The sequence below is a fragment of the Cricetulus griseus genome (genome assembly GCF_003668045.3).
Source record: "Cricetulus griseus strain 17A/GY chromosome 1 unlocalized genomic scaffold, alternate assembly CriGri-PICRH-1.0 chr1_0, whole genome shotgun sequence".
Taxonomy (NCBI): Eukaryota; Metazoa; Chordata; class Mammalia; order Rodentia; family Cricetidae; genus Cricetulus; species Cricetulus griseus.
The window spans coordinates 208,000,209-208,072,297 of NW_023276806.1; the positions used below are offsets into that span (position 1 = coordinate 208,000,209).

Sequence of the window (72,089 nt, forward strand, 5' to 3'; positions counted from 1 at the left end):
CTTGGAACAATGATGCAGTGTCTATGGTTAAAAGCATAACCCCACTCTGAAACACTGAAACAACTCAGTGCCAACGCCTGTGCTTTCTACAGAGTAATATAACAGCTAGCTTAAAATTAAAAACTTAATTTAATTTAAAATTAAAATCCTTTTAAGAAAGCAATAGCAGAAACACTAAACCCCCAGGAAAAAAAAAACAGTAAGGTTTTGAGATGATGGTAAGTTTCAAGAGATTAAACAAATGCATTGAAAACTTTTAGTAGCATACATTACTGGGTTTCATTATATTTTCATGCAGGTGTATAACATATTTGTGATCATACCCTCCCCCAGTCACCCATTTCAAAGCTCCTCTTCTACCTGATCTCATTCCTCCTCCTAATCCCCTTTCTTTTGCCAAGTATTCACTCTGGCACACTTCTAAAAGAGTAGTAGACACAGATTTCTCTATGTCCATAAAAGTACATATGTGGGGAAAAACATAGGTAATGCAATTGCTGGTGTTAGTGTAAGTATCAAGTGTGTATCTAATATGCTCCAACCAAGAAACAGAAATAACTTAGAATATTTAAAACAGAACAAATTGAATATGGAAAATTTCACAAATGGAGTATAACACTGAGAAGGACCAAAGATGCAACCCTGAGTCTGGCAACCTAAAAAGCTACTATGACCCTAAAATAACAAAGTAGGCTCCAATACTAGCAAAGTCCCAGAGGATGCTGGGAGCACAGTGGCCTGTCCAGTGGGAATGGGAACCATTACAGGAAGCACCTGCCCTAACGCAGACAGAGCAGGGAACAGTCCTAGCTTCCCCCCCTTCCTCTTTTTCTCTAGGAACCTCCCAGCACTCCCTAGTGCCCAGAGCAAAAAAAAAAAAAAAAAGACAGTGTTTAGCACAGTCACCATGTGTAATGAATTGCTCAGCAGGAAAAGAGTGTGGCATATGTGGTTTGCACATCTAACAAATGTGCAAATGTGCAAAAAAACAGCTAAAAAACTTCTTTCTTTACTTCCACTCTCATGTCCCAGAGGAATAGAGGCAGAATCATCAATTAACACCTTTTTTCCCTTATTTTCATATGGCATTACTGGGACAAAATTCATATCATAACATAAATAAAGCAGAAAAATGCAGGCTTTTATAGGAAAAGCAAAAGTAAGTTAGAAAGAAATACTTATTCACACAAAGGAAGCTTTGGCATGTGCTTCATTACAAGTTACTTTTGTTTAAAATTTGTCTTTAAATCTTTAATTCTCTAGATGCTTCCATACAGAAGCTGGCACTATGAATGTTTCATTTCAATAAATTTGCTTGTGTGTGTGTGTGTGTGTGTGTGTGTGTATGTATTCACATGCCCGTGTTTGCATGTGCATGTATGTGCATAAACATGTGTGTGCACAGAGGTTGCATGAATATGCATATGTGTGTGTGTGTGTGTACGTGAGCATGCATGTGTTTGAATGTGTATGGGTATGGATATGCATTCATTTTCATATGCATTTGTATGCCTCTGTGTATTTGTATAGGAATATGCATGTGCATACAATATGGGTGTACATATACATGTTTGTGTATGTATGTGTGTCTGAGTCTATGGGCATGCATGTATATATTTTTGTAATCATATGTTTACCTTGATATATATATATATATATATATATATATATGTGTGTGTGTGTGTGTGTGTGTGTGTGTGTGTGTGTGTGTGTGTATGCTTATGTGGGCACATATATGTGTGCATATGTACACATGTGGCTTTGAAAGATCTATGCTTATGCATGGCATGTACTCATATGTATAAACTGAATATACACGTGTGTATGTTTGCATATGTGTGTACATATGTGATGGGGAAGGTTCTTCTGTGTATTTTTATCTTATTGGTTGTTTAATAAAGCACTGTTCAGCCAATGAGGCAGCAAGTTAGGTAGGACTAGGAGTCAAGGAGGATTCTGGGAAATGTAGTAAAGTCTTGTGATCCAGGCAGGAAGTGACAGAGCAGGCAGACTCAGAATATAAGCAGGGACAAGTAGAAAGTCATTCTCTTCCTCCTCCTCCTCCTCCTCCTCTCTGTGGAGCCGCCATGTGATCCCAGGAAGACAGGACGCATAAGTCTTATAAAATATAAAGATTAGTAGTTATGGTTGGTAATTAAGACTAAGTTAGGATATAAGAAATCCTAGTCATTGGCCAACAGCATTGTACCTAATATAAGACTCTGTATGTTACTTGGGACCTTAACGTGGCGGTGGGGCTCAGGCAGATTGGCAGAAAGATTTATCGTTACACATATGTATGTGTGTCTAGGCCTGTGTTTTATGTGTTTATGTCAGTCTCATCTATATTTTTCATGCATTTTGCTTATGTATGTATGAGTACATGTGTGTCTACATATACATGTTTGTTCATGTATATCTTTGTTTGTATATGTGTTATGTGCTTTCAGGTATGTCTTTGTGCAAATGTGTGACCATATTTGCTCTGTGCATTTATATGAGTTTACCTTACACTTATTGTGCATATATCTACATGTGTGTGCTGGTGTGCCTGTGTGAGGGGTTTGATATATGCATGTGTGGGCATGCATTGTGTAGATGCAGTGTGTGTGTGTGTGTGTGTGTGTGTGTGTGTGTATGCTTGTGTACATGTGTGAGCATACATGTATGTGATTCAAGAGATAATTGTTGAAGATGATGCTAATTTAACTAGCTTTTATAAAATAAAGGAAATATTAAATCCTAGGAGAGATGAGTTGTTCAATATAAGCATGCCTTTGTTGGTGATAAAAATATTTTCATCCTGTTTTCATTTGACATCAATTATACAAGAAGTGTTAAAAATAAAAGTGTATGCCCAAGTACTTTCCATTTTATCCAGGAGAGGAAACTGCCATCATATGTGGTGCTTGTAATTAGGACATTAAAAGTTCTGATCATAATTATGTATGGTTTAGGAGGTAACTTCAACTCTTCTGCAAAGATTAAAAGCCATATGCACAAAAGATCAAGTTATCTTTCTCACATCCTTAGAAATTGGTTTTCTACATACAGGGCAGAAGAACAGTGGGGAAAAAAGTAACAGGGCCAAAGAAAACGCCAAACAATAGTCTCTTTATGGACCAGTTCGCCTGAGAAACTACACAACAAAACTATTATTCTGGTAGTAGTTAAATTTTCCACTATTGGGAAAATTTTCTGCAAATATTCAGGATAGGACATTAGCACATGGTAGTTGGTCAATAAACAGGGGACTATTCGTATTATTGCAGAAAAAATCACACATAGCAAAGCATTGGTAAAATATCACCAAAGTTATTGAGTAAAGCAAACTCTAATGGTAGAAATAAAAAAGAGTGTCACAGGCCACAGTTAAAGACATAAGAAGGTAAAATAGATAGCAAAAAAGTGATAAGCTGCTGGGGTTAAGTCATTAATTCTAACATTCATTTAAATAATGTGAAAACAACAATACAAAAGCCCAGGAAACAGGATCAAGAGACATTTGCATTTGCTTTAATCTGGAAAATCCAGTGTGTATTTGCAGAGTTGAAAAAACCCAATAAATTGAGAGTAAGCATGAGCAATTACAATATCAAAACTCTGGACAACCCAAAGAGAGGAAGACAGACTCTTAGAGGCATTGGTTTAAAGGGCTCTAAGAGATGAAATGGCCTTGAAAGATGTCAAATCATGTTTCCTCCTGACACATAATGTAAAGGAAAATGAATAAGTTCACAGTATTTCCTAGCAGAGCTCTCTATCATGTAAAAATAACCACTTCAGGAGACAGCAAGTAGAAGACTAGTGTGTGAATCACACCAAGTAGCACTGAAGAGTAAGGAATCTACACAGGAGATCATGATGTACACATTGCAGTCACAAGGAAAAGGTGGTGACAGCCCAGTCAGTATATGCCTGCATTAGGGCAGCTTAGGAAGGGAAAGAATATAGAACCTCAAATGTACAACAAACACTGGCAGAGTCTGAAGATGGTGTTAAATAGCAGTATACTTGCTAGAATTGGGTTATCTCTTCACCAACACCAAGATTCAAGATTCTAGCACCATGAGGAGCTTCTGAACAGCATCTGAATAGTGATTGGTCGGGAAGAGAAGTGACTGCTGACTCAGGCAATGTCCACCTTCCGTTAAACGGTAAAAAGAACAGTGCAAAAAGCGCACTTACGAAGCTGGCTGCAAAATCAGAACAGGACAAGACCATTGGAGAAACAGGGTTTAAGGAAGGGCCTCTGACTAATGGGAGAGGAGGTTGTCCTGAGCTGAGATCACATGATTTTTCTTTCAACCAGAAAGGTAGACAGGTGATATCAGACAAAGCAGGAAGAGTTGAATTCTAACCAGACTCGAAAAGTTAAGTAGAGCCAGTTGCCAAACTCAGAGTAAGGGGGTGAGTTTGTGTATAAGGCTGGAGAAAGCTGGTAATCACTTTAATGGCCTAAGAGCACAAGAGAAGAACAAGTCACAGAGACAGCCAAATTGTGTATGGCTTTGTAACTCACCAAATTCACCTTTTACAAATGAATAAAAAAGTCCTATGCAGCCCACTGGGATATTTTTGTATCCCTGGATAACACAGAACTTGTTATGCATAGCAAACAGACTTTAAACTCACGGAGATCCACCTGTCTCTGTATCCTAAGTGAATTAAAGCATGCACCCCTAATGCCCAACCTTATTTCATAATCCTGTGGAGGAAATTTTCACCTTCATTTTTAAATGTTTTAGTTAGATTGCATTAACTTTGATTGGCATTTTTGAGTGCTTTGGCCATGAAGTAGATCTCCTACTGTACCTAGTGTAGTGCCTCATCTTACTGAAGAATGCCAAACTCTCAGATTTTTGTGAGGTTTACCAGTGCATTCTGTCATTATGTTATTTTTTCCAATACACCAGTTCTCAAACTGAATTTTATTTTTACTTTCAAAAATTTAAACAAATTAGACTCAGTCTGGGAAAGGGCAAAAGTATGAAAACGAATTATCACATGCTAACATGGAAATAGAATAGGTAGCAATCAGTGAGAAGAAAACCAGACATTAAATAAGAGAATAATGCTGAGAGTGCCCAATCCCACTTTCAGGGGCATGTGGCTAAATAGTATCTCTATCTGGTTGATTTGCATGTCAAAGGAATTGGAATTCAATCACTTATAAACTCAATGGCCCATCACTCACAAATAACAGGAAATGAAATTGGTGTGAATTCTTTGTGAAGTAGGACCAATTATTGCCATGGGTTGTGACTAAGTAATCATTTTCCTTCCCTGCAAATGATGGCATGTGTCAGTCTGTTCAGTCTCTGTGGCAGCCATTGGGGTAATTAGATCTGATTATTTTAGTTGATCCATAACAAAATGATCAAATCTGGGGCAGTTCCAGGTCACTAACTCTCTGATATTCGTGGAAAACATATAAAGCAAACAAAAACTCCTTGCTTCATCATACTGACTGTCTTTGACATCCAACTCACATCATGGCTTCCTTATCACTGAGCACACAAAGTGGTGACTTGTGAAGACATCAGTTAAGTCCTAAGTCATTTGCAAACACCCTTGTGAAAATGCCAAGCATTGTAGTTAGAAGGAACTATTTTGACTCTCTTTTAAAACTTGCCATTAACAACACTTAGCACATAGGTCAAATTCTTCATCCTTCATCTATCTAGAGAATTGAAAAGATGATGAACAATAATTTGCTTATTTCACAAAAGAAAATGCACATGAAATTACTCCTAATTTATTATGTCAACCCAATTAACTAAATCTGTTGTTTGAGAAATGACCCAAGAGAATATTAAGAACAAAGAGGAATATTAAATTGAATTTATGCTATCGTTCTGTGGTGAATGTCAGGAAATCTCTTTTAAGGGACAGCAACCAATAGATAATGGAGTCCAGTGTGTCACAGGAACCTTTTTGTGCCACTGCTAAATGCTCTAAAAATACACAATTTATAAAGCTTGCTGTAAAATTTGGTCCATTTTTTTAAAAAAAAAGTTGTAATTGAACATATTTTACTGTAAAAACATTTTTGCAGACAAGAAGCAAGTAAGTAAAAAATAAACAACATGATGGGAATGTGTTTCTTTTTGTAGTCGATGAGTGGGAAGGAGATTTGAAAGTATGATGGATGCAAAACACTGCCTTCATCATACAAGACAACCTCACAAGACAATCAGAGCTCAAGGAATCAGAGCATCTATTCAGGGCTAGGAGAGACTTCAAACAATAGTCTTTCAACCTTTGTGTATAAACAAAATTCTATCACTCCCTAAGACGAAGTCAAAATTTTTAATAAAACCTAAATTATCACATGTTCCGGTAGTAAGAACCCAACCATTTTATCACAATGCTCAGTCAACTCAAGCCAATATTTCATAACCACATGTGCGTTTCATATGCTACATGAGAAAGCATTTCTGCATCATAATGAACCTACTTTGAGCTTGGAGGCCCCTTGCAGTTTCTATATGTGCCTGGCCCAGTCTTCCACTGATGGGTACTCAGAAATACTAAGCTTTATCTATCTACAAAGCTTAAAACTAAAAGATAGTTGGCTTGAGTTGACTTTCAGTTCTCTTTCTTAAGTACCTCCATCATTTCTTCTTCCTATATGACTAAGTCTGAACTACAAGTTTAGAATGTTTATGTTGTTAATACATAAACAACAAATATGTATGTGTATTTGTCCTGACATACACATCTGCCGTGAACTGATGCTCTACCTTCTACAGAGACCCTCTATTGTCCCTAATGCTCAATTTTCTATATCCCTGTTAGTAATAGAACCTTGAGGTTCTAAAGCCTGCAAGTGCAACACTTAGGGAGTTTATGAATTTGAGATCAACATTTGCTACATGTTAAGACCCTCTCTCAAGAAACAAAGCAAAATAAAAATATGCATAGAAAGGAAATGCGCCAGAGCTTCTGTTTTCAGCATAATGATGGATTAGAAGATATGGAAAAATCTGCCAGCATTAAATATGGATATATGTAAACTACTTCATAAGCAACCATTAAAAGACATATATGAATTTACATGAACATAGGGAGGGGACTCTGAAGCACGGGCACAAATCAAGAACATAAGAGAGGTGAGAGACACTGATGACTTGCAGTCCTCTGGAGGGAGACGGCTGGGCTTTACTTAGCGGTCATATATAGGGACCAGTGGCAAGGCCATGGACATGCACTTATTGTCATTTTCATTGTGACTTTGTCAGTGTAAAGTTCAGAACTAGTTGGTGGTTTAGCTGTCACAACTAAGTAGAAATGTATAGCTTATTGTGTGTCATATGTTCTCTCTAACACTTTTCCCCTGGCCTATTTCCATTTCCTGGGAAAATTTATATTTTCCTGTTCCAATTTTTTAAAAAACTTTACGTTGCAGATGTATTGCATTTATTTATCGCTTGCACCTAAACTTCTTGTGCCTTATTCTACATGCATAGTAAGAGAAATGATAGATACTTATATAAATCACTGTGTGAATTTTGAACATTATGCAAATTTCATTCATAAACCATGTGTAAAATATATTAAACCTCAAGTCTTCCAAGTATTATAGACTCACTGTCAGAACAGGCAAATCATAAAATATTGCTTCTAATGTCATAGGAAGATTATGTTACCTTTTGTGTTAGAACCTTACTAGTGGCCCTATATTTAGTCACAATGTTGTTTTAATTAAATCTTTTCATATTAAAACACAATTACATTATTTTTCCCCATTTTCCTTTCCTCTCTCCAACCCTTCCCATGAACCATTCTTTGCTCTCTCTCAAACTCATGGTCTTTTCTTCTTTAACTGATGTTGCATATATTATTTTTCCTAAGTGCATAAATACAATTTACTCAATACACAGAGTGTTAGAATCTACACACCAATGAAGTCTCATCAGCATGGTTGTTAATAAGGCCTGTACAAGGACAATGCTACCATGGATGGGGAAAATCTCACAGAACTTCAATCCTAAACAAAGAACTACAGGCAACTAATGAACCTAAGGAATACTGAAAATTGGAGAAAATAGGATTCTCCAGGGGAGAGCACCCACCTGGTTGTTCAAGAACATGTGGTCAGTTCTATAATCACATTTTTAAAGTCCTGGTAACTTCTTGCATCAGAATGACCCATCAGGGGTGGGAGGTACTTCAACAACCAGAGGACTACCTTCTTGGAAACCCCTGTTTCCCAGGATTCTCCTGCAAAACTAGTCAGCACACATGTCCTCTGAGGTGCTGCTTTCAATGCTTAGGCACACTATAGCACCCAGAAACCATGTTCCAGACACCTCCCACCTGCATCTGCCTCAAGCCTGACAGTAGCCCCTAAGAATTTTGCTTCAGCATCCCCAAGAAAGTAGAAGGACCCTTTTCTCTTGCTTAGGCCTGCCTATGGCTCTACTGAATTTCCTACATTTGTCCTACAGAGGAAACTGGGTGTCTTAACCCCATTATAATATAGTCTTCTCTTGAGTATTAGAAATGCCTCCACTAGAGGAATATTATAGGTGATATTAACAAGAACAAAAACAAAAGAAAGAATGCAGCCAACATTTCAACTCTGGGTGCACAACTGTCAATACAGAAACAGAAATAATATGAAAATTCAAGACAACAAATTTCCTGCACAAATTACTAATCCCATAGTAATGATTTCTAATGAAAATGACCTGGAAGAACTTCATGAGAAAGAATTCAAAAGGATGATTATAAGTGCATTCAAACAACTGAAAGAATACATGAACATACATTAAGAGAAGATGCAAATGAAATAAGAAAGTCAATCTAAGATATAAAAATAGAATTCAAGAAAGAGATAAACTTGTTGAAGAAAAGCCACACTTAAATGATACTAGATGTGAAAACCTCGATAAACCAAATAAAAGTCTTATTGGGAAGCCTTACCAATGGAAGAATGGATTATGGAGAAATCTGAGAATTAGGACTAGAAAACAAGTTAGAAGAACTGGATCAATCAGTAAAAATCAATGATATATATTCATAAACAGAAGGTGAGTGTCCTTTAGGATAACATGGAAGGACTCAACATTCAGATTATGGGCATAGAAGAATATTGTAGCAAAAACATGGAGAATGTTTTAGTAAAGTCACAGAAGAAAACTCCCCAAATCTAGAAAAAGACATTCTTATCCAGATAAAAGAGGCCTAAAGAATACCAAATAAACAAGACCAGAAAAGATAGTTGCAATGTTAAAAACAGAGAACTAATAAAGCTTATTGAAAACTATAAAAAGAAAAGTCGCGCTTATAAAGTCAGGCCCACGAGAATACTACCTGATAATTTAACAGAAACATTCAAAAGACAAGAGCCTGGGTATTCTAAATTCTTAAATACCACAGCTATTAATCCACACTATTATACCCAGCAAAACTATTAAACTTTAAAGAAATAAAAACTTACCATGATAAAAACAGATTAAACGAATTTATGACTACTCAGCTAGATTTACAGGGGACGCTGGAAGTAATACTTCATTCTGAAGAAAAAAAAAGTGAGTATACCAAAGAGGTCACAGCAAATAAGTCATTCCAAAACAGTTAACCAAATGAAATCTAAGGGAAAACTACAAAGACAACAAAATAGGAAGATAACAGGAAGTATATCACAATTCTAGACATATGTATCAAACACAGTGCATCTACTTTCATGAAAAACACCATATATTACCCCAACACAGAAAGCTAGTATGCTCTGGTAAAGTCTGTATTATTCTTCAAATTTTTCTAAATACATTCTGGGAGGGGTAGGTAGGCAGCCTGCCTTTCTTGCCCCAAGTCTAAGACACCTTCTGAAAATGTTTTAGTTGTGGTATCACAGGGCCAGCTGTCTTACTGGAACCATTTGGATAACACAATTTTCTTTGTGCATCCTAACCTCTCGTTTTCTAAACATTAAAACTACCCTTGGTAATTTCCTTGTTTTTCTTGCGTTGACTGGAACCAAGGGGGCATTTATCTATGATGTGGAAACACATCTTAACTGTTATTTTGGCTGACAGAGCAGCTTCGTTTATGTGCTGCTGTATAACCTCCTATTTTGACAGCAGAACCTGGGGGAAGCTGCATACATCATGCCAGTGGAAGACCCGGGGATGCTGTTATTACAAGAATGTGACATTAGTTGAGCCTTACTTTATTGTTCGTTTATTGACTAAGGAAAATGAATGCAATGTTAAAGCTCAAATGTTACTTGAGAAATCAATACAGATCATAGTGTAGTCATTGTCGTAAAAGGATGGCATCTGGTTATGATAGCTTTAGAGCACCATTAATTTTCTGCCATGATGCTCTCACATGGCTTACAAAAAGTGAAGAAGTTAACAAAGTGTGTCTGTCCTGAGGGAGGCTAGATAAACATGGGTAAACATTAAATTGTTTCCTGGATAAACCAGAATTACTAGATCACAACTTGCAGAATCAACCACCATGACTATACATGTATGGAAGAAATAAAATGGTGGGAACCATTCCTTTACTGGAAACAGCTGCGAGTTTCCATTTCTGTTGATAGGTACCTTGATATTAAAAGAGACAATAATAATGTTAGATCTCTTTACAACTAAAGAAAACCATAAATGCTGATATGTTGCTTCTTCTATCCCTGGTAGATGCTTCTGGAACACCTATAGGAAGCAACAACTGATTTCAAATGTTGCTGTTGATCTGCTACTCAATTAGCTTGTAAATCCCCATGGTATTTCACAGAGTTCTGTGCTAAGAAAAGAAGGCAAAGCACACCTTTCTATTCTTTTAGATTTTATTTATTGTTCTCTCATATAATATACCCCGACCAGTTTTGCCTACCTCCACTCCTCCAAGATCCAGCCTCCCACATCCCTCTCCCCAGATCCACCCCCAACTCCCTTCACCCCACCCATCTCCCATGAGACAAGAGCAGGCCTCCAAGAGACAATAACCAAACAGGACAAAGCAAAATACGATAAGACAACACAAAAGCCCTCACAGTGAAGCTGGACAAGACAACCTGTAGGAGGAAAAGTATCCCAAGAGCAGGCAGAAGAGTCAGAGACATCCCCACTGCCACTTTTAGGAGTCCTACAAAAATACCAAGCAAACAACCATAACATATATGCAGATGACCTATATAGGCTTGGTAATTGTCACTTCAGTTTCTGTGAGCCCATAAGAGCCCTGCCTAGTAGATTCTGCAGGCCATGCTCTTCCCGTGTCTTCAACTCCTCTGGTTCCCACAGTCTGCCCCCCACCCCGCCCCACACTGCCCACTTCTACTGGGTTCCTCAAGGTCTGAATGGAGGGACTGATGGAGACCTCCAACTTGGTCTCTCTCTTTACCTATTGTTGGGCTGTTGGTCTCTGCTTCTCCTTCCATCACCTGACAGAGACAACCTCTCTGATGACAACTGGACTAGGCCCCAATCTATGAATGTAGCAGACCATCGTTAGGAATCATTTCATTGTTTGTTGTTTTGCTGGTCATAATTGGTTCTATTGTAGGTCTCTGAGCTTTCCAGAGTCTGGTTCCTGGTCATCCAGGCAGTGTCAGGCATGGGATCTCTCTCATGGCATTGGCTTCAAGTTACACCAGCCGTGGGTTGGCCACTCCCACAAGTTCTGTACCACCATTGCCCCAGAACAACTTGCAGGCAAGACAGATTGCAGATCAAAAGTTTTGTGGCTAGATTGGTGTACCATCCCCCCACTGGGAAACTTGCTTGATTACAGAGCATGCTCAGTTCAGACTCCATGCCCTCCATTACTAGGAATCCTCCCTAGGGTCACCTTTGTAGATTCCAGGGAGATTTCCATTGCACAATGTTTCCATTAATTCCAGTTGTCCCTGCCCATACTTGTACTTTCTCCCTCCATGGCCCCCTCACTTGATCCCTCCTGTTCCCATCCCTACCTGCCCCCAGTCCACCAACAAAATCTATTCTCTTTCCCCTTGCCAGGGAGATCCATACATTCCCCCTATATCCCTCCTTGTTACTTAGTCTCTCTGGGTCTGTGTGTTAAGCAAGTCACTATCTCCCTCTTGTTATCAGACCTTATAAGCTGCACAGTAGAAATGAAAGTCCAGGGAAAGGAGTCAGGGAGATAGCTTTCATGACCTTCTGAAGACTGGGAAGTCAGAAGTGTGGGTTTTTAGTCCCTCTTTCCCCACAACTATACTTCAAGCTTGTAGTAATCTTTGTTATAGGTTTTGGCATGCCTCTTTTGTCTAGTAATTTGTCTAGTCCTATAGTCTCCTCAGGATGCTATAGGAAGACAGGTAACCTAGACAACACAGTCTAGTACCATAGGAGTCTGCAGCCTTTTTCCTGATTTGCCTTGGGACCCTGAACCTCCACTTCCCCAAATTGATACAGAGACTAATCTTTTCCATCAACTTACAAGTGATGGACTATCAAATTTATAAAGTAAACTGAATTTGCATCAATGAACATACTCATTACACAATTCACCTTCATTTTTAATTTGGTGAATTTGTCAAACAGAAATCCAAAAGGAAATAGTTAACATTATTAATGTTAATCTTAACTAAGGGAGTCAGATGTCCATGCAGAGTGCAAAAAAAGTAAACCTGATTGACTTAAATACTATTATCCAATTTAATGAATCTGGGAACTGCTTGATTTCCTTGAGATTTTGGCAAGCTAATTTATATAACAATGATAAAGAGGTAAAATAAAAATTACTTTTAAATATATGTATGGGGAAATTTTAAAGAAATCAATTATGTTTACTATATCACACATATAAACATGTCATAGAATGAACACACTCACACACACACACACATACACCAACACACAGAGAGAAAGAGCGGGGGAGGGGGGGTTACAGGAGAAGGGGCTTATAAGGCCTGAAAAAAATGCCATACTTTCTAACAAACATAAAAACTTCCAGGCTAATTTTCCTCCTGTTTTTTTTTAATTGTGTTTATTCTTTTTGAATGGGTCCAAATCAATACCGTCGTAGATCAATTTATACATACTTTTTTTACACATTTTGCAATTATATTTAAAAGTATAATGGGTATTACAGAAATATTTTAGAAATGTAGCCAGTGGTTGAGTTAGCTTTTTTATTACTATAACATAATAGTTGAGCATAGTTGAGTTCTATCAGCTTATAAGAGGGAAAGTTTATTTGGTCTCAAGGTGCTGGGAACTTTCAGTCCATCACTTTAGGCCTGTGGTGAGGTAGTGCATCATGGCAGAAGCGCCAGGCGTAAGGAGCTGTTAATCCCATAGACACCGGGGTGTGAAAGAGCTAAAGCTAAGGGCTGGAGCCCAATATCCCCTTTAAGGAAACATTCCTAGTGACCTTCCTTCTTCTCACCCACGTCTCAACATTTTTCCACCACAGAGACCTTTGGGGAATAGTTCTCCAACCCTTAGAAACTGTTCTCCAGGAAAATAGATTAGGAAAAGACATAGCTATAAAGCATTTCTTTCTAAGGAATATTGATGATGTTTAATACAGGCGAGCAGGGAAGTGTGTCATATTCGTCTTCAGCTAGAGTGCCACGGGAAGCTCTTTGAGAGGTTTTCTTCCACCTTATTTGACTCGGGCCATTTCCCACCACTGCTGAGCAGTTCATTACCTTGTCTGTAGATAAGTTGCATTGGGCTGAAATTAAGATAAACCAGCGTGACAACACCAAGTCTGAGACTATCTTAACTTTCAAGAAGCAAAAACATTCTGTACTCTTAGTCAATCTCTGTTTTTGTAAGTCAGGCCAACTCTCCCCTTGCAATGTCCCAGTAAACAAGCATTGCTTCTGGCACACAGGGTTCAGTTACCACCCTCTTAGACCTGGATATTTTAATGTCTTCTTCCCTCCTGAATCTTGTTTGTGAGCTAACCTAAAAGGTTAATGATACTTGTCATCTGCATTTAGCATTACTTTGGATTGTGCTAGGTGCCTGAATGATAAAGTCGAATCTGCCTTTGATGGTATAAAGGGTGAAGCTAAGTACTTAGCCAGTTAAGTGTCTTGATGTGGACAGAACCTGCTAAAAAGGAATACTGCCATCAGGGATGGTGACTTGGATTACACATCAAGTATCTTAATGATTGGGGTTTTGTTTCTTCTAAAAAACAAAACAAAACAGCGCTTCACATAACAAGAGGAAAAAGGGCAAGGGGACAGCACTGATCTTCTCGGTGATGATCCTGTGCCTCATAGCCCCACTCAGTGCTCAGCTCTATAAACTGAAAGGAAGCTTCTCCTCATGCAAACATGCACTATTCCTATCAAAGTGTTCTAAAAACTGCCAGAGACACAGAAAATTAAAAGGCAACAGCAGCCATGATGCTATTCAAGCAGATGCCACTTCCAAGGAAGTTTCATTCCTTCTTCCTCCTTCTAAGGTTGATATCCTTTTCTGAGGTAGTGAAAAGCTATCTGTACCTTGAAGACAAGAGGGTACTTGAGTGCCTTCTCTGTCAGAGACCTTACACATTTCATTTAATCCACACATACACTGGGTAGTATCTTTTTCATTTCACAGCAGAGCAACTAGAGGCTCAGGAAATGGGTGTCTTCAGTTGGGTCTTCATTCACACACAGAATCGATCTCACTCAAACCCTGGTTACATTCCCAAATGCAACCATGCCACAGATAAATTCAGGGTAATAGCTATTCCTGAATAATGCAATGCAAAGAATATATATATATATATATATATATATATATATATATATATATATTCACCTCTTGTTAAGTTTTGTGATGGGAGTGAGACACAATACAATTTTGGAATAATACAATCAAAGAAGCCTGTTCTGCCCCCCAAAAGCAGAAATAAAGCCAAGGGAGAGGGTGGCTGGTTAGCATTCAATACTGTGATGGTGGTGTAGAGCCATCATGGAGCATTCTTGTGTTTTGTGTGCTAAAATGTAAAGTGTTGCAACATTCAAACTTTGCTGTACTTCTCTGTAGGCTTCTATACTTACTTGGGAACCTATCCAATAGTACTTAAGTGCCCTGATATATGTGATGTTTCCCAGGAGTCTGGCAGTGCTAGAGATTATGAGCAGGTAGATTCATCTATCCCTGCTTTGAGTGGGTCATGGCTTTTCAGCCTTGAGACCAATCTTCAACAAGGCACGTGTGACATCATAGAGACCAATTAAACTTTCATTCAAATTCCTAAAATAGTTTATAACTCATCTTCAGGTCTTTCACAGCTACAACAGTTGGTATGTTATACTATAAACTTCTCTTTATGTTTTGTTAAAGCAGATATTCTACCTTGATTTTTTTAAAAAATAAAACTATTAAGGATATTTCAGTAAGTATAAAACAACTGTGAAGATTCTTATTTTTTTAATCAAGTATATTCAAATGTTTATTACTCGATGGATTTAAAACAAGGTTGTTATTTTAAAACTAACTAGTATTACTACTAAATATGGAACTATGGTGATATATTATTTATGATTTATTAAAGCTTGACTGAGGATTCAGACAGCAAAGTCAGCCACAAGCCATAGAAGCCAGGCACACATTCTTTAATCCCAACAGCCAGAAGCTAGGAGGTGGTGGTACACACCTTTAATCCAAGGACTCAAGATTAAGAGGTAGAGGAATCTCTCTGAGTTCACCCAGGGATACACAAGATTGAATCCATCTAAGAGAGCAACAGATCACACACCTTTAATTCCAGGACTAAAGGAGTATAAAAGATAGAAGCCAGGCCTGCAGTATTCAGTAGGAGGCATTCATTCTCCAGCCACACTGAAGAGAGGCAGCAGTTTGAGGCTTGGTGAAGAGCTCATTCGTGGATCAACCCTTTCAGCCTGAGATAGAGGTGAGAGCTGGTGGCTGCCTACTTGGCTTTTCTGATATTCAGTTTGAAGTTTTAACCCTAATATCAGTCTCTGGGTCCATTTTGTGTGTGTGGGGGGGTCCAAAACAGGGTTTCTCTGTGTACCTTTGTAGACCAGGCTGGCCTTGAACTCAAAGAGATCTGCCTGCCTCTGCCTCCCAAGTGCTGGAATTAAAGGCATAAGCCACCACCGCTGGGCCAGTCCATTTATTTTTCATGCTACATGGAACATTGAAGTAAAATTAAGGAACTAGGTGGGTTTTGTCTTCTCTCCTTCCTTTTTCTTTCATGAAATCAAATCAAGAAATAGCATTACTGACTCTATCCATTTTCCGGTTGTTTAAATATATTTTACTTTTTAAAGTTTTTTGAGTTGGCAGACTTTATGGTTTTATTTTGTGTCCTTGTCCCTGTCTTCAAAAGAAAAGATCAAAATGGCCAGTCTGCAGTTGATGTTTGTGTCTGTAACACCAAGCTCTTGCCTTTGCCTTGTGAATGTAAATATTTACACTGTTTTATGAAATGAAATGCCTGATTCCAGAATTTTGAATGTGGCTCATTAAGATCTTTAAACTGTAACTGTTTCTTTGACCCCACAGACATCCAGGTGCTGTGGCACCTTACCATCTCATGACTTCATGCATTCCCAGGAATAGATAAGTTTCTGAGAATAATAGAGTTATTTACAGCCCTTTCCCTTTCCTTCCTTGTACTCCCCCCCTTACACTCCTACAAATTCATGGGCTTTTTTTTAGTTGTTGTGTTTTTTGCACATGTATGTGTGTGTTCCTAAATATGTAAACACAACCTGCTCAGTCCATGTGATATTCCTTACATGCATGTTTTCAGGGCTGAAATTCAGTATTGGATAATTGATTGGTGTACCCTTCCCTGGGGAAGATTATTTCTATCTTCTCACCATTTCTTGGTTATGTAGAGAAAGTAGGTGTTTTTCTAAGGCCGTGGTTATTTCAATTTTATTTTTGCTAGTTTAATAATGTGTCTTGTATTTTCATGTTCCTTCTGTCATACAATAGTTATACATACTTATGTGGTAAAATTAGATAATTCCATATATACATATATGCATTTCTTCCTTCAGAGTAAGTAATTAGCATTTATTTGTGGTGGAGACTTTTAAAATTCTTTTTCATAAATATACATATATATACATATATGTATGTATATGATGGTTACTGTACTTCCCTATTCAACATTAGAACTTATTCTTTATATCTAATCACATTTCTTTTTACCTAAATCTCTCTGTCCCTCATACCCATTCCTCTTCAAGTCTTAATATTTACTATTTTATATGAAATGAACTATTTTAACTTCTATATCTAAATGAGAACATAAATTATATTTAATGAATCTTCTTATTCTACTTAACATATATGTTTCAATCCCATTTATTAATACATAAATGACAGGATCTCATTATTTTGTATAGAAGAACAAATTTTTGTATATATATATATATATATATATATATATATGCCATATTTTCTTTATAGATTCACCTATTGATAGACACCTCAGTCAGTTCCAAATTTTGATGATTGCAAATAGTATTGCAATAAATATGTAATTTTAGATATTCAGTGTTTTGTTTCATTTTTTTTGAGACATGCTCATGCATGTGAATTATATGTGGGCTACAATTCACTATGTAGCCAAGACTGGTTTTGAACTTCTGAATCTCCTGTTTGTACCTCTCACCTTCAAAATGAAACAAGGCATTGTCATCATGTCTGACCTTGTTTCGTTTTGAAGCATTGTTTTCCAGATCTAAAAGGCATGTTTGTACATAAAATATAGAATACAAATCTACTTTTTAAGGATTAAAAGTAGTACACACTAATCTAAAATATTAATATAATATCAGGGATAAGGAACAAAAAAATTAGATAATCTTAATATTTTTATTTCTCTTTTTTCCCCTTATGTTATATTTTTTACTCCCTTATAAGTAAAAATATAAATATTAAGAATGTCGTCATACAGTCATGGAGTTTCACAAATGTTTATATATGCTGTAGGGTTATATTTTAGATGAGGAGTACATTCCATAGTTTTATCAAATATGGATAAAGTTACCTATGGTTCATAAAATGTGGCATGCATGGTTTCTTATAATCAACATTTTAAAATATACAGATGTATACCAGTACTGTTTATAAAGAAAAAAATGGTATGCAGTAAAGAAGATTGAAAAAATATTTTTCAAATATTAATTGCTCAAAAGAGGACACATGGTACTGTATTTTAATATCATGGGAAATGCACATTATTTGTATAGCAAACATAATGCTGTGTACTCTTTGGATTTTATGATGTCTTTTGTGATCTAGAGTGTATTGTTTTCATTTATAGAGGAAGCTTACAATCCTTCCAAAATTTGTCTCCTGCCTCCAAAATAGTAAATTCACTATAATTCCAACCCTTCAACCTTCAGTTCTCATCTATTTTTTTCAAATCAATTTTCATTGTATACTTTCCTTGCACATGACTCTGTGTTACAAAAGGACCTTTCCATGCAAGCATAAATTGTGTGTTGAGCATAGCTACACTGTCCCCTGTACCTTCAGTTGTCTACCTTCATTGCCTGGCACTTGACTTTGAATTTGTTTCTGTGCTCCTAAAATATATGAAATTGCATTTTTTAATTCACAGATTTGCATGAATATTTTTGAAACTAGTACATCTTCCAAGATAAGTTTCTCTTTCCCAAATCATTCATTTCACAAATGAAATAAGAGGGAAATGCTGTCATGTTTGATTGGAAAAGTAACTGCTGATTAAAAGCAATCTAATGATCTAATGTTCTAAATGTACTACTAGGTTGTATCGTTATTGTTTTAGTTTTGATTTTAAATGTTTTTAACTCTGTTTTATGTGTATGAGTGTTTTGCTTGTATATATGTATGTCTGTGTATCACATGCATGCTCGGTGCCCATATAAATCAGAAGACTTCATGAATCGCCTGAACAGATGGTTCTGAGATGCCATGTGTTTACTGCAAACTGAACCCAGTTTTATATTAGAGTATCCAGTGCTGTTAACTGCCAAGAGGTCTTTTCAGACCCTGGTTTTGATTTTTTTAAACAAGGTTCTCATTGAGTTTCTCAGGCTAGTTTCAAACTAATATATAGCCTATTTGGTCACTGACTCCCAAATGCTAGAATTATGGAAGCACCTACTTAATTGCCCAGTTTTACTCACTTTGAATATATGAGACTTTATTGGGAAGGGTTGGGATTTTGTTTATTATATCTCTACTTTAGAAGAGTAAAGTGATAGATATTTAATTATAAATCAGGAATTTACTCAATTTAAAATTTTCTGATTATATATCTGCTATAGGAAGTCTCATTACCAGGGAAATTGTAAATGGAGGTAGAGCTTTTCTTTTGTCCCAACAGCCCAGTCACAAATAAACACACAGAAACTTCTATTAATTACAGAATGCTTGGCCTATAGCTCAGGCTTATTACCAACTAGCTCTTACAACTTAATTTAGCTCCTTTCTATTACTCTATATTTTTCCACCTGTCTTGTGGCTTAACCTGTCCTCTAGCATCTTGTTTCCCCTGAGGCTGCTCACATCTCCTCTGACTCCTCCCTTCTTCCTTTCTCTCTTTTCAGTTTGGCTTTCCCACCTAGCCTTATCCTGGCTTGCTCTAAGCCACAGCAGCTTCCTTAGTAACCAATGAGAGCAAAACATATTCACAGTGTAAGAGGATTATCCCACAGCAAGAAATTGCATTTAAGCTCTACAGTGAATCTTCTTCAGATCAATTTGCTTTCTTGATCATGTTCTTTTTCTAGCGCTTGTTTCTCTAATAAATAAGAGCAGTTTTATGATCTGAGTTGTACACTGTACTTGGAGATGGCTCCTGACAGTGAATTCATTCCAGAATGCCCAAAGATACAATTACACCTTGAACTCAGTGATTATTCGATTCAGTCTGAGCATTCTACCAAAGTTATATCTTAATTTTTCTAGCCATATTATCCAAAAGGAAATTTCATAATACCAGAGGTATACATGTAAAAGCAAGAAAAGATGGGAAATAGAGAATGAGAGAGGGGGGTCTGGGTGTGTTAAATATAGATGCTATAGAGAATGAAATCATTGAACATGTGCTACACATTTAGAAATGGTGTTCCAAAAGCTTGTGTTTGTTTTCCTAAACCAGGAAAACCTGCTGGAAGTATCCTCTCATCAGTCTCTTGCCTCCTCTCTTTAAATCCTTTTGGTACATTAAACCACGGCCATTTTTATATTGAAAATTATTTAGCTCATTATTTTTCAGAAATAAAATGGGAGTTTTCCAATATTAATTGTCTTTCCTTAGGAACATTTAATACAGGAACTAAAGTTAAGTTTTCATTGACCCATTGATATGGGAAGAATATTGAGAAGCTAGTACATGCTGAGAATGCTTGCTCTTTTCACCACACTATATAAAACTGGAGAGAACTGTTGCCTCGTTTTAAAAAATATATGAAATGAATATGCTAATGGGATTTGAGGTTGCATCTTGATAATGCCATGAAGAAAATTTGCAGGAGCTGACTAGTAAGCAAGTAAATCTGGGGCAAATAAATCTTTACTGTTTTGTCAGGTATTGCCTTTGGAGAAAAGGTTTTTTCTATTTCAAAATCTAACGCTGAAATGGAAACAATAGGAGAGTTACAATAAGGCATGGGAAGGGGAATCATATAATAGGCCATGTTTTCTTGGCAGGTGATGCATTCAAGTGGGATCCAGTCTCCACAGGGACAATATTTAATGTTCTGCAGCTGCTGTCTTGGAGTTCTGTTCTTTTTAAAGATTATTTAAGTTTGTTTTTTGTGTTTTAGTGTTTTTCCTGTATGTATGTCTATGCACCACTTTCATGTCCACCATATGCATGCTCCAGATCCCATGGGGCTGAACTTACAGGTGGTTTTAAGCCATCATGTAGGTACCAGGAACCAAACCCAGGTCTTGTGTAAGAGCAGCAAGCTCTCTTAACTACTAAGTCCCATATCTTGGAGTTACCAATAAAATGTTGCTTGATCGTGCAAGTTGTGTTGCCTCTGCTGTCTCTACTTCTCTTAGCAGGCATAGTCGGTTTTTCTCACTCTTCTACAGCTGACTTTCCTCACCATCTTCCAAAGGCTTCTTGACCTCCGCTGCTTGGACCTGTTTTTTGAATCAGAAAACATTTGGAATGTAAATATGGTTTGTGTGTTAAATTCTTCTGGGTTCAGCTTCCAACAGATGCATGAGGAAAAGCAAGACACCATTATAGTCTGTCCCTCCTAGTATTGTACTATATTGTAGTATTTTGTGGTCATATTTTTATGTCAGTTAATATAGATCTACCCTCTTTTAGACATTTATTTTCAGGTAAGGGTTGCAAGCCTGTCATGGCAAGGGTGTAGAGGTCAGAGGATAACTTGCAGGAGTCAGTTATCTCTTTCTGCAATGTGGTTCTAGGGTTCAAACTCAGGTCATTTATTTATTTATTTATTTTTTGGTCACAGTGCTTTTATGTGCTGAGCCATCTCTGCAGTACCCCTGCCTGACCCTTCTCTTTTTCATAAATGTAAAACCTTCCATGCAGCACAGATGCTCCACTGAGAACCCCTTTACTCCCAGAGATTTGATTACATCCAAACCCCAACTCCAGTCCTTTGGGAGAAATCCTGTGATGCTTGCAGGTCCTTCACTGGTGTTCCCTCTGATGACCTATACATGCTGTTTGCATAGGTGCCTCTGCTTATGCGTGCTGTTATACAGTTTAGGATGGAGGCTTCAGCTGCTTCAGTGACTCATAAGGTACAGATTATGACACATTACCCATTTTCGGTGCACAACTTACTGACAATTTGGGAATACCAGGAATGGCAGGGAAAGCTTATGTCAGGGAACTAAATAGTTGCCAGCAACCCAGCTTGTCTCTGCTTTGCCTACTGATCTCATAGCCTCCTGTCTCCCAAAGCAACAGGTTCATTTTTGTACTTATGCTACAGGACAAAGTTTTCAGTGGTGTTAAGGGTTCTTGCATTCAATTCATGTCCTAAGGGAAATGACTTGAATCGTTTTGTAGCAGTGCTTCAAATTGTTGGCAATGACTTTCCAAGAAAAAATGAAAATTCAAGGAGCTTTTTTTCTTTCATGCATTTTAGAATTTTTATACAATAGATAAGTTGACATTAAAGTGGCCTACAGTTTTCAAGTTTAATATATATTCCAGATTCGTCTGCCTCACTATGAAGTACTTTATTTCCATTATTTTTTTTTCTGTCTCCTCCAAAAACAATTTTTAGTTACAAAGGAATCTTTGCTTTTTTAGGTCACAAAGAAATATATTCTCCATTTTATTTTCAAAGTGAGTGAAGTTTGAAAACTCGTTTCAGTTCTGGAATCTTGGAAGCAAATGTATATTCAAACCTTCAATGATATTAGAAAGCACTACCCATAATTTGCCATTATTATGTGGATGATAATTAGCGTTTTTTATAAATATATTTTAAGAGATGCTTTTATAAAATGACAGCATATTTTCAATTTACTAATCACTTTTGCACTGATTTATTTAAGCCACACAGATGTGCACTACTTAATTACAAAGAGGCATTTGATGATATATGGGTTAAACCTCATTATGCAAATAACCTCCACAGTGCAATTGTGCAGGAGAATCCAGCAGTCTGCTGAGAGTCAATATGAATGATTTGCATACTTGTCTGCACTGAGAAATACTTCATGCATGGCCATTTATTTCCTTCACTTAATTGAAAAGTAGCCAATTATCCTATATATAATTAGTTTGAATTTTAAGCAAATGAAGTATTGATGGAAATACTATAAATATGTTACCACTTAGGGTTAACTTCTAGAATAGGAGTTCATATTGAAACTTACCTTATAAATAAATAAAAAGGAGAGGTTAAAATATTTTGTTTGGTTTTTGAACTTTTTTTCAAACAGAGTGTTTCACAGTTCTTGGATACAACATTGAAGGCATAATAAATACAGTATCAAAACTTGATAAATTAAGTACCATTAAAATTTTACATTTTTTGCTATTTGATGTTATCGATAAATGAAACGATAAATGATAGTTGGTGAAAATACTTGGAAGCTTGTAGTTGATACTGAAATAGTATCTATCATCTAAGACACTAAAATTTTAATAGTAACATAAATAACAATCTTAATTCTTTTAGTATTGAGCAAAGCCTTTATTTTTATTGAACAGATGCAGAGTGGTTAGCCTTGAAGCCATATACATACAAAAAACAAAGCAGGATGTAGTATTATGTATGTATGTATGTATGTGTATGCATATGCATATATGTAATAAATTCAATTAGAGATAAACTATCTACTTGAAAGTAGGGTGGCATGAGAGGAGTTCAAGGAAAAGTGGCTGGGAAGGGCTAAAAGGAGAAAGAGGAGGGGGAAGTGCTGCAATTTTATTCTAATTAAAAAACTTAAACAATAAGTAAGACATTTAAAAATTTAAATTATACAGAATGCAAATTATACAGAAGAGTACATATTAAGATGCTGAACATCATTTGTCATTGGGAAATACCAATTAAAGCATGCAATGGTACCATTGCATGATTAAAGATGGCTAAAGTTAAAATGTGTCACCTATCTGGGACCCAAGCAGAAATACTTCTATTTAATTGTAAGTAGGGTAGCACTGTAATTGCCTAAACATCTAGATCTTTTCTATCTACATAGGACAAAAAACTCCAGACTCCCTACCCCAAGTTCTTAAACACATTCCAAAATATGTAAGGACCGATGCTGCCACTAGTAAGTACTACTTAGTTATAAATGGACATTTGATACCACATGGATTAGCTCTCATTATGCAAATAATTTCTCCCCTTTAATAGAATCAGGCAGTCTGTTCAGAGTCAATATGAATGATTTACATGAGGGTTTTCTAGACTACCTAAAACTATAAATAAAATGCTATGTGTATATATGTATTTGTGTGTGTATGTATATATGCATTATGTATATGCATTTCTTGGGGGAATAGAGACAGGAGAATAATTGCTTTGGAGTCATTTAATAACCAGTTAAGGATCTCCAGTAACCAATAGAATAGCATGGTCAAATAGAACAAAGGACTGAATGAAGCAAACGTAAGCCACTGAATATGAATAAATGTAGGTAAAAATAAGTTCTCTTAGAAGAGCAATTGACCACTGGTCATGTCATATGAGATCATTGAAAGGCTCATACTCTGAAAAAAATTAACAAATGGTAAAGTGAAAACAAGACAGCATTCTATGTTTAAAGTAAGTGTATTTAAATCTCAAATAAACATCAGAGTAAGAAGAATCCCAGACTCAAAACCATAGTTAACAGATAAGAGTTTATTATAATAAATAATAAACTAGATGTTCAGAAAATGAAAAATATTAGTAGCAAAGAAACAGTACAACCTAGAATACATCATAGAAAGAACACTGGAATAACATGAATTTCTTTTTTCATTTTATTTATTTACTTTAATTTCATTTTACATTCTAATCACAGTTCTCCCCCTTCTCTTGCTCCCTTACCTCTCCCCAAGACCACACCCCATCCACTCCTCACAAAGGGTAAGGGCTTCATAGGAAGTTAATAAAGCCTGGCCCATTAAATTGAGGAAGGACCAAGCACGTACCACCTGCATTAAGACTGAGCATGGCACCCTACTGCAGGGAATCTACTCCCACAAGCTAGCTCATGCACCAGGAATAGATACTGGTCCTACTGTCAGAGGCCCATCAGATATACCAAGCTACACAACTGTCTCCCACATGCAGAGGGCCTAGTTCAGGCCCATGGAGTCTGTTGGTCTAAAGTTCATGAATTCCTATAAGCTTGGTTCAGCTGTCTCTAGATTTCTCCACCATGATCTTGATTTCCCTTGCTCATATATCCCCTCTTCTCTCTCTTTAACAGGATTCTCAGATCTTGGTCTGGTGCTTGACTGTAGGTCTCTGCATCTGGTTCCATCATTACTGGATGAAGGCTCTATGATGAAAGTTGGACTACTCATCAGTTTGATTGCAGGGGAAGGCCAGTTCAGGCATCCTCTCTACTATTGCGAGGAGTCTTAGCTGGGGTCATCCTTGTGGATTCTTGGGAATTTCCATAGCAACAGGTTTTTCCCTAACCCCATAATGGCTTTCTCTATCAAGATATCTCTTTCATTGCTCTCCCACTCCATCCCTCCCAAAACTCAACCACCCCCTTCCCTCATGTTCTCATTACCCTATCCCCTACCCTTTATTGCCCTCCCACCCCTAGTTTACTCAGGAGATCTCATCTAATTCCCCTTTCCAGAACAATCCATGTGTCTCTCTTAGAGTCTTCCTTGCTACCTAGCTTCTCTGGAGCTGTGGATTGTAGTCTGTTTATCCTTTGCTTTATATCTAGTGTCCACTTATGAGTGAATACATACCATGTTTGTCTTTCTGAGTCTGGGTTAGCCCACACAGGATGGCTTTTTCTAGTTTCATCCATTTGCCTGCAAATTTCATGGTGTTATTGTTTTTACAGCTGAGTAATACTTCATTGTACTTCATTGTATATATTCTTTATCCATTTTTCAGTTGAGATGCAACCAGGTTGTTTTCAGTTTCTGGCTATTATGAATAAAGCTGCTATGATCATTGTTGAGCAAGTGTCCTTGTGGTATGATTGAGTATCCTTTGGGTATATTCCCAAGAGTGGTAGCACTAGGTCTTGAGGTAGATTGATTTCCAATATTCTGAGAAACTGCCATAGTGATTTCCAAAGCAGCTATACAAGTTTGTACTCCCACCAGAAGTGGAGGAGTGTTCCCCAGTATTTTTGATCTTAGTCATTCTGACATGAGTAAGATGATATCTCAGAGTCTTTTTTGTTTGCATTTCCCTGATGATTAAGGACAACATGAATTTCTTAACAACAATAAATAAATGCCAAACAGTGATGAAATGATGTATTCAAATTGATGAAGGAAGGCAACTTTTATTTCAGACAGTCACATGAATGCACTTATAGTCATATGAAGATGAATACCTCAAATTAATAGTACACTCTTATAATTCCAGCAATCCCAGGTTAGAGGAGGAGTGGATCAAGAGTTCAAGACCAATTTGGCATACATAGTAAGTTCTAGAGCAGTTGGCCTAGACACTCTCTGTCTCTCTATATCACTTTTTCTCTCTGTGTGTCTCTTTGTTTCTGTTTCTGTTTCTTTCTCTCTTTCTCCCTCCTCCTCCTTTAGCTCCCACCCCCTTACCAAGAAAAGACAAAGACCTCCCACTAAATGAATTAATAATAAACATAAAAATGAATACAGAAAGAGGACTTGAGGCAATAATAAAGGTTTATTATTTTTAAGCCTAGTTCAAAATGATTTTCAAAATTTAATAATAGATTTCATAATGACATTTTCATTTTTTATTTCATTATGTCTATATATGTGACTCTGTGTGGATATACACACATTGGTGCAGTTGTCATGGAGTCCAGTCAAGTGTCAGATCCCTTGGATCTGTAGTTAAGGGCAGCTGTGGGTGTTCCAGGAACTGAATTTTGGTCCTTTGCAAGAGTATCACATGCTTATAATCTCTGAGTCATCTCTCCATCCATGAAGATATTTTCATTCACGTACTTTTGACCACATGTTTTCTTTTTCTTTAACAATTTCTTTATCCCAAACAACCTCCCACCCCTCCAAATCATTTCTAGCTCCATCTATGACTCCTTAACCAACTTCTGATTACAACTAGCATTCAACAGTATATACCTTTTTGTTAGAATTCAGGCATCTGTACTGGCCTGCCTTTGGGGTCCTGACAGGATATGTCCTCAGTTGCAGCCACTAAGAGCACCCACACCTGTGCACATTCACTACCTTCCCTTTTAAAATGGCCCTGCCCACCTCCCATCTTTCTCTCTTTCTCTGTCTGTCTGCTCTTTTCTCCACTTTTCTGAAGATCTCTGTCTCCCTCTTACCCTACCCCACCTCTCTTTTATCTTCTGCTGCTCCTGTCCCAAGAAGCCAGTCTCCCCCTCAGACCTCCCCTTTTCTCCATTCCCTTTCACCCAATAAAAACCCCTCCATGTGAGCTCTGTAGCACGGCATCTTCCTCTCTCATGCTGCTTTTTAAATTACAGCACCTTCAGTGTAGAATTGTGTGCTACTAAATAATAAAGTAGAGAGAAGAAAAGAGGAAAGATTTAGGGAAAACTCACAATTATGAGTGTCTGTAATGCAACTTTATCATCACTATTTCCTACATATATAGGGAAAATCCATATACCGCTGTCTCAAAATCATTTTCATCAAAAAAAGATCATTTTCCATCTTTGACCAGAGTTTAAAACTTTTCATCTCTCAGAACCTTGTAACTGTCACATATATGCTTCACCTAGAAATTGGTTGGTTAGAATAGAAAATACAAAATCAACACCCCTTCCTTTTCTTAGTCATTACATAGATTAAGCAAATCAAGTAGAGAAGACAGTATTTTAGTAAACCAAGATTCTTTACTAAATAGCCATGAAAAATAACAAAATTAACTTCAGAAAATATGGGATGAAGCATTGAGCTAAAGGTTCATTGTCACTTTTTTTAGGATGGCAAGAGGACAGACATCCAGGGAGGGGTTGTGAGTTGTTTGCATCCCACTCTCTAATCCCTAAAGCCCTTGCCACCGGGTGGTTTAGAGGATGCAGAGTACAAAAACAAAGAAATAGCAGACACTTTCTTCCAGATCTAGGGCAGAATCCCCAAATTAAACACATTCATCACATTGCTATTTCTGCTGGGAAATGTATAAATAATTCACTCTGAGTGGGATAAATAAATACTATAAATAGCTTCATATTCATCCAGACCTGATTTTGTGACCAAGAAATCTAGATCAGGTACTGGCACCAAGTGAGTTATGAAAAACTCTGGTTTGCAAAATTGTGGGGAAAGTTTGTGGATCTGTGTTAGGTTTAGGGAAGTAGGGATGATTATAGTCCATATTTTCTTCTGCTTTGGAAACAATACTCACTGAATTTCCCACCAAGAACATTAATTATCGTTTTTCCTAAAATAGGCCCTCAGTGTTGTCTAGATCATCTTTAGTGGAAGTTTTAAAAGAGCAACAATCCAGTGATTCTGTTGTTTTTCTATAGTTTTTTCCTCTGTTCATGAATCACGTTGACTATGTTCATACTGACTTAGTAAAATAAACATACCAAAATTATATAAGTAGAATTAAAACAATGTATATATTAAATAAACAAAACAATATTTCACAAAATTAAATATTTGCATCAATATTCATTGGTATTTTCACAAAGTTACAGTTTCATCGTTCATATTACACATTATTGTTTAATGTGAACTTATCTGGGCCCACCTCTTCTCAATAGTTCTTTGCCAGGTAATGGAAAGACCATCAAAGAGTTTATGAGAGATCGTTTCCCATTTTAGCCTGATTCACTTAAATCTTCAAGCTCTCTGTAAACACAACAAAGTGTCAGATAAGCAGAGCAGTAATATATATTCTCAGGTTTATATTTCTGGCTTATAAGGTACCAGAAGAACCTAAGCGGAGTAAACCTCAAATTTCCACACTAGAAGATCCTCCTGTCTTAAGCATTTTCTTCCCACAAAGAACATGAAGTTAAGTAATAGATAAGCCTCATCAAGTAAATTGTAATATTTTCAACCTAGATACTAGAATTCTTTTAGAATTGTTAATAGGAATATTATCTCTTCCCACTATGAAGGGGAAAAAATACTATAGAGAATTATACCCTTCCCAAGCCCCTGACCAACACAGGGAAGAAGAAAACCAGTGCTCCAAGAAAGTGCTGGTCTTAGTCATATTTAATCCAAAAGGTTACAAAACCTTAGGCTCAAAAAGTAACAGCCTGTGTTACTGGTATGGGGTGGTTGTGCCAGAACCCTAGCCGACTTCTTAGAAGCTGGAGAAGAAATAGACCACTTCTTTAAGAGTAGATTTCTTGGTTACAAAGCCCATTTCTTATGCTGGGTCTGTTGTTTCTATGGAGGAAACATTCATCTTTGAGATTAATTAGACACAAGGGCTTAGACATGAGATAGGCACAGTTTTGTGATGGGACAATTATCTTGGACACTGGGTAATTTCTTTATAGCACTCTCTTAGGTCCTAGTTAAACTTAGGTCCTTGCATTGTGAACTTTCTTAAATTCTGAAAATTCCAGGAAAGTGTTTCTCTTCCAGTTAAGGTCTTGCACTAGGTATCATGAAAATAAGAAGTAATAACCTGCAGGGTCTTGACAATTTGTGACAAATCATACTGGACCATATATGATAATGTGTCTATTTTAGTCTTGTGTGTGGTTTTTGTATTATTTTGTCTTTATGCCTTTATTTTCCTGGCTGGGTAAAAGCCTTAAGGTAAATATGACAAGATTATGAACTCTGCTCAAGAAAATCTCCCCCAAAAGGAGTTATCAACACATTTTAATATCATTATATATTTGAAAGTATTTTCTTCACATTTCGGTTTTTCTTGGAAAAAGATTCATGTGTTAATTTTGTGTCTTTAATGTATGCATGCATCTTACAGGAAATAACATTAAAAAAACAAAACTCCTCCAGGAATGTACAGTCTGGGGGATCAAAGGATTCACAACTAAGCCGGGCTATTACTTAATGGCTGAAAGGGCTAGAAATATGAGAATGTGTTCCCAAGGTCTGAAAGGAAGGAAGAGCATAGTAGGCAGTAGAGTGTCAGGGCTCAGACTCAAAGGTAGGAAATCCTATGGTATTTCTAGAGCATCTGGACAGCTGCAGATGACCCAATAACTAGAGATGAAGAAGCAATGAATAAATAAAACAAAAACACCTTGTCATCTCCAAACCAAAGTCTAGTAGTGCTGTTAGGGGCATGTGATTTCATTGCAGCTATCTTTCAGGCATGGAAGTAAGGTAAAAGCTGAATAAAGAGCTTTGGGTTAGGGCAGGTAGTTTCAATAGTCTTTGTAAACAAGAACGAAAGATAGTTAACCAAATTGCTATATAAGAAGCACATACAATTTGTAATTTTACATGATAAAATAACATTGTCATGTATGGGCATGAACTCTGAATGGGTTGCTAGGGTTTGTATTCTGCCTCAAATACCATTTGCGATGTGAATAAAGATAAGTATTTAATGTTTTGTGTGTTCTCTGCTGACCTATGAAGTAAAACGGACAGAAGAGTTGCTAGAAGACTACAAAAGTTAGTATTCCTGTCATATGTAGATCACTCATACATATTTAGCATGGCAGAAAATGAGATGGAGAGGGAGGTGAAGGGTTCGATAAATTAGCCAAGAGAAAAGCTAACTATCCCTGTGAAAGGTCAGACAGCTGTATTCAAAGACATCAATCCATTCTTCCTCCCAGCTACACTTGCATATGACTTTTCTAGAAAGATCACATGTTGCCTCCACATGAGCAGTGCAATGAGCCATTATAAACCAAGTAACCCAGACAGCTCCAGATGCTTGCCATGGCTTGTTCCAGTTCATAGAATCAGCTCCAGCTCTTGAGTTGGCATTGTGTCAGCATTTCAGTGATTTTTGTCACCATTCCCTGTGTGTGTTACTATTCTCAGAAGTATTAAAGATTTTTCAGAGAGGGAGAACCATTCTAGCTTTTAATGGGTGTCCTTTATTCTTTCTCTTGAATGCTTGAATTTCCAGGTAGGAGGAAGCATGAAGACCCTGGAATCTTACCCAGAGAGACCCTGGTATAGGAAGAGCCAGGTGCCACTTCCCCAAGTAATGCTATGGAGATTAGGAATACTCTTTTTCTGGGTGTGTTTACTATATTAAAGCCAGAATTTTATTCATTTAAACAGATGACTAGGTTTTATTTACTTGGGATAAGCCACTGTTTTACAATCTTTGTTGTATTAAATTTACTTAAAAGGAAATGGAAATAGGATATTAAGATTTTAAAAAAAACACAATTCCATTGTCCTTGGCTTCCATATTCTTTAACTACTTCACTTCTGGAGTGTGAGACTGGTTTATGAGTAAGACATTTGGAATCTGAAGTCAGGTTTTGATTCCAACAGCAACTAATTATTAATCTAGACCTGTATAAGCCCCAAACTTCTCAATTCATAGGTGAAATTACATTGACCTTCTAGCGTTTTGTGAAAATGAATTAGTTAATTAGAGAATAATGAAAGTGAGACCCATAGAATATAATGGGTATCTGGCAAAAGTTAAACCTCCAGCCATGCCTGTCTCTTTTGTGAGAGATGAAGCTTTAATGAGGATATCACTTAATTTAACACTAATACTGTCACTTCTTTCTTAATCATTTTCTCTTAATGCAAAAGCTGACAGAGAACTCATGTTTCCCTCTGGATCTACTTCCTGACTTCTAAAATAGAGTATGTCTAACTTCTGATGTCCTTCAAAGTCTGGGAGTCATTGACTTCTTCCTAACCTTCCATCAGTGCAGGGAAATAAACACAGTTCATTCCAGCCATCTCATTCTCTCCTCTAGTGAAAGAGAATACACTGAAATATTTGCGGTGACTGAGGGCAATCTGTTCTATAATTCCTTCTCCATGAAGGATGTTTGTCTGTTTTGTCAACTGCAAAACACGATGCTGTCACATGCCTTGTTATTGTTATCTCAGTCAGCCCTCTGTGGCATAAGCTCTACATCGTCTACAGATTCTACTAAGCATGGATAGAAAACACTTACAAAAACAACTATAAAAATGTTAAACATGCATGTGTTTTTGTCATTCTCTGAGCAATACAGTATAAAATCCAGTTTTGTCATGTATATCAGGAAGAGTTTTAGTAGCCATTCTTTAAAATTCTGGGGACCAGAAATGTTTTTAATTTCATATATATGTGCATATCTATATCATCGATATCTATCTATATCTATATCTATATCTATATCTATATATCTATATGTGTGTGTATCTATGTATGGGTGTATATATGTGTACATATGTACGTATGTATGTACGTATGTTCGGTGCCTCTGCATTTTGACTGAAACTCATCAAACATCTGTGGTGTGAAGTTTTCCCTTGTGACATAATATCCCTTTCAGAAAGATTCCGATTTTAAAATATTTCAGAATTGAAAGGTTTTGATGATTTAAAGTGTATTGGTTATATGCCATTACTATACCATTTTCTAAAAGGACTTGATTTTAGTATCTGAGGGATGGTCCTGGAACCAATTCTCCATAAAGCAATTACTACTCACCATTATTGTTATTGATCTTACTATTCTGTTTTTACCCTTCCACAATGGGAGAGAAAAAGTAGGTACTTCTTACAAGAATCAGCATATAGGTCCATCACAGAAAGTCTCTCTCTCTCTCTCTCTCTCTCTCTCTCTCTCTCTCTCTCTCACACACACACACACACACACACACACACACACCTAATTATTGTTCATCATCCATCCTATCTCTACCAGCCCTTGCTACTCACTCACTCACTTGTTGTCTTTTCTGATGTGCATAGCAGTATTAATACCTCATGACAGGGGTCAGAAATTCAAACTGCTGTTTCTACCATCATTGAAGAGACTCCTTGAGAGATATTGCCTGACAAGAACTCCTTAGGAACTGATGCACTGCCTAACTGGACAGGAAAATGATCTGTCTCCCTGGTGATCACCTGGCTTGGATGAGCAGCCAACTTAGAAGAATCCAAGTATTGTCTAGATTTTAACCAATGAGAGGAAAGAGGAGCCTTTTAAGTTCCTCTTTTGCTCCAAGTCTTCCCTACTCCCAGTGATTCTCCTAAGATGCAATCCCTTCATATCTCTCCAGAAATGTCCTTTAATAACTAACAAAGCAAGAACATCTGTTAGCATGTATCATCATCTGGGTGATACATTCCTTCTGAGTTTCCTATGTTTATATTCCTTGCTCTATGTCATAGACCTTGGGAAGCAGACTCTAAGGAAAAAATATCTATTGGCATGCATAATTGGGGATTATTCCTGCAATGAATACCTGTAGAAGAAAAGAGAAAAACATATTGAAAGCAAAAAACTAAAGCTGAGGTGAATGAGAACATGACAAAGTAAACATAGTAACAAGAGCACAAAGTCATGAGCTCAGTACCATCCACTTCTAAATGTCTTGCTCAATTTGCTATTGATTTTGCCAAATGCCCAAGCTGCCATATATATAGAACAACCATAAGTTATTCCACTTGGTGTCCAATTGTCTATATTAGTCCTCTAAGTCTGGGTGAGTCACATACTCATTTTCACAGAACTAAATATGTTCTGATGTGTCTGTCTTTCCTGATATGTCTTATATTTCATACGCTAGATGGTTAGCTGGAAGGTGTTTGATTAACTAGCATGAGGTGTCATTCAGTAGTGCATGAGAGAAATTTTACTGTAAAAAAGATGTGCTAGAAATGGCATAGGATCATTGACAAATATAATCCAGAAAGGGCTAGCCTCAAAGAGCAATGCACTGACACCTCTGCTGGAGAATCCACTCAGAGAAATACCATGTTGAAAGGGTCAGATGACCTACTTCTCATTTACCTATATGATGACAGAAGTCAGGAAAAATAACAGAGCCTTGATTCAGAATTCAATATATAGTTTCCTGCAGTGAGTTTCTGAGAAAGCAGGTTGACACAGTGACCACCAAGAAGGATGTTTAAGTGTGATCCTTAGTAGATGTGGGAGTAGGAACAATGAGTCAAGTTGTGTAAGGAGGGATGATGCACCACATTTGAGAATGCCGCTGACCCTTCAGACTTGCCTAGACTAGAACAAGGAAACCAAACCATTGTACTGCTGTTCTGTTGAGTCGCTGTTTGTGGGTAGCTCAAGGAAGACTATGTTACTAACTCAGGCCTTCACCTAAGGCCATATCTGAAAAGCGCCTGCAACCCAGGATTCCCTCCAAGTGTCAATTGTCACCTAGAAGAGTCGCCCTATCACTTCTGAAGCAAGAGCTGGAAGACACGTCACCTGATCCACTAAACATTCCTTCTTTTCCCACCTTGTCACTTTCATTTTCTGAGATTGCACAGCCACAAAAATATTAGCAGATATTTTTCCTCTGGTTTTCTTTCTAGGGGACATAGGTTAAGAAATCAAAAAGAAATGTATGTTTCTTTTCTGGGTATGTGTGAGGCATTAAGTTTTATGGCTCTAAGTAGACTTGCTCCAAAAGGGAACTTTCTATTACAAATAGTAAAAGTTTATTAATGACAATGACAGTGCATTCACACACACACACACACACATACACACACACAAATGTATGCATGCGCACACGACTTAACACATGGATAATGCACAAGGATACTTGATTTATGGTAAAACTCACTTGTGAATATTATGTGGATTCCTAGGTCTCTCAGATTTAGTTCCTAGTTTAACACAAGTGGTATAGTTACATCTGATTTTTCAGGTGCATAAACATATCAAGAATGTTTTTGTAAATGTATGTTAGAGCACTTTACAAATTCTAGTCTTTCCTCACCTTGTTCCTCTAGCAGATACATTGAATGGTCTAAGAAGGATGCTTTGCTCCAAGGACCATTTGTCAGGGCTTTCGGATTCATGATCCTTTAAAATGTGATGATGCTACACTTATAAGCTACCAATTCAAATCATTCTTCCTTGCTTCCTGCCAGGTTTTTCAGTATTTGCCCCTGAGAGTGAGGTTCTTCTCCCAGAAAGGCAGTTTAATCTTTCAGAAAAAGCAACAGATTGCAGTGTTGCCCTGGCAACATTACCACTTGAATCTCTGAGTAAGGTCTCATGGGTTAAGCTCATGGACCAACAGGTAAACAAGAGACCAGCAGTGAGCAGAGAAAGGAAGGAAAGTTATTGAGAGGATGGTTAATGAGAGCAGAACAAGCAATGCGAAGCTGGGAAGGCTTTACCTATTTCTTGAATACATTAAGATCTGTCTCTGGTTAAATATAAGTTATGTGTTCACCAAGGAGCACAAAAGTCATACACTGTGTATCACAGTTAGTTTAAACCAATCCTGCCTTGACTTGTCATTGCTTGTCCTTTCCTCATTCTTTCTGAGATAGCCATTGACTTTGTTCAGTGGGATTTGCAAAGGTTTCATTTGTGAACTGTATGCGAGATGGTGATGCTCACTGTTGTTAGACTAAAATTTTAGTCCATTAACTCAAATCTTACAATTAAAAAGACCTTTATTCTGACTGAGGACAAGAAATTAGAACATGACCCACTCTTGCTTAATTAGCCCCTTATTTTTCTGCCATGATTTAATTCTGCCAGTCTTTTGAAACACATCATATTAAAAATGAAATAACACAGAGTCCTCAAGAAATCTCAGGGGAAGGACAGGGTATAATCTTTTATAAAAGGCAAAAAGTAGTGGGAAAATAATTAGAGGAAGCATCTCTGACATACTAAAATTAAAACAAACCACATGCTGTAGCAGAGAATTTTTTCCTAGAACCCTGGATAAAGACTACAAAGATAGGTCTGGTCTATACCTAGAGGGCCAGGAATGATCTCTCAGGGACTCATCCTCCCTGACCCCAATGCAATGGATGGCAGTCTGGTCTTCAGGGGCTGCCACTGAGTTTGCAACTGAGCCAGCAGCAATTACAGGAATGTTGGGCACTGACCTACTTTCCAGTTTTGTGAACCAGTAAATCTAATGTATGCTCTCTTTTCAATAACACAGATTTCATTGATTTTTTTTCCAAACAGATCAATGCCAGCCACCCTGGACAAAGGCAACACTGAACAGTAGTCCCTAAGCAAATCTGCTAAACTGAACTCAGTTGCATAGACAAAAAAAAATGAGGTTCTACAATATATCCCTTATGGGATCTATGCATTCACTTGGAAATGAAATATCTATAAATCACCATAGTGACAGAGTGACATTTATACTTTATCAACTGAAAATAAATGGTAAGATGACATGAAGCCAAACCTGGGGGCTGGATAGGTGGATGAAAGTTTAAGGATGTAGAAAACAACCAAATGTTAATTCTGAATGAAACGGAGAACCATAAAATGCTGCAAGTACCCAGGCCAACACCTTTAATCTCAGCATGCGGGAGGCAAAGGCAGGTGAATCTCTGTGAGTTCCAGACCAGCCTGGTCTACAAGAGGTAGTTCTATGACAGCCTCCAAAGCCACAAAGAAACCCTGTCTCAAAAAAAAATGCCGCATGTAGAAAGAACTCTAGAGATGGCAGAGTTATACCACTGTGAAACTGGGTAGAATAGATTCATTTACTGTTCTAGTACATGTCATTGACATCCAAATGACCCTAACATGTGTTAAAGTGAATTGTAATCCAAGAATGTAGAAACTATAAAATTAAATTTTGTGTTAGTTTCCCTAAAATACATCTTATAAATATTTCACAAACTTGTGGATGAGTCCAGTCCACAATTGTAACATTCACTGTTAGTCTAGAAGCAGTTTTGTCCATGGTCAGGGAGAAAAGGGTACCAGTTTATCACTAAGGATGATGCATATTTAATAGAAAGCATTTTAGTCTAGATTAAACTGGTTACATTCATTTTTTAAAAAATCAAGAGCTTGTTCACTGTGAGGGGCAGTTCATGTTTATTGCATCCACAGTCTTAGATAAATTTTATGAAACTGCCCAGTTTAATAAATGATTTTATAGTTATATAGCAGCTGTGTCAAAGTAAGATAGAGTCTGGGATAGTGAAGAAATGTCATACATGGCTTACTGGCACAAACTACTATTCGTCCTTCCTTTGTTTATTCACTCATTGATGTAGCCAGTAGTCATACTTTGAAAAAAAATGAATGACCTGGTTCAATGATCTTTTGCTGCCGTGTATGCTGAAGACCAAGGAGTTACTCATTAGAATCTGTGGAGAATATTTTCAAAATACTGATACTGGTGACCAAGAGCCCCCTGTTTCTCCTTGTAGGCATATTAGAAGCTTGAGAGATTTATAAGTCTTACAACATTTTAAACATTTATCAGGTAAAACTGAAGTCCCCTCTGTGGTTTTCTTAAAGAAGCCACTATTTGAGGGAGATTTTTTTTTCTGAGTCTCATGGAGGTATAGCTTAGAGAACAGCAGCTAGCTAATAAAATGTAGAACTGGTAGTCATTACCAGTGTATTCTGATTCTGATTTCACATCTTAGAATATAATAAATTTATTCTCGTATTTAAGAATCAGGTATTCGAGTCATTGTGTCTCCACCTCAATGCCTAGCTGAACTATTTACATTTATCTGTTACTTTGGAGAAAAAAAAGCATATTACAAGTTTCTTCAAATATAAAGAATTTTATATGAAAGGTAGCTTTCTGTAAAATAGCATATAATTTGGTTGAGTGTGTAATTCAGTGGTAGAAGACTTATTATGCAACCCAAATGAAGGGAGACACCGTAACCATGCCTCCTAAGGTCTGGCTACAAGTGTGCCTGACCACACCTGTCAGGGCGTGGTCAAGCTGAGGTCAGGATGATGCAGGATAGGTTCTTAAGGGACTACAAAGCACATAGGAGCCCCTTCTCTCTGGCCTCCCTGCCTTGCTGCTCCTGGCATACTCTGGCTTGTGTTTGGCTGGTGTTTATCTGAATAAAGATATCTTGACCTTACAGACTACATATCATCCTCATTCTCATTATACCTGAGTTCTGTCCCCAGTACTGAAAAATATTTTAACCAGCATAGAGATTGGTCAGGTTTTCTTGCAATCTGATAATCTATGCTGTGTTGCTGAATTAGTTCAATGATATAATAACATTGCCAAGCATAAGTGTTCTAATTACATTATTCATTTTGTTTTATTTTATTTTCTATACTTCCCCTTTTGAGGAATGAGGATATATATATATATATATATATATATATATATATATATTCTTCTCTATATCTTTCCACTGATTTATTATCTGCACTTCTTTACTCTTGGTGTCTTCACCTTGTTTTTAACAACTGCTTAAATTGTGTCTGAAGAAACAAATTATATTTTAAAGCATTTAAGTAAGAGAATACCTAATGTTTATCTACATACTTCCCATTGCTAGGTTTTTTAAAATTACTTTATGTAGATGCAAATTTCCAGATGTTGTCATTTTTCTTCTACCCCAGCAATTTTCTCTAACACTTCCTATAGTACAGTCAGGAAGTGCTATAGCCGACCCACACAGGCCTGCAAGAGCTCCTTGTATGTATTCCTTCCATTTTCTGTCTTCAGGGTGGATTGTTAATTGATGACATGAAAGCAGTCATCATTGCAATATTTCCTTTTTAGAAATCAGAAAATCCTGTGAACCCGGACTTGCTTCCTAGTAAGGATTGTTTTGTTTTGATGTTTTAATATTTAACATCCCAAAATGCAAATGCGTGCCAGTTTGGAAATAAACTCTAAGGGTTTATATACTACAAAATGCTTTTACATCATTTAAATTTTTGAAAGAGCAGTGCATCTTCTACAAAAAAATTGAAGAAAATAATATCATAGTATATTATATTTAACTTACTAAAAACTTAGAATTCAAAGAAACTCCAAAAAGCTTTCAAGAAAAGAAAGCTAACACAGTAAGAATGATAACAAATATTTCATGAGGATCATTTCAAGCCTGAAGAAAATGGAGCATTGAACTAGATGATTTCCCTTTTCTATTCAATATACAGCCATTGAATAGATCAATCAATGAGTTAACAAAAATGAATCTTTAAATTACTGAAAGAAATAACATACAAATCTAGGATTCTATACCCAGCAAAAGTGATCTTTCGAAATTTAAAGTATATATACAACATAAAACTAAGCTTGTCTCTAAAGAGGAATTCAAAAATGTCTTGAACAGTCTGGAAATTTGGGGGCAAATCATTCAAAATTCTATTTGCAAGAGGGATGAGGAAATTTATTTTCCAAAAACAGCATTTAAGAAAAGGTGAGCCGAGCATTGGTGGCACACCAATGCTTTAATCCCAGCACTCAGGAGGCAGAGGCAGGTGGATCTCTGTGAGTTCGAGGCCAGCCTGGTCTACATAGTGAGTCCCAGGGTAGGCTCCAAAACTACACAGAGAAACCCTGTCTCAGAAAAAAAAAAAGGTGAAAGCCATTTGATCCAGTAGTAAAGCCAATGATAATGGGGCTGTCTTAGTTTGGATTTCTGTTGCTGTGACCACAGCTAGTCTTATAAAGGAAAAACGTTTACTTGAGGCTGACTTACAGTTTCAGAAGTTTAGTCCATTATCATCATAGTAAAAACCATGGCAGCCTGCAGGCAGGCATAGTGCTGGAGAAGGAGATGAGAGCTCTACATTCAGATCTCTGGATCAGTACACAACTGGAAGTGAACTGGCTTGAGCTTCTGAGACCTTAAAACCCACCCCCACGGCAACACACTTCCTCCAACAAGGTTATACCTCCTAACAATGCCACTCCCTATGTGCCAAGCATTGAAACACATGAGTCTATGGGGGCCATACCTATTCAAACCACCACAGGAGCAAAGACAATGTTTTAGATACTGTTCTATTGACATGACAAAATACCATGACCAAGGTAACTTATAAAAGAAAACATTTAATTGAGGGTCATGGTTCCAGAGGGTTAGAGTCCATGGCCATCCTGTTACAGGATTGCAGAAGTAATGGCATCAGGCAAGCATGTTTCTAGAGCAGTCACTGAAGGCTTACATCTAATCCACAAGCAGAAGGCAGAAAGAGAAAAAGCAAAAACTAACTGAGAATAGTGTGAGCTATTGAAACTTCAAAGTCCACCCCCAATGAAATGCCTCAACTAAGCAGACCACACCTCCTAATACTTTCCAAACAGTTCCACCAACTGGGGGACCAAGCATCCAAATATATGAGCCTATGGGGGCCATTCTCATTCCAACCACCATAGACAATAAAAATATCAAAGTCACTTAGAGTCTGTAATGGTCCCATCCCCTGTGGAACTTTGCATACTCACTTGCAATCCCGGAAGACAAATTCCTGTTCTATAGAGCTCCAACGAGCTTTGTAAATCCCACAAGTTCATGCTCTGCAAGCACCTGGACCTCATTTCCATTGCCAACACATAGATATCCTAGTATGGTGATACATGCCTGCTCTTTCAGTGCTGAGAAGGCAGAGACAGGAAGATCCCTGATACTCAGTAGCTAGTCAGCCTATCCTAATTGGTGAGCTTTAGCCTCCACATCCATGTGCTCAATTGTTCATACCTGCATACACCCATGCACCTTCAGACACATAAACACACACATAAAGAAATGCTGTCTTACCCCCTTTCCTTTATGGCAAAGACATTTGACTAGTGAGAATTTTATTGTTCTCTTGTATACTCAGGGTACCTTGTCAAATACCCATCTCATAATACAAAGATGCTTGAAAGAGTATTTAATAATTCAGTCACTAAGCAGCTAATAGCAACCATTTCTACAATATACTCTTCACACAAGAAAGAGAATAATTCATAATAAAAATCAATCTGGAGTCCTCAGTATATGGACAAAAAAGAATTTTACCAAACAAGCTATTGTGTTGAATGTTTTGATTTATCATTAGTGATATAATTTAAATTCTTCCTCTGTTTCTAGAATTAGGAGACATCTTTAATGTGAGGTTTTTCTTGCCAGTTTTAAACTGTGTGATCATGAGTTCATATTGTAGTTTTTAGAATAACTGAATTTAATTTAAGGCTTTGGCAGTGTTTATCTTTGGGAATGTCCTTCTGGAATCCTTACTCCTCTAGTGTCTTTTATACTCAGTCACCCTTCTTCCTATCACTCAAGATACCTACTATTTATTACATTAAACCCCTGTCAATCAAGGAACAGATGCATTCATTGCCTACAGTTTGTAATTGAAAGTGCATAGCCACTAACACTGTGATGGATATTGGCATGTCAACTCTATCTCAACTTGATAAAATGATGTTAAAGTCTGCTTATGGCTTTCTCCTGTCTGTAATTTTATCTATCAAACTGGTTTTTTTCTAGATCATTATAAATCCTGGAGGGCAAAAATTACACATTCTTTAAACCATTATGTCTTTTTAGGAGAGAGAAGGAGAAGATAATGTGTGTAAAATTCCAGGACTAGTTCTCTGTAAGCAAATTGATAGCTATCGAATATAATGTTAATTTTGACCTCCTGAAGTCACTGCAGCATGGCCAAATATTATCACATGTTTTCTTTATGTAGCAAGACTTACCCACAAATGTCTGCTGAGTTTGGATATTAGGTCTACCAAAATTCCTCAAGCAAAACACTGAAGTACTCATTTTATATCGGTAAAACACACACACACACACACACACACACACACACACACACACACACACACACCTCAAAACTCCTACCTAAATATATCCTATAGCTTCACTATACCTATAGCTTCACTGTAGCCACACCTGCTATAAAACACCTACATGTGCCTCTTTCCTTGTCTGTAGTCAGATGACAACAGAGCCCAGATACAGTCATGAGGCAAAGGTACCTAGCCTTCTGCATCGTCCTCTTTCTCCTAACTCTCTAGTCTGTTGTATTTGTTACATCTAAATATTTAAATTCAGCAACCACTTATGCATATCTTCTATTTGCAGCCACCATGATAATGGTCACCTTTCATGAATAACTTCTAATATGGAAGGGAGATAAAAATGCCACGAAAGTATAGTTCAAGAGCTAACGAAATGGAAAGAGATAGGAAAGACATTAGAGGCAATTGGAGTGGGTAAATTAATAGATAAATGATTGAGGATTTTTGGTCAATTAACATACATTTATCACGTATTTAGGATGGTTTGTAGATGTCTTAATCACTTTTCTTGTGGTTGTGACAGAATACTTGACAGCTTTAGGGAGGAGAAGTTTGCTTTGGTTCATGGTATAATAAGAACGCATGGTATTGGTGGAATGACTTGCTAGTGGAGGTGGGTGGTAAGGAAGGCTGATCATATCACAGAATCAGAAGAAGCAGAAAGCATGGTCTGGAGCTAGGCAGGGCTCTAGCCCATCATCCCTGCCCCTTTCTCCACTTCCCTTCCTTCATTGATCCATTTCTTCTACCAAATGCAAACCTCTTAGAGACTCCATGATTTCCCAAAAGAGTGCCTCTAGCAGTTCCCCAAGTGTTTAAACATAGGAGACTACTAGGAACTCTTCCCAATCCAATCCCAGCATCGAGGGATACAGAATAAAATAAAATAAAGCACTAAATGTCCTGATGAAATTAAAATTGAAATGGAAATAGCAGAAAATAAATTAGCAGTGAAATAAATAAATAATGCTTTATATTCCTTGTTTGCAACTAACTGTAATGTGTTTTCAGTGCTACTAGCCTATTCTCTGTATAAGGCTCATTCTCACTTCTCAGATGTTAAATCTTTATATACTGAAGTAACCTCCACTTTTTAAGTGTCCTTTTCATTCATCAAAGTTCAGTTCAGAAATTAGCTATTTGGCAGGGTAATCTTATGAAAAGTTAATACTTGCATGGCCATAGGACTTCAAACACTGCATTTCAATGTCTATATGTTTACCAATGAAGTACAAGCATCTGTTCATATGTCTTTTCTCTTGGTAGACAGGGAATTTCTCAAGAGAAGGGGCAAGGGCAGATATGGCCTTTCTGTGTTCTCCACCTATGCAGCTTCCTACATGAGGAGCTGAGTTATAACCAGGTCAACTACAGGATACCACAAGTTGCCCTCTTAGATGGCATGCACTACACTAAACTGAGCACATTTGGAACAATACCCAAGTATATATTTTACAGTGATATCCATTTTATCAATGAGAAAACTGAGACCCAAAGATGTCAGATGGTTTGTTCTCAGTCAGAAAACTAGTAAGGGATAAATACATAATGAATCAATAAGTTCCTTTCTACTTGTTTATAGAAAGAATTTAGTGTGTATGTGTTCATTCTCACAATTAGTTCTTCTGAAGGTGTAAGCATTTGCTTACATCAATGCTTCTGGAGATCAAACCCAGGGCCTCATGAATGGGAGGCAAATACCTGAGCTACAGTCCAGATGCCTCAAAATATTTTTTATTTAAATTTGAGAATCAAGGATCATTATTACACCACAAAAGTCAGTCACATGGTAATTTTCATGGACCTGAGCAGCGCATCTATCTTTAAATCTTATAAAGAAAAATGATTGACATGAAAGAGCTCAGATGCTTACAAATGCCAAGAAGTGGAAATTTCTCACCTAATTTTCTCATGTAAACCTTTGGTTGTCTTTTTTCTTCCTTTCTATTTTTTTTTCCAATTCAGTGACAGCTGTTAGAAGGAAATGAGACAAGGGATTTAGGGGCCATCATGAGACTTAAAAATAGAAAATTACATTTTTTTATAGTCATGCAGTATCGTGTTTCCTCCCCCCAGTACAGGATACTTGCTACCTTTGTAATGACAGCACTGTCACTTATCAGAATGGGACAATGATCGTAGAAATGGCAGCACCCGTTCATGGCTAACACAGAGTAGTTGGATTAAAGGTAATCATATTATCCAACATACTCGATTTGCCTACCTTCCCAAAACCTAGGATTACTAAATCATTGTGTGTTCTTGTACTTAATTGACTTTGAGTGGCAACAGAGACAAAGTCTGAATATTAATTCACATTAGTCTGGAGTAAGATACTAAATTTCCTCATAAACACCTGAAACTTGCTTGTAATGATGTAAAAACATACACTATTGCCATGCTTCTTTTTAACAAAGTCTTGCCGGAATTTGTTTCTTTGCAATAAAATTATCTTCCCTTACATAGAGATAGAGGGTAGAGAAAATTTTTTACCATTCTCTCTAGGGTCATTATAATCAGCTGGCTGCCTTCACATTCACAATACCCACAGCAATCATTCTGGAAAGTTTCTTGTGGTCATACTAAATAAATGAACCATTCAAAATGCAATCAGTGATGATGAGCTTGGGTATTGTGGACAGCCATGCTGTGAATATTGATATGTTTTTTACAGAATCATGTTGCTGGCCTAGAAAAATGCTACTTATTAGCAATATTAACATGATTATAGTTTTAAATCTGTGTAATTTTCCCTGTCAGCTGAAAACATGTGAGAAAATTCTCAAGGACAAAGCCGTCTCTCAGAAGAGGACTGGTCTCACTAAGCAGAAAGAAATCTATTGCTTCTTCAACCTTCAAATTAGTAATAAAGGGCCTAGGAAAAGGAAAAATTAATCACAAGTGTGGTTAGTGAGGCCACTCCCTTAAATAAGTGAAATCCTCTGGCTTCAGACCAAGTTGGGAACTGTCAGTAAAAGACCAAGATTGTGAAGGGTTTTTTGTTGTTGTTGTTGTTTGCTTGTTTTAAACCTTCAATATACACTTATTATTGATTTCTTTATTAGATGTATTCATTTATTTTACATCCTGACAGCAATTTCACCTCTATCTTGTCCTCCTGTTCCCTCCCCCCAACCCCTCCTCTGTACCATCCCTGCAATCCACTCCCCATCTGTTTCTGTTCAGAAAAGGGCAGGCTTCCCATGGGTGTCAACAAAGCGTGGAATACCAAGTTGTGTTAGGACTAAGCTCCATCCCTTGTATTGAAGCTGAGCAAGGCAACCCAGCACAAGGAATAGGTTACCAAAAGTCAGTCAAAGCATTAGGGACAGGCCCTGTTCCCACTGCTAGGAGTCCCACAAGTAGTCAAGCTACACAATTTGTCACATATATGTAGAGGGCCTAAGTTAGTCCCATTCAGGCTCCCTCCCTAGTTAGTCCAGACTCTGTGAGCTCCCATGAGCCCAGGTTAGTCATTTCTATGGGTTCCCTTGAGATGACCTTGACCCCCTTAGCTCTTACAAACCTTCCTCCCTCTTTTCAACGGGATTCCAAGCTTGGTCCAGTGCTTGGCTGTGAGTCTCTGCATCTGTTTCCATGAGTTACTGGATAAATGCTCTCTGATGATAATTCAGGTAGTCACCAATTTGATTACAGGAAATGGTTCAGTTCAGGCTACTTACCAACTATTGCTAGAAGCCTTAGCTGGGGTCATCCCTGTAGATTCATGGGATTTTCCCTAGCACCAGGTTTCTACCTGACCCCAAAATGTCCCCATATCAAGACATCTATTTCAGTACTCCAACCCTCCATCCATCCCAACCTGATCCCTCATGTTCTTGCTCCTACTGGCCCCAGTCTGCCCAGGAGTTCTCTTCCATTTTCCCTTCCCAGAGAAATCCATGCATCTCTCCTTGGTCCCTCCTTGTTACCTAGCTTCTCTGGTGCTATGGATTGTAGCATGGCTATCTTTTACTTTACAGCTAATACCAACATGGTATGTACTCACCCATGTAGGAAGAGTTTTATAGCTATCTGCAAATGTTTGTAAAATCAATATGGTAGTCACATTTATCATCTTCTTCCTGCCTGTTTTTTGCTCTGAGTGATAAAACCCTGAGAACTGGGTGAGAAGATTAAAGGGAAATGAATGGCTATAGAGGCGTCCCCAAAGAGACAACAAGTAGTTGTAGTGGTGGCTACTGTTATGGCAAGCAAAAAATATAAAACATGTCTCTAAGACAAGACACCAAGAAAGGAAGGCTAGACACTCTTGAGATGGCACTGGTATTAGGCCACAGAAAGAATTTCTTCAGCACACTCACCAAGAGGTATGTAAATGTAATAAAAGTTTAAAATACCAATATTTTTCTTTAAAAACTAAGCTAAATTTGTAGGGTTGGTTTCAGGTGGAGGCTAGCATTTTAAGAATGATAAAAGAATTTTGAGCATCACAAATTGGATAGAAAAGGTGGTGGAAATAAGGAATTGTTTTATATAGAAAAATAAATTGCATCCCAAGTGCAGTTTCCTCTCCCTCCACGCCTCCCAGTCTGTCCAGCCCTTCCTCCCCTCTCTCCCAGATCAACTGCTCCTCTGTTTCCCTCTAAAACAAAAACAAGCAAACAAACAGGAATATCTATCGAACATGGCCTAACAAGATATAATAAGACTAGACACACACGCTCTTATTAAGGCTGGATGAGGCAATCCAGTAGGAGGAAAAGTGTCACTAGTGGATTCAAAAGAGTCAGATGTATGTCCTCCCATTGTTGGGAGGCTTACAAGAGCATCAAGCTACAAAACCATAAATTAGATGCAGAGGACATAGCTCAGGCCCATCAGACAGCGTTCATACTCTTAGCTTCAGTTTCTGTGAGCCCCAATGAGCCCAGCTTAGTTGATTCTGTGGGTCGTGTTCTCCTGGTACCCTTGAACCCTCTGGCCCCTCCTACAGGGATTTCCCTGGTTCCACCTAGTGTTTGGTTGTGAGTCTGTGCATCTGCTCCCGTCAGTGACTGGATGATGCCCCTCGGATGACAATTGGGCTAAGCATCAATCTATGAGTATAGCCGAATATCATTAGGAACCATTTTATTGACTTTTGTTGCTTTTCCCTGTTATGTTTGGTTCCATCCTGGGTCTCTGGGCTATCCAGCCTCTGGTTCCTCACCATCAGGGCAGTGTTAGGCTGGACTTCCTCCCTTCGTATGGGCCTCAAGTAGGACCAGTTATTTGCTGGCCACTCCCAAAAGTTTTGTGCTACATGGTCCCAGAAAGTCTTACAGATAGGTTGTAGGTCAAAGATTTTTGTGGCTGGGTTCATGTCCCAGTCCCACTGCTAGGGGCCTTGCCTGGTTATAAAAGATGGACACCTCAATCTCTGTATCCACCATTACTAGGGTCACTCTTGTAGATTCCATGGAGTTTCCACTGCACTGTTGCTGCATTATCCCCAAAGACCCCCCAATTCCAATTTCACCTATTGGTCTGCGTCTGGCCTGGGACCATGGCCCCTGGGTGGGGCATCACTCTACAGGAAGAGTAAGCTCTTGCCCATTTTACCATGGAGGACTGGGGAAAACCTTTGGATCAGAGGAGGAAGAAACAAACTATTGGAGAGACTTGGCCATGACCTGCAAGCAGAGGGCAGAGAATACACAGGAAGAACTCTGAGAGTTTAAGGAAGGAAGCCGGGATTACGAAGCTGAACTCGGAAATAACCACCTTCGAATGGAGCTGGAGACTTTGGAGGGGAAGTTTGAAACGCAGCGTTCAGCTGACAACCAGCAGATATTGGCCTTGGAGATAATGGCTCAGATGAAAGCCATTAAAGACTAACTGCAGAAATGCATCCGGGAATTGAAACAAGCCAGTGATGACCTGGGGAGAGCCAAACGACCACAGTCATGTCCCTGGGAGACTTTAAGCAATGGTGAGAGATCTGGATAAGAAGGAGAATCTTCTAGAATCAGATCAGAGGCTGACGGGCTAAGTCAGAGATCCGCAGCAGGAATTAGCTGTTCATCAGAAGTAAGACAAGCTCCGAACAGCTATTCGAGGCTCAGGGGAAGCTGGAAGGACAAACACCACTGTGCAGGTCACAGACTCTGGGCCATCCTCTCCCATAGCTCACCCATAACCCAGCTCAGATTTAAACACACTGGGTACATTCAGATGATGTCTGGACAGTTCCATCAGTGGGACCCCACTCACAACTGCACCCTGGATATCAGGCTTTGTTTCAGACCTGCTTTGTTGGGGACATTCTTTGGAAAGTTGGGGAGCCCAACTAACATCATGAAGGAACTTTGTGTACGATCATTCCCCAAGGCAGAGATGATGCTAACAGATGGCCAAGCAGCACCAGTGTGGGAGATAAAGGGAAAGAAAATTGATACTCCATGAGACATGTTCCAGCTCTTGACATTCACTCTCAGAAGCTGGGGCCCAGTGCTAGCCACAGGGAAACTGCTGTTTCATCCACTAAATATGACTTGCTCTGTCTGAAGGTCAGGGAAAGCTGGGAGTTTGGGAAGCAAGTCTCACAGCTCTCATCACCAGTGCTGCCATCCACCCAGGGTGTGGTCAAGCTTTTGCTTTAGGACCAACAGGAACTGCCACCTCACCTATCTTCTGCCCTTTCTATTCAGTTTTTGGTTGCTGTATTTTCAAGTTGGTTTGAAAAACAAGAGCCAGCATTCACTTGGAAATGTGCAGCCCAAGATGACCAAGACTGTAGGTGTGGACTCTGCATCATCTTTCTACTGTGGCCCGGTCCCTAGAAGTGTGTGTCAGAGAAATGAGCTGGTCTCCCAGAGGCTGCTCTAAGGTATGCATGATAGGACCACCATTTCACTGGCTCCTGGCATTGTGGATATGCATAATCTTCTTCATGAGGACTCAAGCCCAGCTCAGGAGCTCTCCTCTACAGCCAATTTCCAGCTGGAGCCTTCTACTGGAACATTCTTCCAGTGCTTTTACAGCATGGTTAAATTGTGTCTAAGACTAGGACATTACAGAGGCATGGGGCTGTTTTGAACTTTAGTCATATACCTTTGACACTTTTTTCTTTTGTATTTTTGAGACAGGGTTTCTCTCTGTAACCTTGCCTGACCTGGAAATTGCTATGTAGACCAGGCAGGCCTTGAACTCAGAGATCTGACTGCTTCTGTCTCCCAAGTATTGGGATTAAAGGCCTGCACCACCACTGCCTAGCCCTTTGACACTTAATCTGCCTCTCATGAAGGTTCTTTGAGGTGTGTCTGACTGTTGGGTCAACAAGAGAATATCTTCTGGAGATAAACCCTGACTCCTATCTTTACTGAATCCCCTGCCCTGATGTTGGGGTGACCCAGACAACTCAGAGTTAGAATGACCTTTATTATGCCATCCCTAAGAATAGGACTTCATCTAGACACCATAGAACAACCTGGATGACTAAAGCATAAGATTGAGATCTCTGACAGATGCTCCCTTGGGATGTGGAGAAATTAGCACCAAATCTGTGGTGTCAGACTCTCTGGTCTCTGTTTGCTTGTGGTCAAGTGCTGACTGACACTTTGGTCCACAATGAGAAGCACACACTAACTTCCACACCTTAGCATCCTTCACTGTGCTACTAATTATTGTCTAGTAGATGGCACAAAACTGGCCTTGAGCTGGCCCTAGAACATTGCCAGTGCTGCTGGCATTCACAAGGTGACTTTAAGCTGTGTGGCTATTGGTTCCTCTCAGACATTCTAACCCAGAAAAAGGTAGGCTTTATTTTTAATGAAAATTACAAAAACAAGAGAAATGCCTGCTCTGCTGGTGTGTGTCTGTCTGTCCTTTCATGTCTGTGCATGTGGCTGTGAAGTTCCCTTTTTGTTTAGCCAAGTAATAGAATAATGAGGGTGGGAAAGATAGTGATTTCTCTGAAGGAAATAAAAAATAAATATAATAGAGAAAGACTTTGCTTTCTTTGAGGAATATATCACTGGAAAGTGGAGCAGAAATCTTGGTTACATACTATCAAAAACAATAAAGTCTGAATTTTCTGTAGTTTTATACACTTGTGTGGAAGGCAGAACCTAAAGTAGTGAACTAAATATTTAGGTGGAGGAGAATTCCAAGGAAAGTGTTAATGGTGTAGCTTGGCTTTCTTCTTGCCACTTATAGTAAAAATATGAGATGATAATTTAAGACAATAATGAGCAAGCAAACAGGAGTTTCAAGATTCCATTGCTTTTTTCTGCTGAGTAGTACTCCATTGTATAAATGTACCACATTTTCTCTTTCCATTCTTCAGTTGAGGGGCATCTAGGTTGCTTCCAGGTTCTGGCTATTACAAACAATGCTTCTATGAACATGGTTGAACATATGTCCTTGTTGTATGAACATGCACTATTTGGGTATATACCCAAGAGAGGAATGGCTGGATCTTGAGGTAGATTGATTCCCATTTTTCTGAGCAACCGCCATACTGATTTCCAGAGTGGTCTTACAAGTTCACACTCCCACCAGCAATGGAGGAGTGTTCCTTTTTCTCCACATCCTCTCCAGCATAGATTGTCATTGGTGTTTTTGATTTTAGCCATTCTGACAGGTGTATGAGGTGGTATCTCAGAGTTGTTTTGAGTTGCATTTCTCTGATGGCCAATGATTTTGAGCACTTTCTTAAGTGTCTTTCAGCCATTTAAGATTCCTCTGTTGAGAATTCTCTATTTAGTTCTGCACCCCACTTTTTAATTTCATTGTTTGGTGTTTTGGTGGCTAGCTTCTTGAGCTCCTTATATATTTTGGAAATCAGTCCTCTGTCAGATGTGGGATCGGTGAAGATCTTTTCCCATTCTGTGGTGGTCATTTTGTCCTACTGACTGTTTCCTTTGCCTTGCAGAAGCTTCTCAGTTTCAGGAGGTCCCATTTATTAATTGCAGACCTCAATGTCTGTGCTACTGGTGTGATGTTCAGGAAGCAGTCTCCTGTGCCAATTTGTTCAAGGGTAATTCCCACTTTCTCTTCTAGAAGATTCAGTGTGGCTGGATTTATGCTGAGATCTTTGATCCATTTTCACTTAAGTTTTGTGCATGGTGACAGGTATGGATCTATCTGAAATTTTCTGCATGTCGAATCCAATTGTACCAGCACCATTTGTTGAAGATGCTATCTTTTTTCCATTGTATAGATTTAGCACCTTTGTCAAAAATAAGGTATTCGTAGGTGTGTGGGTCAATATCAGGGTTTTCAATTCGATTCCATTGGTCTATCTGTCTATTTTTGTGCCAATACCAAGCTGTTTTCAGAACTATGGCTCTATAGTAGAGCTTGAAGTCTGGGATGGTGATGCCTCCAGAAGATCCTTTATTGTAAAGAGTTGTTTTGGCTATCCTGGGTTTTTATTTTTCCATATAAAGTTGAGTATTGTTCTTTCAATGTCTGTGAAAAACTGTGTTGGGATTTTGATGGGGATTGCATTGAATCTGTAGATTGCTTTTGGCAGGATTGCCATTTTTACTATGTTAATTCTACCTATCCAAGAGCATGGGAGATCTTTCCATTTTCTGGTATCTTCTTTAATTTCTTTCTTTAAAGTCTCAAAGTTCTTATTGTACAGGTCTTTCACTTTTTTGGTTAGTGTTACCCCAAGATATTTTATGTTGCTTGTGGATATTGTGAAAGGTGATGTTTCCCTGATTTCTTTCTCATTGGATTTATCATCTGTATATAGTAGGGCTACTGATTTTTTTTGAGTTAATTTTGTATCCTGCTACCTTGCTGAAGGTGTTTATCAGCCGTAGGAGTTCCCTGGTAGAGTTTTTCGGGTCACTAATGTAGACTATCATGTCGTCTGCAAATAGTGAAAGTTTGACTTCATCCTTTCCAATTTGTATCCCTTTGATCCCCTTTTCTTGTCTTATTGCTCTAGCCAGAACTTCAAGTACAATATTGAAGAGATATGGAGAGAGTGGACAGCCTTGTCTTGTTCCTGATTTTAAGGAAACACTTTGAGTTTCTCTCCATTTAGTTTGATATTGGCTATTGGTTTGGTGTATATTGCGTTTATCATGTTTAGATATGTTTCTGTTATTCCTGTTCTCTCCAAGATCTTTATCATGAAGGGATGTTGGATTTTGTCAAAAGCGTTTTCAACGTCTAGTGAGATGATCATGTGGTTTTTCCTTTTCAGTTTGTTTATATGGTGGATTACATTGATGGATTTTCATGTGTTGAACCATCCTTGCATCCCTGGGATGAAGCCTACTTGATCATGGTGGATTATTTTTCTGATATGTTCTTGGATTCAGTTGGCCAATATTTTATTGAGTATTTTTGCATCGATGTTCATGAGGGATATCAGTCTGTAGTTCTCTTTCTTAGTCATATCTTTGTGTGGCTTGGGTATCAAAGTGATTGTAGCCTCATAGAAAGAGTTTGACAAATCCCATCTGCTTCTATTGTGCAGAACAGTTTGAGGAGTACTGGAATTAGCTCTTGTTTGAATTTCTGGTAGAATTCTGCAATGAAGCCATCTGGTCCTGGGCTTTTTTTGGTTGGGAGGCTTTTGATGACTGCTTCTATTTCATTAGGGGTTATAGGTCGATTTAAACTGTTTATCTGATCTTGATTTAATTTTGGTAAGTGATATTTATCCAGAAAGCTGTCCATTTCCTTTAGATTTTCCAATTTGTGGAGGACAGGTTTTCAAAGTATGACCTGAAGATTCTCTGGATTTCCTCAGTGTCCATTGTTATATCCCCCTTTTCATTTCTGATTTTGTTAGTTAGCATGCTCTCTCTCTGCCTTTTGGTTAGTTTGGCTAGAGGTTTGTCTATCTTGTTGATCTTCTCAAAGAACCAACTCTTTGTTTCATTGATTCTATGTAATGTTTTCCTAGTTTCTACTTTATTGATTTCAGCTCTCAGGTTGATTATTTCCTGGCGTCTACTCCTCCTTGGTGAGTTTGCTTCTTTTTGCTCTAATGCTTTCAGTTGTTCTGTCAATTCTCTAATGTGACTTTTCTCCAGTTTCTTCATGTGGGCACTTAGTGCTATGAACTTCCCTCTTAGCACTGCTTTCAGAGTGTCCCATAAGTTTGGGTATGTTGTGTCTACATTCTCATTAGATTCTAGGAAGTCTTTAATTTGTATTTTTTTATTTCTTCCTCAACCCAGGAATGGTGCAATTGGGTGTTATTCATTTTCCACGCGAATGTAGGTTTTCTGCAATTCGTATTGCTGTTGAATTCTAGCTTTAATGCATGGTGGTCTGATAAGATACAGGGGATTATTTCAATTCTTTTGTAACTGTGGAGGTTTGCTTTGCTGCCAACTATGTGGTCAATTTTTGCGAAGGCTCCATGTGGCACTGAGAAGAAGGTATATTCTTTTGTGTTTGGATGGAATGTTCAATAGATATCTGTTAAACCCAGTTGGGTCATAACTTCTGTCAGATCCTTTGTTTCTTTGTTAAGTTTCTGTCTGGTGGTCCTGTCTAGTGGTGTAAGGAGGGTGTTGAAGTCTCCTCCTATAAGTGTGTGTGGTTTTATGTGTGGTTTGAGCTTTAGTAATGTTTCTTTTACAAATGTGGGTGCTTTCGTATTTGGAGCAAAGATGTTCAGGATTGAGACTTCATCTTGATGGACTTTTCCTGTGATGAGTATGAAATGCCCTTCTTCATCTCTTTTGATTGATTTTAGTTTAAAGTCTAATTTGTTAGATATTAGGATTGCTACACCAGCTTGTTTCTTGAGCCCATTTGATTGGAAAGTTTTTTCCCATCCTTTTACTCTGAGGTATCGCTTGTCTTTGAAATTGAGGTGTGTTTCTTCTAAACAGCAGAAGGATGGATTCTGTCTTCATATCCATTCTGTTAGCCTTTATCTTTTTATGGGTAAGTTAAGACCATTGACATTTAGGGATATTAATGTCCATTGTTCATTGTTTCTTCTTTGTTTTGGATTTATTGTTGGTGGTGTCATTGTATGTGGATTTCGCCCTCCTGTTTCTTTTTGTGTTTGGTAAAATTAGATTATCTATTGCCAATGTTTTTGTGAGTGTAGTTATGTTCGTTGGTTTGGAGTTTTCTTCCAGAATGTTCTGTAGTGCTGGATTTGTGGATATGTATTGTTTAAATCTGTTTTTGTCATGGAATATCTTGTTTTCTCCATCTATAGTGATTGAAAGTTTTGCTGGGTACAGTAGTCTGGGTTGACATCCATGCTCCCTTAGTGCTTGTAGGGTATCTATCCAAGACCTTCTCCTTTCAGAGTTTCCATTGAGAAGTCGGTTGTGATTCTGATTGGTTTGCCTTTATAAATTACTTGGCCTTTTTCCTTTGCTGCTCTTAATATTTTCTCTTTATTCTGTAGATTTGGTGTTTTGATTATTATGTGTTCGGGGGACTTCTTTTTGTGGTCCAGTCTGTTTGGTGTCCTGTAATCTTCTTGTACTTTCATAGGCATATCCTTCTGTAGGTTGGGGAAGTTTTCTTCTATGATTTTGTTGAATATGTTTTCTGTACCTTTGAGCAGTGTTTCTTCACTTTCTTCTAAACCTATTATTCGTAGGTTTGGTCTTTTTACAGTGTCCCATATTTCCTGGATATTTTGTGTTAGGGATTTGTTGGACTTGAGGTTTTCTTTGGTTGATGAATGTATATCCTCTAGCGAGTCTTCAATAGCTGAGATTCTCTCTTCCATCTCTTGAGTTCTATTGGTTATACCCACATCTTTAGTTCCTGATCGTTTATCCAGCCTTTCCATTTCCAGCATCACCTCATTCTGTGTTTTCTTTATTGTGTCTATTTCAGCTTTCATGCTTTGAACTGTTTCAAGAACTTCCTTCAATTGTTTGGATGTTTTTTCTTGGGTTTCTTTAGATTCTTTAAGAGATTTGTTTATTTCTTGAATTTTTTGGTTTGTCTTTTCCTCCATTTCGTGTAATTTTTTGTTTGCTTTTTCTTCTATTTCTTTAAGGGATTTTCTTGTTTCCTCTTTAAAGGTCTCTATCATCTTGCTGAGATAATTTTTGAGGTCCATCTCATCTTCATGCTCTGTGTTGGGCTTTTCAGATCTTGCTGGAGTGGAGTCCCTAGATTCTGGTGGTGTCATATTGGTCTTTCTGTTGTTGAGTGAAATCTTATTCTGTCTTCTTCCCATATCTTCTTTTAGTGGGTGCAGGTGGGGTCTCTCTATCTCCTCTTGTGACCCAGTGGTGTGTGGGGGCCAGGAATTCAATGTCCACAACTCTGGATGGTCTTGCCTCTCCTGGTAGTCTCCACACTCCTAGTTCCTGGGTCGGTCAGTGGAATGAATCCAAAGAAAATTTAATCAAAGTAAGATCATGAAGAATTCTCTTGTCTAATGACATATACAAGAAACCCACAATATTTTCAAAATTGTTGTTCAAACAAAAACACTGTCAGCTTGATCTAAAGGGGGCAGATAAGAAAAGGGAACTAGAATGCTTCTAAACTTCGAACACACAGTGAATGGCTTATTGGAATGACTCTGCCACATTAGCAAATGTCAAATGTCATGGAAATAAAGGCTAAAGTTTGATGTTCAGAGACTAAAACTTGTTTAGTTCAGTGACTTACAGAGCTGCTGTACGCAGAGGACAGAGTCTTAAGTCACAAACATTGAACAGAGTTATCTCTGTGGGTTTTAAAGTTGCCTTGGCTGGTTATGACTGTATTCCTCCAGTTATCCTTCTTGGAGGACACAAATGTCTTCTGTACCTGACACACCCATGCATCTCAGAAGCACATCAAATATTCTGCTTCACAGGTCCATCAATCACTAGCAATTTGGCTTCAGAATCCTAAATCTTACATCCACATAAACAGAATTATTTTACAATGTAAGATTTATAAGTCCTTGAATTGATGATACTTAGATGAGATCTTTACATTAGAGTTGCTACTATCAAAGGGTTAAGAGACTGATGACTTCTGGAATAGGGGAAATGTGCTTTGCACATGGCACAGATATAACTTGGAACAGAACAATGTGCTACAGTTAATTGAATAGTGGACTGCAAAAGCACTATGTTCATGTTTTGATACTGGAGCCTTTAAATGTAACCTAACTTGGATAAAGACTCTTTGCAAAGTTGGTTGATGATCTTGAAACCAGACCCTCTTTATTACAAGTGGGTCCTAAATTCACCGGCATATGTCCTGACCTTTACAATAAATACATGGAAGAGAAACACATAAAAATAAAAATAGGAGGTGACATAAAGATGGAGACCTAGTGGATGATGCAGCCAGAATGCAACAACCACTTATAAGTTTAAAAAAGAAGGAAATATGCTCTCTAGCCTAGCCTTGATGACACATTTCAGACTTCTTGATATCAGAACTTTGAGAGTGTGAATTTCTAGTGTCTTAAAAGCCACCACATCTGTGGTAATTTGTTATAGAAACCCTAGAAAACAAACACAGTAGCAGCACTGAAATATATATGCATGGAGTCTCTGATGCAATTTTGCAATAACCAGAAGATGCCAGGTCCTACCCAAAAGAGAACTTCCCTTTTAAATAAGTTTACTACAACATTCTTGATCATATGTTTTGATCAAATTCTAATATTAATTGATTTTCCAAGGACACTGATTCCCTACACACACATGGAGATTATACAAAACACACACAGAAGAAGGGAGGAAGAAAGAACAGAGATAGATGATAGATTGATTAATAGATGTGGGGGGAGAGAGATTCTTCTGTTGGTTCCTAAATAAGGCTTAACAAAACTCTTTTGATATTTAATATCAAATTATTACATATTACATAATTACAATTATTACATATAATATCCAAAGATGATTTCTTTTAGTTTTACTTAACAAATACTTACTCAGCATTTTATATGGGAATAACTATGCAGGGCTATAGGTAGGAGTAGTCACAATAAAATGAAGAAAAAATATAAAAATACAAAATAAGAAGCACAACTTTAGAACAAAATATATTCAAACAAAGCATATATAAACACAACAATAATAGTTATAGAGCAAGAAGGGATGAATTTGAGATGAGGCTAAGGGTTGGGGAACACAGGAGGTCTTGAAGGTGCAGAAAGAGGGAGTGAGGATGATGAAATACATTGTACTCATTGTGAAATTCTACAAACAATAAAAATAATCTTAAAATTATCTGGAGTCTTCATGGAGAATGCAGACATAACCAAAGTGGAATTTTTTTAAATAGTGAGATAGAATCTAGGTGGGCAAGAGAAAACTGCATACTTCAATAAAAGGGACCATTCCAGGTCAGAGGGAATGTGTGGGCAAAGGCTCAGAAATAGGAACATACTCATGGAAAAGCCAATGATCTATTTGACCATACTGTATAGAGAAGAATGGCACAAAACTAGAAATTATACTTTTCTGTATGTCACAGATACCCAGTAGGCAGAGTCACGCTTAAGGGAGTGGCTAGTGGAGAGGCATTAATGAGTGTAGCACTTGAGATCTTGTGTGAGCTCTGGAGTCATTTCTCCAGAAAGGGGCAAAGCTGTAGAAAACACCAATGGTCATGTAAGGAGGACCTCACCTGGAACACCACCAGAGCTTCCTTCCCTGGAAATCCTCTGGACTTGATAAGTTTTGAGAGGTGAAGGAAACTGTTGTTTTGTTTTACTTTATTTCATTTCTCCATCTACTATCAGAATGGTGTATTAGTGTGATGAAACTTCTGACCTCTTATAGGTTATCTGAAAATATGATCCATAATAGTGTCCCCAGTAGAGTTTAGAAAGTATCCATATTCCTAAGATATGTTCAAAGTCTCTAGTAGTGGGACCAGGTGAGATGCATTTTTAAGTATTCCTTTTATTTTTGATATTATAATATAGTTATATCATTTTCTCTTCCCCTTTCTCCAAACTATCCCATGTATTCCTGCTGCTCTCTTTCAAACTGATGGCTTCTTTTTTCATCAATTGTATATATGTACATGCATATACATGTATATACACATGTATTACTAACTATAACCTGCTCGGTCAGTATGTTTCCTGTATTTTCTTGACAACTTGATATTGGACAAGCAATGGATGCGCTCTTGTTTGGGTAAGGCTTTAATGGGTGTCCAGCTGGCTGTGATGCACTCAGCTGAGAGAATCACTGATCTGGGGAGAAAGAGTGATTACAGTGAACTTTGCTTTTAACTTTCCATTACCATGTGAAACAGACAGAACTGAAGAAGCCATGTGCATGCCTATGTGCACACACACACACACACACACACACACACACACACACACACAAACACACACCTTAAAACTCCAAAACTTGACCACCTCTCCAATTATCAAGTCGTGCCAATATACAGTCTGTCCCAGTTTACATCAAGTTCAGGAATGACCTCAGTAACAATATGTCAGGACTCTACTTACCCTGGAGAAAGATGTCTTTACATTACTCTTTGCATCAGCCAGAGGAATACTGATGTTAATACTGATGCCATGTAATCATGGTGCTAAAAGCTACTGATGGGTCCAAACAGGATAGGATAAACAGTCATCATCCCCAACCTTAAAATGAGCACCTGCCACAGCAGCCAGAGCATCATCTGTTCTGTGTCTATCTGAAAATGGGCCAAGGTTTTACTCACATGTCAGTCAGTCTTTCCAGGAAGGATTTTGTGAAATGACAGTAATTGGCACAGCCCCGGAATTTGGCAGGGTCTGCTGCTTGTCAATGTTTATGAGGGTCTGTCATCTTTTTGTTTTGTAAAATAGCTGATGTGACCAGGTTCTAAAAAATGCGATTGATTTCTGACAATCCAGGTTTCTTACACAGACATACCACACATTCATTCCTAGTTAGGAAAATAATCTTTTGCAATCTAATATTAAACTGCCAAATCAATGTATTATGCTTTCTGATTATTGTTTAACAAGGGGGGATAAGACGCAGATAAATAAATGTTTTAGACAAAGCTATTATTTTTTTCCTGACATTTTGAACCCACCCACGAGATACAACAGTTTCGTGTGCTACCTATGCTAGTGTTTACTTTCGCCACAAGTAGGTATTCACAGTACCTGCATAAATGCCTATTTCCTTGGGCTTGGCAGTCTACATTTGTTGTTTTGGACTCTCCCAGTTCTTTGTTTCTTTCATCTTGTTCCTGAACACTCTCTTCTTTCAGAGAACTCTTCCTTCTCTGCTCCAGCTGTGGCTTTGAGGAGAACTTGTCCATCGGGGAATTCTTCCTTCTCCCCAAAGTTGTCAACCACATTGTGTTGCCTCACCAACAAACCAACCACTGACCTGCATGATGGTAAGTCTTCTGTCTTTTACTAAAATGACAAAATATTAGCTCTTTGTAAAGAAAGGCAAACTGTGCATTAAAATTTCTAGAGCAACTTGTAATAAATGCAACGAAAAGTAGTCCCAAAACAAGTTATTTAGTGCTAGCATGTTCCAAATAACTGAATAAATAAAACTTACCATCATTCAAAAGAATGCAGTATATGAAAGGTAAAAAAGTACACAGAATACAAAAAATATTTTTAAATTGGTGGTTGATCTAGATTAATCTGTAACAATAATTACATTAAATATAAATGACATTCAGACACTAAATAAGAGGCAGAGACTGTTGTATTGAGTATGATTTTAAAAGACTCAGTATATGCTATCTATGAAAATTTTGCTTTAAATATAGTTATATGTATAGCTTAATGATAAAATGATGGAAAGACAATATATATAAAACCTAATATATGTAAAAACCAATCAAGAGAAAGAAAGCTAGAGAGATTTTGTTAACTTCATAATGTGGATTTCAGAATAAGACAGGAATACACACAAATATAGTACATCCTAATAATAGAAGACTTAACCCATCAACAGTCATAACCATCTCACAGGCCTATACTTAACAGTAGTTAAGAAATAAATAAAGCAAATACCAATGGAACTGGCAGGAAAAACAGATCATTCAACAATTTCTCTTCAAAACGTCAGCACTCACTCTCTGTGTTTGATGAAACAAGTAGATGCAAAATCACAAGCATATGGGAGACATGAACGCTATCAGCCAACCTGACTTAATTGACATTTAAAGGTTGCTTCAGCCAAAAACAGCAGAATACGCATTATCTTTAAAGTACACATGAAATATTCAAAAGAACACATCCATAATACATAATACAAACCTTAACAGATTTAAAGCAAATGAAGTCATGCAAAAGTATGAAACTAAAATAAAAAACTATTATTGCAAAAATATTTTTGAAATCTCAAAATATTAAAAAATTAACATATTTCTAAATAAACCTGCTGCAAAGTAAGATGCCTCAAGGTAAGTTTTAAAACATTTGAACTGATTTTTTTTAAATATTATGTTTCAAAATTGATGATTTAAAATTAAGGTTTTCTTCAAAGGAAATTTTAGGGCAATAAGAGTTTATTTTATAAAATGAAAAAAAAAAAAAAACTCAAACCAATAACCAAGCTTACATTTTAGGGAATTTATAAAAGGCAATTAAATGCATGCTTATAAAACAAAATCAATGAATAAGACAAAATTAAGACCCAATAAAATCTTTTAAAGAAGAATAGAATAAATCAACAGAAACAAAAATTACTAATTAACTAGATAAAGCTGCTTAGCTCTCTACTGGCTAGCCAAGAAGAAGAAAGACAATGAAAACCAGGCGTTTTAAGTGAGGAGGCTGTGTAGAACAAAGTCGGAGGGAGGAAAAGAGAAAAGCTGACTTATAAGGCAAGAGTACAAATTAGAGACCCCAGTGTATAAGAGAAAGACTGAGCTAGACCACAGTCACCACAGTCAAAACTGGGGGAGGGTGAGGTGCTCAGGAGAAAGACTGAGCTAGATCATAAAGAGTCACCAGAGTCAAAAGGGGGGTATGAGGTGAGGAAAGGCATTAACTAGAAAAATCAAGTTGTATCCCCAGGACCCACAAATTAGAAAAAGAAAACTGACTCATGAAAGTTGTCCCCATGACTCCACACAATGCTTTGTAAACACATGCCGGTGCACACGCACACACACACACACCATACACACATACACACACCACTAAATTAATTAATTAACTAATTAATGTAATGAGTTTTATTTTTTTGTTTTTTTTTTAATGTGGCATTTTTTCCAACTTTTTTATTTGAATTAGAAACAGGATTGTTTTACATGACAATCCCATTTCCCTTCTCCCAGCCATCCTCCCCTACCCGCCCCCCTCCCCCAACTAAAACCTTATCTGTCACATATCTTTTCTGCTCCCCCTGGATGGTGAGGCCTTCTATAGGGTGTCATCAGAGTCTTTTGTATCCTTTGGGATAGGGCCTAGGCCCAACCCTGTGTGTCTTGGCTCAGGGAGTATTCCTCTATGTGCAATGGGCTCCCAAAGTCCACACCTATGCTAGGGATAAATACTGGGCTTCTACAGGAAGTCCCATAGATTTCTGAGGTTTCCTCACAGAAACCCATGTTCCTGGGGTCTGGATCAGTCCCATGCTGGTATCCCAGCTATCAAACAGGGGAGCAAGAGTTCCCGGATGTTCAGGTCAGCTGTTTCTGTGTGTTTCACCAGTGTGATCTGGATCTCTGTGCTCTTCACTGGTCCTTCTCTGCATCTGGGTTCCAGTTCAGATCGGTGATTAGTTATGGGTGTCTGCTTCTACTTCCACCAGCTGCTGGATGAAGTCATATAAGTCAGTCATCAATCTCATAATCAGGGGAGGGCATTTAAGGTAGCCTCTCCCCTGTATGAGTTTTATTTTTAAAATAATAACATAACCACAGATAGAGGCAGTTTTCTTAAATAAGGTCCCCAAATTAAAAATTGTTAATAAGAAATAAGAATTAAAATGATTGATGAACCCGACTCCCTCATAAATCTAATTTATCAAAGGACAACCAACTGAGTTGTGAAAAATGCCAGTCCCAAACTGTGAAAGATATGCACAGGACTTACAGTCTGAAAATGATTATGATCCATAGCATATATACTTGTGAAGTTCTTCATTGCACAAGTAAAGGACAAGCAACCAGTTGGAAATGAGAAAAACTGTAGGCAGGTTTCACTGGGTGAGCATCTCTTCTCAGGAAAAAAAAAATGAGTATCACGTATTTCTGTGTGTGAGATACTTGTATACTGCTTGTGCATAGTACATAAAAAATACACCTATGTTGCTAAAGAGAAAGAATGCAAGGGGAAAACTATGAAATTCAGTTGAACACTAGCATCTGTGTGTTCTCCCCTCCCTCCCCCTCCCTTCTCCCCCACCTCCCTCCCTCTCCCTATCTCTCCCTCCCTGCTTCTTTCCCTCCATTCTTCCATCCCTCCCCTCCCTATCCCTGTCTTTCAAAATACATCAACACACACACACACACACACACACACACACACACACACAGTGCTAATACATTTCCTTTAGTGTTGAATATATGCATTAACTTTATATATGATTTATTTTTAATGGAGGGAAAGATTTCCTTTGTTTTTCAATCACTACAGACTAAGGGGAAAGATTGGCAATTAATAAATGTGTATGAGATTCTGTCTGCAGGATGGATTATTTATCTGAAAAAACTAAAAAGCCTTTCAGCTTTGTTTTTGAGTCAGGGTTGGAAGTAGACATTCACATTTGACTTTCTTTTTTTTTTTTTTTTTTTTTCCTTAAGTAGAACAGAGAATCATACCTTAAAGCAGAGGAAGTCAAAGGAGACATGCCATCATCATAAACATTTCTTGGGGAGTTGCCAGGCCTGTACTATGAACTTTCTGTAGAAGCATGGAGAGTTTTAAGAGCACATCTGGGTAGTGACAGTCCACAGCTGGTCAATCTCCATCTCTGGGCACTTCTCAGTCATTCTCCATCTATAGAAATAACAATAACATCTTCAACTGGGCTTGCGGTTTTTAAAATCAAGCAGAACTTTCTGAAAAAGCCATGAAAGTGAAATGTGCACAGGTCTGAAGTTTTCCTTGTCTGTCATCTTTTTTGGAGGAGAAACATGCCACTATTCAGTTTTGACGGTGAACCTGCTATGCTTAGCTTTGCTTGTTGCTTGCACTGCCGAGGTTCACAGTGGCCATATTTGCATTACCGGTATTTGAGTCTGAATTGAAACCCTTCAGACCAAGGCTGCAATTCCAAATTGGGTGGACACAATGCCAAAGCTGTCAAAACCCTTTCTGAACCTCCCTTGTTTGGTGCCACAAATTACCAGACAAGCTGCTTCCAGAGTTGAAGTAGCATTTAGACAGATCACCTCACTTCTAACTTAACCCTCACTGTTTAAACAGTGGAACTTAGCTATGAAGTATAAAAGAAATCTGGATGACGCTAAAATGCCACTGGTCTGCTGCTGTTTATCTTCATGCTGGACTAATGGCTTAAACAATTCCAAATATTTATATGAATTACAAAATGCAAAATATATATCTACATGCTTTGAAGCAGAGAACAAAACACTATAGCTCATCAGTCAAATTGGAACACAGCATATTGTATACTGTTGCTCCCTTGTCATTACAGCACAATTAAATAATCACAAGAGAGACTATAGCACAACTGCAAGGTCTAAAAATAAAGTTTAAACCCCCCCCCAAAAAAAGGGTTGGCTCCTCTCCCCTCAGGGATCAGGATGCTTTGCAGAAAAGGAGATAGAAAGATTGAAGAGCCTGAGCGATGGAGGAACCAAAAAAGTGTCTCCCAGACCCAACAGGAATACACACATATGAACTCGCAGAGACTGTGGCTGCATGAGGTCCCAGCACTGAGAACAGGATGTGGACAGGAGTTCCCATCCCTAACTGGAATCTATCTCCAACTGACAACAGCTCCCAAAGGTAAAATTGGTTTTCTCAATGGAGACTCACTGGGTATACAACCCACACCTATGTGAAGGCCCCATGCCTAGCAGTAGATGGACAACACAAAACAGGACTCACTGGTATTTTTTGAGATGTTTTTTGTCTGGGCTTTTTTTTTCAGTCCCTGTCTTTTGCTTATATATTATGTTTCCCAGTGTTGGGTTTTGGGGGTGTTTCTGTGCGTGTGTCTACATCCATATATAATTTTCTTGTTTTTTCTTTGTTTTCCCCCTCTGTTTGTTGGTCTGTTTTGTTCTATTCTGGTTTGTTTGTTTATTTGCCTGACTTCTAAAGAGGGAGAGAAAGAAGGCCTGGAGAGTTGGATGGGTGGAGAGGATCTAGGAGATGGGGGATGGGAAATTCTGATCAGGATACATTGTATGTAAAAAAAATCTATTTTCAACTTAAAGGGGACAAAGAAAGAAAAAGTTTGCCAAGACAGCTTTATGTAAAATTTCTTTATTTTCTTTGGTTTTATTTTGTTTCTCAGTAACATGTTTGGAAAGTAGAAAGCTTCCCTATTCCTTCATTCTCCTTGGAGCATTCAACCCTTTTAAATGACTTGTTAAAACCCACAAAATGGAATTGCTCTCACTTGCTGTATGTCTGCCTGTGTAACAAAGTAGCATGAAAAGTGATATAATAATAGAGCTGCCTAGAATCCTTACTACCCAGAATGTGAGGCGATCCAAAGGAGCCAAATCCAAGTTCTCTCTTACACACTTCTAACCACATGTTGGATGAGACAGTACACAACAAATAATAGGCAGAATTGTGGAATCAATCTAAATTTAAGTCCTGGCTTTAACAATTATTCGACAGCTGTGTGGTTTACCCTCTGCGTGCTACGGTTTCTTCCTCTAGCACCTGGAATTGATAGCATTATGGGCAGCCGGCTCATGGGATTAAATTTCATTTAAAATGTGGACTTACGGTCCACACAAATCTCCACATTCTGTCATCTCCCATTTTAGATGGGAATTGAAAAGACCTTGTAAGGGGATAAATGGAGAAAAGGGGAATAATGGAGAAAGAGAAGGAAGACAGCTAATGCCATCTAAAGAACGAAGGTGCTTTTCTGCTCTCCTGACTCATGCTTCAGATGCTAGGGTTAAGAAATATTTTGTCACCTAGAAACATAGGCAAAACTTCAATATGCGGGACTTAATAAATCAAATTCTTGGGAAACATAAGCAATTGCTTGTTAATTTGAACAAGTGGAGTTTGTGGAATGGCAGATGTCTTATTCCTACTCAGGGTTCACTTCAAACTTCGTGGATTCTGAATGGTACGTGAGCTCATTCTCATGACATGTGTATTCATAAGCAATAGCGTATTTCATAAGCTCCGGGAGAATACTTACTTTTAACTAGAAATGAGCTCTTGCTTGGAAAATTGTCCTGAAAACCTATTACTGAGGTGAACTCATTGTCATTTATCTCCCTACAGGTAATGGAGGTTATTTGCAGCACCGTAGCTAGTGCCTCTTTGAGAACAGGTATGGTCTCATTTACATACAATGTTTTATCTTCATTTACTCAAAATGTAACAATATTCTATAAGGCTTGTCATGTGCCCAGAATTTACTATTTGGTGTGTGTGTGTGTGTGTGTGTGTGTGTGTGTGTGTGTGTGTGTGTGTAGAAGGAAGATAAGCAAAAGCAGAAAAACTTCACAGCATTTCAGGAATCCCAAAGCCCACAAGCTCTTGGTTATTTGTTATGTCACTCATTTCTTCATTTAGTTCTTTGTTGGTTTAACAAATGCTTATTTTAGTTCTTTATGTTAAATGCCATAAGCAATGCAGATACATAGATGGAAGAACACTGTTTCACTTCCGAGCAGTATAGCATGTCCAAGAGGAATAGAGTTTAACAGAAGAGGAAGGACTGGTCCTTCCTACCAAAATGAGTACAAGATCTAAGTCCACTGGGGCTTGGTTCACCAGGAGGAGACAAGTTACGCTGAACGTGATGAGAACACTTCCCTGAGCCTTGAAAGGGTGGAAAGCATGCGAAGCAAGGGGTGGCATGCATCAGATCTAGCAATGCAAATCGTGAAATGATTTGGGGGAGACGTGGTTTCCAATTCCTGGAATAGGAAATGTTTTGCCTGGAAAGAACTGAGTGAGGGTGCGAGCACATATGACCAGAGGCTGGCCAGACCGGGCCATGGAAGAGGTGATCAAGTAAAGCGCAGGGTTTTACCCGAGGGCAGGCACAAATGCCTGCAGAATGTGGAATCTGGGGGAGAATAAACAGACATATACTGGAAATGTCACTCCAGCAGCTCTCAGGCAGTAAAGGAGGCCAAAAAGCAGAGACTCAGCGAGGGGACAGCCGTGCTAGTAGGAAAATGAAGTCATTCCCTTGGGCATGAGCCGCATATGTGAGCATGAAGCTAGACATGGGTTGAGGGGGTGGGGAGCAGGGAAAAAAATGCCTAGGAGTCAGGAAAATGGAACACAGGGAATGGCAGCATGTGACTTTAAAGGAGGACCAAGTCTCAGGTTGAGGCCGTTAAGAGAGTATCATTTAGGGACTGGAGGAAGCTCGGTAGCTTATCTAGCATTCAAAAAGCCCTGGGTGTAGCCCCCAATACCACATAAAAAGGATGTGATAACCATGCCCGTAGTCCCATCACATGAGGGCCGAAGGCAAGAGGATTAGGAGTCCAAGGCCATCCTTTCTTAGCTACACATCAAGTCTGGGACACATGAGTCCTTGTCCAGTTAAAAATAAATGAAAAAGTAAGGGAAGAAAAATCACCAATGGGAAACGGAAGAAAAGAGCCATGGAAACAGGATGTGGGGTCACACTAGAAGTTGAGCTTCCATCACGCTAGCTTCTCTCGGCAGGTGGGAGCATACAGAAATGAATTGCTGGGGATCCAGAGAAGGACTGAGGGTGTCAGGTGATTGAAGTGCTGCTTGGACCAATGAAACCATGTGAGGATAATTTGATGAAAGGAGAGCAAAAGAGGTAAATCCTGAAAAGTTTCACGAAGAAGAAGCAGGGACAATTAGCTGAAATTAGGTGTCTAGAAAACAAGTTATGGTTTTAATGTGCCTGTGGGCCCAGCATTTTGGAGTCAAATTTCCCACAAGTTCAAAGCCAGCCTGATCAACATAATGAGTTTCAGGCAGGTTCAGGCAACATAGTGAGACCAGGTGTCAAAAACAAACAAATAAACAAAAAATAGCATGCATGTAGAGTTCCACAGTTGCCTGTCTGAGGAAGTTGGCTTTTGTTTGTTTGTTTCTGGTTTGCTATTCTTGCTTTGGGTGATAGGGTCTTACAATGTAGCTCTGTCTGGCCATGAGCCTATGACCTGGAGGAAGGATTTAATGAGGGGTGTGTGTGTGTGTGTGTGTGTGGGGGGGGGGGGGGTCGGGAGTAGCTGCAAGAAACAGGAGAGCAAGAAATGACTTTGAGGAGAGGATACAAGGGACAGAGTATGAGAGAGAGGTAGCTAGCCTGTTAGATGATAAGGATATGTCAGTGAAGAAAGACAGTGAAGGGTTAAAACAAATATACCACACTGACAGCTCAAGCCCTTTAAAGCCTGTGATTTCACTCGTTTATTAAAGAGGCATACTTAATTTAAAACTCAATAACTTCAGGTGAGGGAATTGTGGGTTGTTGTACCTAATGATAAATAATCCCATTGAATGCCTTCGAATTTTTAACTTGAAGGTTGTGTCTAACACATGTAGCGTTTTATAATTAAGAGGAGTGAAGAGCCAGCAAGATGATCCAGTGAGTATAAGTGCTAGCTGTGTGAGCCTGATGATCTGAGTGCAATCCCTAGAACTCAGGTTGGAAGGAGAGAACTCCCAAATGTGCACCATGGCATTGCAGGCCCTCACATAGACTAGACACACACACACACACACACACACACACACACACACACACACACACACACACACACACACACACACACGAACACACCACCACCACCACATAATTTCTTTTAAATAAAAAAAAAAATAAAAGTAAAGGAATTGACAGTGTTAATTGGCCAGAAGCATTTGAATGGTAGACATCCTCTGAGTTTAGAAGAGATTGAGCAGCACATAGTTTCCTTTTTTTTCTGAAGCCCTTAAACTGGTTTTACGAAACACAAGATCTAACATGACCTTGCCAATGCATGACAAACTAGCTTTTGATTTAGAGGTACCCTTTAATGAATGAATGTGTTTAATGTGAGTACTGATGCTTCCTGGTGAGGCTTTTAAGAAGTAGTTTAACAAGACAAAGGCCTAAGTGAGCAGACGCTCAGGAAATCTGCCTTGCTTCCTCAGACATGCTCCTACCTATCTCACTCCCAGAGCAGGGATACCCATGCATGAAGGCCAAGGCAAAAGCCATAGCCAAAGACCTTCCTTTGTTTTGTTTCCCGTTGCTGTAAGAAAATACTCGCCAACGATGAGCTGAGGTGGGGCACTCCTTTGATCCCAGCACTCTCTGAGTTCGAGGCCAGCCTGGTCTACAAGAGCTAGCTCTAGGACAGCTAGGGCTACACAGAGAAACCCTGTCTCGAAAAACCAAAGAGGGGGAATACTGACCAAAAGCCACTGAGGGGAAGAGAGGGTTTGTTTCAGTCCAATGCTGCAGTCCATTGCTGAAGCAAGTCAGGGCGGGAACTCAAGGCAGCAAACTGGAGGAAAACAGAGAGGAAGCGTATTGAATACTGGCTGGCTCACTGGTTCATGCTTTCTTGTACACCCCAGAACCACCTGCCTAGTGATGCTGCAGCCCACAGTGAGCTGGGAACTTTCGCACCAATTAATCAAGATAGCCCCAGCAAGATACACTAGTGAAGCCTTTTAATCCCAGTGTTCTGAAGGCACAGGCGGCAGATCTCTGTGCTTTCAAGGCCAGCTCAGTCTACATAGGCAAAAAACCAAAAACAATAACAAATAAAAACAAAACAAAACAAGAAAGCCCCCCATCCCCCCCAGATAGGGCAATCTGGTCTAGACAATTTCTTAGTCAAAACTTCCCTCTCAGATGATTTTAGACAATTAAAGCTAACCAGGCCAGCTTCCCAGAAGCCAGACTTACCCAGATAGTTTCAAGCCCTGGAGGCAAGATACAGCATGGAATAAGTTATGGCAGGAACAAAGAGAGGAAAAGAAGAACCATAAAGGAAGTGTAGGGTCTGTAATCTCTAGAAAACTGCTGAACCACAAGGAGCAAGACAGAGTAAGCAAAGCCACTCAACTGGCAGGAAGTCCAACATGATGGGCCACATAATTTCCTGTTGATGTGGAATGAATGCAGCCACTTATGGCACAGGTAAAAGTCCAGAAGAGGCAGACCAGCTTTGGAAGGAAAATGCACCCAAGATTTCTAGTGGAAATGCATTCATTGGCTAAATATATAGCATGCCTATGTGGCCACAGATTGGCATATTAAATAATGGTCTCTATATTATTTAATATTCTCTATGAACTTAATAGTTTGGACAAACTTGTCTGTATTTTCTGATACGTTCTTTTTAATTTTAAAATCAGGTCACCATAAATAATTGAATCTGTTCCTGATTTAAGTTAGACTAAATATTTCTCTTCTACTAAAATCTCTCTATGGTGACATACTGGAGATGAAAATGCAAAGCTAGCCACAGCCATAAAGCCAGGCAGTGGTGGTACACACCTTTAATCCCAGCAGCCACACAAGCTGGCCATAGAGGCCAAGTAGTGGTGGTAGACACCTTTAATCCATGGACTCAGGAGACAGAGGCAGATGGATCTCTATGAGTTCAAGACCCTGGGCTAAAGGAGAATGAATCAGAACTCATGCCTTTAATTTCAAGATTTGAGAGGAATTAAAGGAAGAAGCAAAGGGTCTCAAGTGAGATTCATTTTCCAGTCACAGGGAAGACAGGATCTTCATTTCAGCCCTGGTAGATAGAAGAGATACTGGCTGGCTGCTTTGTTTTTCTGATCTTCAGCTTGTACCCCAGTTTCTGGGATTTTACCTCCCTCTCTCTCTCTCTGTCTCTCTGTCTCTCTGTCTCTCTGTCTCTCTGTCTCTCTGTCTCTCTGTCTCTCTGTCTCTCTCTCTCTCTCTCTCTCTCTCTCTCTCTCTCTGTGTGTGTGTGTGTGTGTGTGTGTGTGTGTGTGTGTGTGTGTGTGTGTGTGTGAGCCTGTGTGTGAGCCTGTGTGTCATTTTTGACAGATTAGATCAAGATTAGGATTCACAATTCACAGCTCACAGCCTCGTGGCATTATTCTTTATGGCATGCAAAGAATGCCTTTTTTTCTACCAAAAGAAAGACATAAATCTGTGTGAAGATCCTACTGTGCTTCCATCTAAGCTTGATTAAATTCAATTTACTTTTTGTAAATTGAATTCAAGGATATGAGAAAAATATGAAAAATTCTTGGCTGTTAAGTCTAGGTCTCAAGCAATGAGAAAAGCAAATTAATGCTCCAGTTATATGCTTCTGGATGGAATGCATTGTGATGTTTGGTAATTCAGAAGCTGGAAAGGGAGAAACAACTTTTATCATGGCACCTAAGGCTTCAGAGTCCCAGGGAAATGAATTTAAAGTATTTGTATCTACTTTTCTCACAGTTTGGTCATGAAAACAGAAGAAAGGTACAAGAGGTCTTTGGTAACTAGTTCTGAATATTTTGTGTTCCTGCAATAATTCATATCTCTAAGACATTTTCCTTATTCAAATTCTAAGAATTTAAGCATATGGAGAAAACACACTAATTAATGGAGAAAGTTAGAAACTTCAAAATAATAATAAGGGGAAAGACGTGGACTCCCTGTCTCCTCACACATTTGCCTGTCTAAGGCAATAAAGTGAGAAATATTCAATTGGGGCTATGCGCAGGATTTTAATTCTTGTGAAAGGTCACTCAACTAATTCATAGTGCCAGCCTGTGTTGTTTGCTAGATTACCTGGACACATTTCCAGTATGTCAATCAGCCTTTCTGTCTTTTCTCATTCAACTTCTACTGTGTCAAGTGAATAGCTATGCTTGCCTTGTTTTCTGGTTTGGCTTGGTTTTGTTTCTTTTCTTAGCATAAATGCTTGCTCTTTTCTCAAATGTGCCTGTATGCGCCTCTCTTTAATAGAACATAACCTCATATTATTCTGGGCACACCACTGGAAATGCTCCACTATTGGAGACCAGAATTTCAAGAGCAAGTGGGTGTAGCAATGCATATTCAGTTGATCTGGTGACTGATGCAATGTTGAATGTGAGTCTTTCTTTGGAACAAAAGCAAAGAGAAGGGAATATTTAAAAAATACAAACATGAATTAAAATGAGTGGTAGGTTAATGCTCACAGAGCAAAAATACCAGAAAGTTTGAAAATAGATTTATAGTAAGCAACCAGCAGCTATTATTAAGCAACACAAAGCATTTGAAGCTAGCATGTTATCTATGCCATTTCTGCTACATTCAAATCCTAACTAATGGGAAAATACTGGCTTCCTGGCCCTAAGAGAATTAGCTTCCCCATAAAGAAACAAGTCTTTTGTGGACAAAAATGTCTAACCCTGGTTCTGAGAGACTCAATTCCACTTGTAACCAACCCTCTTACTTGGTCTGACATCCAGAATGTGACAGCTTCCATAGCTGTGCTGTTTTCATTAGAGCTAACATCGTCACGAAGCTCTTCTTAAATTGTGTAACTGTGGGTGCCTGTGCCTGTGTGTGACTATGGTGTGTGACTGTAATGTTTATGTGTGTGGGTGTGGCATATGCACACACGTGTGTGCAGCAGAGAAGGTCATGTGCCTTGTTATATCACTCTCATCTTCCTCCCTTGAGACAGGATCTTCCACTGAACTTAGAGCTAGGCTGGCAGCCAGCAAGCCCCAGGCACCCTTTTGTCTCACCTCTTAACCACTGGATTACAACTGTATATTTGTCCATGTAACTAGTCCTCTTCCTCACAAAGACATCTCACTAGCTCTTAGAATTTCTTTTAAAAGCTTACATTATCACCAGTTAGCTGGAAATACTATTGACAACGAGGCAGTTTCTAGTCACATCAACCATTGTCAAGATATAGAAACTACCTGAGATGAAGGAGTAGAACTCCGCCATGGTTTAAAAGCACAAAGTTTGTGGATGACATCAAGGCCAGTGACTTCTTTTTTTATTTTGTTTTTAATATTGACAAGTCATACTTGGGTAGCAGTTTCCAGATAGCATAGCCACTACTTGCCTGTGGCCTCATTTGTACTTCATGGCAACCCAGGTTTAGAAGGGCACAGTGTTGTAATTTTAAAAAGCTGCACTGGAGAGAAAGACACCATGCAACAGAGCTTGAGTGGAGGGGGTTTTATTGGGGGAAAAGTGAATGGGAAAAGCAGAGGAGAGGGAAGACTGGCCTCTGGAAACAGGTTGGGAGAAGAGAAGAGAAGAGAAGAGAAGAGAAGAGAAGAGAAGAGAAGAGAAGAGAAGAGAAGAGAAGAGGAGAAGAGAGAGGCAGAGAGAGAGAGAGAGAGAGAGAGAGAAATGGGCAATGAGCAGGGCCCTTTTCAGGTAGTGAATGTGCACAGGTGGTGCTCTTAGTGGCTGCAGCTGAGGGTGTATCCTGTCAGAGCCTTGAGGGCAGGCCCGTGCAGATGCCTGAATACTAACACACACAGTCTGTACAAGTTCACAAGTCAGGAATGGAAAGCCTCTGCGCATGGCTAAGTTACTACTAGTGGTCTCATTGTCACCCCACCTACTTCCAATAGGTAACCAGAGAAACCTTGCCAAAGCCAGGAAACCAGAGAAGCTGTGCTAGGAGTCATATAAGTCCCTGAAGTCATTGGAGTGTGTTCTGATGTATTCAGTTTTAACAGATGGATACATTGAGGAACTTCAAATATGGAATGCCATACCTGGACACCCTTTTACTTCCTTTTCACAAAGGGCCAGAGTCCTGCCCACCCACCCACCCTCTCATGGTGCTGTTTTTCTGCTTCATTGCTCAGTTTCACTGGCAGAGGCTTCAGGCAAAACTCTCCCCCTGAGTAAGCTCTCCAAGCACACCTGGTCCTGCCCTGGC

The 72,089-nt window shown here is 38.4% G+C and overlaps 1 pseudogene; it reads left to right on the forward strand.

The window, feature by feature from the left end:
* Window positions 1-46,577: 46,577 nt before the first annotated feature.
* LOC113832617 lies at window positions 46,578-47,815 on the forward strand (annotated as a pseudogene).
* The last annotated feature ends 24,274 nt before the right edge of the window (window positions 47,816-72,089 follow it).